The sequence below is a fragment of the Anabas testudineus genome, chromosome 16 (assembly GCF_900324465.2).
Source record: "Anabas testudineus chromosome 16, fAnaTes1.2, whole genome shotgun sequence".
Classification (NCBI taxonomy): domain Eukaryota; kingdom Metazoa; phylum Chordata; class Actinopteri; order Anabantiformes; family Anabantidae; genus Anabas; species Anabas testudineus.
The window spans coordinates 17,712,891-17,764,046 of NC_046625.1; the positions used below are offsets into that span (position 1 = coordinate 17,712,891).

The 51,156-nt window shown below is 38.9% G+C and overlaps 3 protein-coding genes across 5 annotated transcripts; all 3 read right to left on the reverse strand.

Moving 5' to 3' along the window:
- Positions 1-16,167: 16,167 nt before the first annotated feature.
- On the reverse strand, positions 16,168-23,605 carry sult2st3 (sulfotransferase family 2, cytosolic sulfotransferase 3). 3 transcript variants are annotated; one of them, XM_026372048.1, is made up of 6 exons: positions 22,114-23,605; positions 18,208-18,416; positions 17,973-18,099; positions 17,661-17,755; positions 17,257-17,437; positions 16,168-17,105 (listed from the first exon to the last, which is right to left on the reverse strand). In XM_026372048.1, exons 1-6 carry the CDS (start codon positions 22,247-22,249, stop codon positions 16,990-16,992), a joined length of 864 nt encoding a protein of 287 aa, XP_026227833.1. In that variant the 5' UTR covers positions 22,250-23,605; the 3' UTR covers positions 16,168-16,989. The 3 variants fall into 3 exon arrangements, with proteins under 3 accessions (XP_026227833.1, XP_026227832.1, XP_026227831.1); XM_026372047.1 differs by lacking the exon at positions 22,114-23,605 and adding an exon at positions 21,013-21,297; XM_026372046.1 differs by lacking the exon at positions 22,114-23,605 and adding an exon at positions 19,543-19,784.
- Positions 23,606-23,799: 194 nt separating this feature from the next.
- Positions 23,800-27,960, reverse strand: tmem147 (transmembrane protein 147). The gene is made up of 8 exons (XM_026372049.1): positions 27,840-27,960; positions 27,038-27,140; positions 26,602-26,671; positions 26,124-26,189; positions 25,898-26,034; positions 25,713-25,797; positions 25,281-25,402; positions 23,800-24,698 (listed from the first exon to the last, which is right to left on the reverse strand). The coding sequence occupies exons 2-8, from the start codon at positions 27,112-27,114 to the stop codon at positions 24,578-24,580; spliced, it is 678 nt and encodes a 225-aa protein (XP_026227834.1). The 5' UTR covers positions 27,115-27,140; positions 27,840-27,960; the 3' UTR covers positions 23,800-24,577.
- Positions 27,961-33,588: 5,628 nt separating this feature from the next.
- On the reverse strand, positions 33,589-44,920 carry gapdhs (glyceraldehyde-3-phosphate dehydrogenase, spermatogenic). Its single transcript, XM_026370841.1, has 11 exons — positions 44,809-44,920; positions 37,668-37,727; positions 36,653-36,749; positions 36,276-36,382; positions 35,549-35,639; positions 35,339-35,457; positions 35,145-35,226; positions 34,858-35,009; positions 34,577-34,739; positions 34,218-34,315; positions 33,589-34,078 (listed from the first exon to the last, which is right to left on the reverse strand). Exons 2-11 carry the CDS (start codon positions 37,694-37,696, stop codon positions 34,009-34,011), a joined length of 1,008 nt encoding a protein of 335 aa, XP_026226626.1. The 5' UTR covers positions 37,697-37,727; positions 44,809-44,920; the 3' UTR covers positions 33,589-34,008.
- Positions 44,921-51,156: the final 6,236 nt, after the last annotated feature.

Genomic DNA, 51,156 nt, shown 5'->3' on the forward strand with positions numbered 1-51,156 from the left:
ATGGAGCACTTTTCTAAACATGTGTTACAAAGTGCTTCAGACAAGAAACAAAAAAACACAGGTAGCCCAACAAATCCAACATGAGCAGCACTACGCAACAGTGAAGAGGAAAAACTCCCTTTAGAGGAAGAATCCTTCAGAGGAACCAGGCCAGGTTAGTCGGCCATCTGCCTCGACTGGAAACAATAAAACAACTACTACATCGTCCCTTTGGAAAACCAGTTCCAAAAGATAGATGGAATGAAACTCAATCACATTTATCAAAATTATTAGGAAGATGTTTTAAGGAGAGATTTATAAGATGTTACTCAGTCAGCTGATCTTATTTCCTAAGTTAAGTTGTTCCAGAGTTTGCGGGCTTTAACAGAGTTTGATGCTATGTACTTTAAAATGCATGGGGTAAATGGGTCAGCAATGCAAACACACAATTTACATCACAGCCCTTTCATCTAGTATGCATTGTTATCACTGGCTGCATGTCAGGTTCGGTTCCTCTGGGTCCAATCACCTCTACTGGCCAAAAGCCAATGCGCCACTCCTACCTCCTCCAAAGCCTATCAGTGTCCCCACAACATTGTCCAGCCAGCCAGTCAAAGGGCAGACAGTCCAAAGGGGCCATCTATCACTTTGATCATCAGAAGGCGCTATTATGGCTCATTAGAAGAGTGTGCTCACAACTAGGGCTGTTAACAAGGGCTATTAACAAGGGTGGGCGCACACAGCTGCTCTACATCACACTCAAGTTGTATTTTGCTTTAACATAAAATGGGAAAATTTGGTTACAGGCATCATGTCTTTATCTAAAGCACCATGGACACCAGCTACTTTGTAATTTGACTGTGTGACCATTACTTAGCTAGAGATAATCTGCCATTAACATTTTTTAAGACCGTGTACAAGTCATTACAAACATTAGCTGTCTAATTGCTAAACTAAACTACAATTAAAATGATCACATCCCTTCATTAAAAAAGCTATTTTAATAACAAACATACCTGTTAAGTCTTAAAAACTCAGCATAAGTCTGGTGGAAAGAGCACCAAAGAACGAGAGCGATATTGAAACAAAGACCCAAACAGAAGGTAAAAATTGTGTTATATTAAATATAACACAACTCTGAATTTAATGTTGCTTTGTGTCTGCTTGATGTATAATAAGGAGAATTTTGCTCACAGGTTGGCTATAAGTGAAAAAATTAAAAATGATCACCTTCCAACATTTACACACACACACACACACACAAACACACAAATATTGCATAATGTTGGCTCACAAACAACACTAAGCAGTCAGTGTTTCTTCTTTGTCTTTGTAACCAGTGAATAAACAATACTGTACAAAAACAAACTGCTGCTGAACCCCGACACCGCTATAAATATGATTGAAAGAGAAAAAATGGTCAGAAAGCTAACGCCTGTATTTTTTTCACGTCTGTTTTTAAACAGTGACGGAAGCTTTTGCGATATTGAACAAACTCAAACACAAAATAAATGACTTGCTAAAAGACACTTTATGACCCACAAAAAATATTGTATGTCATTACATAGTAAAAATATCATACATTTGCAAAGTAGAGTTTTGTGTACACAAACAACCACGTAACCATAACAGCTGAAGACATGAAGACGAGACAGCAGGAAGGAGAGAGCAACAAAGACAGACTCTCATGACTGCGGAGGACACACCCTTACACTCTCAGTGCGAATAAAACTGACCTGTGTGCGTACGTCCCCATCCTCAAGGATCTTTACTGCACAGATCAGCTAAGCTCTGTTTTTTTTGTGTGTGTGACTGAAACAATAGTAAACAGAACTATTTCAAGAAGAAGGTAGTGAAAAGGAAGCAAAACATGAAAGTTTGAACAATACAATTTTCCTGTTTCATTTTCAGCTTGAGAGATTGTGAGATTTGGGGATAGAGACAGATTCCATTTTTCCTTTTGGAAAACATGTGAGCCACCAGATCTAATATGCAAAATCCAGACTGATAAGACGTACGGTAGATGCATGTCATACTGTGTAGGGCCTTTATTGAATGTAACAATGTGAAAGGGGCCACTCGCAGTGATACAACTACAGAGCACCTAAATCTGCTGCTTCCTTTGACTTCATGGAGTTTTATAGCTGGTTCAGATCATTATTTAGCTGTCCAGACCTCAGATTCACTGTTCTGGTTTTGCCCATTAAATAATATAACTTCACAAATTAAGAAATAAAGCAATCACAAGCACCTTGTGGCACCAGTTCAACCCAATCAGATTAGTTTTGGATGTGGACACAGGATGAGCTGGTAAATAGGAATTAAACTTTAGGTGTGACAGGAACAGCATAAATAAAGTTCCTGCATACAGAAAATAAGTTAAAATTAGGTCATTGTTCTCAAATGCACTGCTTATATGTCCTCATTCTATAGTCTTGCTGTACCATCAAGATGCAGGAAGCAATTAGTGCTCACACAAAGATAATAATCAATGCTTAGTCTGCACACGTGATACTATAATGGTTTGCGTGCATGTAATTGTGTATGTGTTCCGCTGCTAGACACGTCCTCCATCTAGCTGTAAACTAGGCTATGTATGTACAGTGTTAGCTAATGTCAGTTAGTTTGTACAGTCTGCATGTAGGTTTTAATGTCACATCTGGTTTGGAAATAACTGGATTTGTAAATAATAGGTTTCATTTGTCGTGAGAAGTGAGAAATGATGTCTGAGCTGTTTTATATAGCAGAGAAAAGTGTGCTTAGGTTGAAAGAATAGTAGAAAGAAAGAAAAGAACATCAGAACTCTAATGGCTCTGATGCTCAGCATCACAACAATTTACTCTGCACACACCTGTAAGGCTGAAAGTAGAGTCACATTCCAACTTAGTAAGTTGATTCATATGCATACTTTCAGTTTTAGGCTAGAATTCATGGTAATATTAACTACTAAAACATGAGAGGAATGTAATACATCTTTAAATTAAAGTGCCCATATTATGCCCCTTCTCAGGCTTAAACAGCAGATCCTTGAAGACCTCAAAATGTGAAAGAAATTAGTGTTCAGCCTAGGCCAAGAGTTTGCACCAGGACTGAGCAGGGATCCTGAGACTTGACAATACGTCATTTGGAGTGCAAATTGTGTAGGGTTTTTACAAAACCAAAATAGTAAAATAAAAAAACAAAATGACCAAAAAGATTGAAAGATATGGGCACTTTATGTTGTAATTTCAATGCTACAATATACAAATGACAAATGGTTTGTGCTTACATACAGTTGCAAGAAAAAGTATGTGAACCCTTTGGGATTACGTAGAGTTTTGCATGAATTGGTCATAAAATGTACTCTGATCTTCATCTAGGTCACAACAATACAAAAACACAGTCTGCTTAAAATAATAGTACACAAACATTATATGTTTTCGTGTTTTTATTGAATCCTAGAGTGTCAGCTACTGACTTACAGAAATCTCTGGCACATGCTAACATTTTTGTTGACACATCTACAATAAGGAAAACATTAAACAAGAATGGAGTACATGGGAGGACACCGCGGAGGATGCCATTGCTGTCCAAAAAAAACATTGCAGCACGTTTGAAGTTTGCAAAAAAGCACCTGGATTCTGTGAACAGATGAAACCAAAATTGAGTTGTTTGGGAAAAACACACAACACTATGTGTGGAGAAAAAAAGGCACAGCACACCAACATCAAATCCTCATCCCCAATGTAAAACATTGCAGAGGGAGCAACATGGTTTGGGTCTGCTTTGCTGCCTCAGGGCCTGGACGGATTGTTGTCATTGATGGAAAAATGAATTCCAGAGTTTATCAAGACATTTTGCAGGAAAACGTAAGACCACCTGTCCTCAAACTGAAGCTCCGCAGAGGATGGGTGATGCAACAGGACAATGACCCAAAGCATACAAGTAATTCAACAAAGGAATAGCTTCAACAGGACAAAATACGCCTTCTGGAGTGGCCCAGTCAGAGTCCTGACCTCAACCCGATTGAAATGCTGTGGCATGACCTTAAGAGAGCCATTCACACCAGACAGCCCAAGAATACTGCTACACTGAAACAGTTTTGTGAAGAGGAGTGGTCCAAAATTACTCCAGATCATTGTGCAGGTCTGATCTACAACTACAGGAAACGTTCGGTTGAGGTTATTGAGTCCAAAGGTTCACATACTTGTTTTTGCAACTGTAATAGCCCTTTTCTATCTTGTCAGTATTAAGAGCAATTGATTGATTCTTACTGATGAATGATGAGTACCTGAGCTTGAAGGAAGAAAGGCTTAAAATAAAGAAAGAATTTTGTGGCATCTTAAAATAAAAGGTTTAATGTGGATGGGGGCACCTTTGATCATCTTGGGAAAAAGGCAGGGGCTTCACCCACCACAGTCCCCCAGGGCTTCTGTATGTGAATGCATCACTGTCCTTCATCAAATAATACATTAAAATGTTGGACATGCTGATTCTTTTTGTATCTCATCACAGTGATACATCAGACCAGCAGATACGACTCATAAAATCCAAAATATATGAAAAATATGAGAAGAGAGTAGAGAATATTGTACAAACCGTAAGTGCAAATGGGACAATAAGTAACATTTTTCCACACCTGTCTGTTAAATAGTTAAACATTTTATGTCCTGTGGTTTAGCAGTGCAGTAGTGTTACACTAACAGTAACCCATGACCTGCTTATTCCTCGCACGCAGGGCTGTGGCTTGCTCACGTTTGTAACATCAGTGTCACAAAAATAGCACCAAACAGGACCCCAAACAAAAGGAATACTTCCCTTCTCCTCTATTCTCTGTATTGTTCTCAATGTGAAAGTGACAACTACTAGCACAACTGCTTGCTATATTTGTCCAGCTTATTTTTATACTCAGAAAAGACAGTAAAAGAGACGCCCTAAGGTCATCAAAAAACTCAGTTTACGGGAACCATTGTTGTCACATAAACAACTAATAAATAAACAATGCAGGGTATTCTTCTCTTGTACACCGTATTGTGTGTGTTTTTACTATGTCGTGTCCTTTCGGCGTTTAGCCAGCACACGCACATCCACATTTGTTCAGCTAAAATAGGAGTGACCTGGACTATTGGCAGCTCTGGACTTTTCTTCTATGTGTAGTCTCTTGTGCCATCATGGAATAGCAGAGGATGCATATTAGAGGTTTCTATGCCTCTGAATGCCATTGCTGTCAAACATTTTTTAAAGACAGGCAGGGGGGTGGTATGGAATACAGTACTACTTGAAGAGATTTTTTTGGCTGAGGCAATGTCCTTCATCAAACAGCTGGGCAGTCTAAACAAACGCTGCCATTAAGTCTCTCATCAGATCTTTCATCTGAACATCTAAACCCTCTCTCCCAGATCCAGCTGCAGATGTGTTGTTTATGTTTCATTGTTCCAATTAACATTAAACCTGCAACAAGAACATCAGAGCACTACAAAACACACTTTTGGAGTAAAATCACTTTGCTTCAAGTGGAAGATCAGAAAGAAATGTTACTGAGCTGATGGCACTAAATGTAGGTCAGTTAACAAATATTTAAAGCTTTAAAGTCACTCAAAAATAGAGCTGTTTGTCACAAAAATCCCTTCTGTAAATCTTTTTATACACGATTAATGTGTGAAAGCATTTTAGACATGCTTTGTAGTTGGAGTATGGAAAGGAACGGTTCTAAATGTAACGTTCACTCCATCATCAGTCTGTTCTCTGAGCCCACTGAGCATCTTATGTTGCACATGCTTAAGTTAATGAAGCAGATGTATCTCTGCAGCCAACATTACTCACTTACAGTTTTGTCCTAGTTTAGCACTATCTAAACACACTTTCTCTCCTACATGTGGTTATGAACTGGCTCCTATTGGAGCCACATTAAGAGTCACTGAAAAATCCGCACGTTAACCTACACACAGCAACTGGTCAATTCACAGAGATAGGGACTAATTCACTTTGGTAATTGCCATTCTATCATAGAGCTGACATATAGAGACAGACAACCACTCACACCTATGGGCAATTGGAGTCACCAGTTGACCTAGTATGCATGTCTATGGATGGTGTGAGGAAGCTGGAGTACCTGGACAGAACACGGGGAGAGCATGCCAACTCCTGGGCCCCTCTTGCTGTGAGGCTACAGTGCTAACTACTGCTATTGTTAAACACCAACACGTTAATTTAAGATTTATTAAACACACACACAAAGTGTTCATCATGAGTGTTTTCTTTAAATTGTTCGAGAGTTGAAGGGCTTTAACTGTTAAACAAAGCATGCTGAGAAGTTTTGTTTTGTTTTTTATGTAATTGACATCATTTCAGTGAAACTCATCGTATGGTAAAATGTAAAAAGCACTAAGTCAGAATAACTTTTGCTTATAATTGTCTGACAATTCAAAGTATTGATGGTTTTATAAAATGCCTTAATGAAAGTAAATTACATGAATAACTAAACTAAGTAACTTCCGTTACTTTTGACATTTTGATGATTTTGATGTGAAGGGTAAGTTATTGTCCTCATCCCAGTTTAGCAAACAATATTTTACCAGAATACAATGTTGTTTGTTTGACTTTGGGTTTATTTTTAGATGCCATCACATGAGTGAATGGATTCATGTCCAAACACTGCAGGAGGCTGTGAGCACTTTGTCAGCTAAGATTATAGCAGCTAATATTTTACTTGAATTTTCTTTAAAGGAAAACTACATTATCTACATAATCTAGAGACGAACAATGGCATGTTTAAACTAAGTCAGTGAAATAATAAAGAGTGATGTTAATTATTCAAATGTATTTGTTCATTTAATCTGAAGATGCACAAGACTGATGCGTTTAATTTCAAAAGTGCTCTTTGTGAAGAGTGACATGCAGTAGAGCACCAAACATACCCATTTTTGAACTAAACAACAAAACCGGACTGCCTGAAAACACTGTATCAAACTTCATATTTAATTGAAATCACAGCACAACACACTCACCAATTCAAATTTTACATTTGCATTTAGTGATTTGACAGATGCTTTTAAAGTGCTCTAGGAAGAACTGTTTCCGTTTCATGAGGTCTAGCTTGTAAACACCACAAAGGTTAATACTGAAATATTTTGCTGTGTTGATTTTTTTAAAATCTTATTTACGAGTTGCTAAATCCTGCTTTCCTAATTTTGTAAGTGGATATATATAACTTGCACTCTATATGAATACCCATTGGTTAGAGGTCCAGTGTTTGGTAAACTGCACGTAACCTCTCCATGCAGCATTACTGTAAATGATTTGCTAGTGGGTCTTATCTCAGCTTTAGCCTTTTCTTTTGTTGAACTATTGGATTGGGAAGTTGATAAAGGGAAAGTGAATATTTCACCCACAATTATATATGGTTAAATCTCTTTTTTTTTTTAAATAAGCAACTGAGCAACTTGATTGAACTGCAGGTACAGTCAGGAAGTATAAGGAGACAGCATTTCGATATAGCCACCCAATGCAAAACATTTCTTTTTCGAGGGTTGTCTTGCTTTCCTTTAAGTGTCTATAATGTGGATAAAGTTTAATCTCTTGTCTCATCTAATGCAAAACAAAACATGCATTTTAAATGTGGATCAGGGCCAAGTTCATATGTTTCCAGTTTATCTTAAATACATTAAGTTTGGCTGAACTTTGACCATTCACGTACTGAATCACAGCCACAACATACAAACATTTGAGTGTAGATCATAGATTAGCATTGCTTTTGTCTTCTCTGTTGACAAAGTAGAGGTATACAACATGTCAGCCAGTTTTGTATTGAAATTACACAGTCTTTTTAAAATGTTGGCTTTCAAGCATAACTATCTCAACGATGTTATTTTTAACATGTTAACATTTTGTAGATTTGGGCCATGAAAAAAAGAAAAAAAAAGCTTTTTGCAGGTCCACTACAGTCACAGCTATAAAACAAGCGTAGAAAAAAACAAACAGAACAAAAAGTGTTTAATATAGAATCATTTGGCATCAGCAGGAGCACTCAGAGTTCAAAGATAGTTCCACAGTGCTAGTTTTTCCATTCAGTCTCAACACAACAGTCCAGCCGGATGTTGACATAAATGCAACGTAACTACATTCAGAGTGGACCCTGAAATCTACCAACTTGGTGCGCCTGCCAGTCTAACTACGCGGCCTATAGGTGGTCAAAGCTACGTGACTGTTGTTGTGTCTGAGCCTCATTCAGGGACTTCTGCTGTTTATTTTCTTTAGTCTTTTTTGGGCTTCACTGACCACATCCTCTTACGCGCTCTAGTGCTACTCATACCGCCATCCCTTGTCGCCCCCAAAACATGCCCGCCCAGCCACACACTCCCAGGCATGTGTGTGGTGTCATGCATACAGGAAGAGAGACGTTCTGCAGAAACAATAGGGAGAAATCTCAACTGCAGCCAGGAGCCGTAATGCAGACGAAGCAGCGGCGCATCGATGGGATGTTAGGTCATTTGTGTTACCCAAAATACTTGAAGAGACACAACTAATGTGATGGATAAATTAGATACAACAAAACAAAATAAAAACACTCCCTCTCTCTCGCTCTCCCTTACACACACACACACACACACACACACACACACACACACACACACACACACACACACACACAATTTAGTGGTGTCAGTATCATCACAAAGTTTCAGGCCATGATAATGATTATCAACCAGAACAACCATAAAAACTGGAATAAGTATGTGAAGCCTTGTAATTGATAACAGGTTGATTTTAACGGATTGGTAATTAAATTGTGTGTTTTAGGACACTGTCCTGTTGCATCATTCAACTTCTACAGAGTTTCAGCTGACAGACAGGGATTCTCACATTATACTTAAGAATGTTTGATACACTTGACAATTAATCTTCCCCCCAATCTCTGCAAGCTGGCCAGGCCCTGATGCAGCAAAGCATCCTGTTATAGTTACCCTGCTCATTCAATGTTTTCTGTACTATAAACTCATAAACTCAGATGTTAACCAGTTCCAATGATGCCTTTAAATCTTTGGCTGTCACTCAGGGTTGTTTCTTTACCTCATTAATGAGTGTTTGTTGTAGTCTTACACTCATTTTGACTGGTTGCCCAGTTCTTGGTAGAATGACCACAGTCTCAAAGTGTCTCCATTTGTAGATTGTTTGAATAACTGTAGACTGGTGAATTTCTTGTATTGTATTGTATTGTATCTTGAAGTATTTGACATCACTTTGTGATCCTTTCCTTACTTTATGTAAATCAGCTATGCTTGATTGTAGATCCTCTGAAAGCTCATTTTGGCTCACACAAGCAAATTATTCTTGTGCGGAGCAAACTCAAGAAGTTAGAGTGTTTTTTGTCTGTCTAAGTAGCTCCAGTCCACACCTCCAAAAAATGTTCTTAGTTTTCTCAAACTTATGCTAACACCTGACTCCAATTAGCTTTATTAAGGTCATTATTCCAAGGATTCACATACTTTTTCCACTTGCCCTGTGATAGTTTTAAGTTGTTCTCAATAAAGACATGAAAGATCAGAATATTTGTGTTATTACTTTAGGCACATTATATTTGTTAATACTCACATTTTATGACAAATTAATGCAAAAATCCATGAAACTTTACACTGTAGCCTATGAAAGACTTTGAAATTAATTAATTAATTACTAGAGCAGTTCTGCATACTGGTACTGAAGTACTCAGTCAAAGCCTCTTTCAGACAACTTTTATTAACTGGTGTTGCAAAGGCAGTGACAAAATAGAAAATCAAATGTTTAATTGAGATATTTAATTTAGAGATATTTGAGAGGGGTTGTTTACTCCAACAAAAGACAAAATGCCTTTGGAAGTGTGACCACTTTAACATTGATAGGGTCAATAAGTGAAAGGGAAAGCAACCTCCAACTACTAATTCTAGCTTTTAGCTCATCTCTCATATCCTAGAAATAACTTGAATAGATGTTTGGGGTTTGAAGGTAATTGAAGATAATTAAAATGGTTGGTAACTTATTTAAATAGAAGAGATACCAAAAAAAGGGACAGAGATTGTTCCTGAGACATGTAAATTAAATTTTGTCCCAGTTAACTGTATGATATGTGATCTTTTAATGCTTTTGAAAATGAACACCTTACTGCCTTTGTATTCCAGCTCACATCGCGGTAGACATGACCCCAAAGGTTGGTGGCCTGGCTGGTGGGGATTAGCAATATTACTAAAGTTGGGTGGCCTGGTGAGCATGATGTGTCGAGAATGGGTTGAATACTAATATTAAAAAGCAATGCAACAGTTGATTAAAGTGAAAAAGAAATGTTGATTTTAAAACTTGACGTGGAGGAGTGCGTAAAAGAACGTCTACTTCATGAGATACATCACACGTCAGATTACTCTTCATTCTTCATTCCTTAGGGACCAGTAATTAATAACTATGGTCCTGAAAAAAATATTTAATTAGTGAAATAATAGCTAAAAAGGAACAAGGAAACAAACTAAAAGAAAAAATATATAAGTTAGTTTCTTTTTTTGTATCCAGTGTCTGAGTATTCAACACAACAATTTGGTCTGTTGGATTTTTCCTCCAACACTATGGGACCACCTACAGTATGTCCTGGTTCCTTTAAGTCTCATTTGTAATCCATCATGTCCAGCAGGTGGATAATGAGGCTGTCCTCAGACAATTTGCATGGGATACCCTCCACCCTCCCTCCTCCTGCCTCCCAGGGTCTCGGTCCGACTGTCTGTGTCTCTACGTGACCGGTCCAGTGTCTGTCAGTGCCAGTGGCGGCTGCCATGGCAGCAGATAACGCTAACTAGCTTCCTGCCATTATTGCTAATTGCCCCACGGCCCGGAACTGTGCAGACACCCTGGGTGGGGCGTGACTGAAGAGTGTGTCTGTGTATGTGTGTAGGAAATGTAAGTTATTTACATGTCAGCGAATGCAAGATACATGTTCATATATGTGACTGAGCACGTCATATATCCACAGCCCAGGAGAAAATAAGTGGTTAATGTGATTGAATATTGTTAGTGCACTGAAAATGTAATCGTGGAGGGGTATGTAGACTCAGTTTAATGGGTATGAGAGGTGGTATGCTGCCAGACAGAATGTATATGTTGTCTGTGTTTATCACAAAGTAGAAGAGGAAAAGTCCATAATCAAAACTGGCTAAACAGATCTGAGCTGGTTGACATAAGATAAAATATGGAAAATCTGTTGCATCCTAGCAAAGACCTGTGTGTGTGTGCGTGTGTGTGTGTGCGTGTGTGTGTTCAACACTGCACATGTACAGTGATGTCACATAGTGCTGTATACGTTCTTTAGCTTGCTTTGTACTGAAAAATTAAAGGAGCACACACACAACATAACTCCTTGACAACAAGTAATGAAAATATCCTCGAACATCAACAAGAAGAACAAACTGAGGCTAATGCACAATAACATTAAATAAATATTAGAAGAGTATGCAAAGGTGATGTTGTATCTACACTACGCTTTCTTATATGATATCAAGTGAGCATGATTTTAATGGATAAAGCAGGTCAGACAATACTCACACGTACATGCAATACAGTAATTGTAAATTGTCTAAACTTAGAGAAACTGAACAATTTTCAGGGGTTAGTGAATACATGTGGCATATAATAGGTGGCAAATTGAGAAAAAAGCAACAAGGGCATTGTATAATATATATCCCAGCTTGGGGTTGAGTTTCATGTGGCAGACGATGTCAGATATGCACTGAGTGAATTTCATAACCCTTGGACCAGACCACTCCAATTAAGCACTGCAGCTGATCAAACACACTGTTGTCCTTGAACGGAGCTTCATCGGATAAAAGGGAGCATTGCTTGAGGCGGAGGAAGTCAACAGGCTTAAGATGATGTGGCTGACTGAGTGTTACAAACTTTAAAGAGATTGCTGGAGCTTCTGAGGAATTACTGGCTTTCTTGTACAAGTGTGTGTCGACAATGTGCTGATGAGAAGAGGGCATCAAAGCAGGCTAGCATCCTGTGGGCAGCACAGGGCAGGACCAGCGGGCACAAGGGGGCAGCGAAGTGGGTGTCCTGGAGCAGGCACCACATCGTCTGCCACATAAACGGACACACACGCACACACACACATACAGGGCACACACCCAAACCCCTTGTGGGTACAAAAGGCCACCATGTAATTGAAGTAGTGTCAGAACCCGAGGGATGGAGAGCTGGGAGGGACACACAAGCAGGCACCCAGAGGGGCTGTTCTACAGCATCAGCCCAATTAAGTTTAATTAATGTTACATTTATAATATCTTACAGTTTCAAACTAAAATATTGACAAAGACGATGAGTGCATTTTAATGATTTTAGTTAAATTAGTGATCACTGAATGGAAATGTCTCAGGATTTAAAACCTTTTCTGTGCTGCTCTTTTTTTTCTCAGATAAATATCAGGGCAGGACATTTTCTCTCTACAGATTTAACATTAAGTTAGTTAAACTTTTTTTATTTTATTTTTTAATCTTTGTCTCTGCTTTAATAATTCACTTGAACCTTTATTAATCATAAAAAAATGCAAAAAATAATTTCATTGTTTTTATTGACCAACCCACAGGTTTTAGATAATTTAGAGTTAAACACAGGTTTAATTCACTCTTAGCCTCTCTGATCTGAATTGGAAAAGTCAAAAAACAGTTCTGTTCCTTACTGAGTTTTGAACCTAATTGTCAGACTTTCTATCTGGTTTAGTTCTTAGTGCAGATAACATTATAGTGGGGGACTTTCATCCATGTATACGTTGATAAAACTGCCTCAACACTGCATTTAACTCATTATTAGACTCCTTTACTCAAAATGTAAAAAACCCCACTCACAGTTTTAACCACACCCTTGAGCTTGTTTTGCTAACTGATTCCATCTTTTATTTCAGAGCCATGTACCAACACAGAGGAGGGCAGTCATCCTAACTGTCGACTATCTTGTTGATAATACTGGAGCCTCACTGAGAACAATACTCGATACTGTTTCCCCTGTGAAAAAGAAGGTAGTAAATCAGAGAAAGCTAGCTCCATGGTACAGTTCACAAATCAGTAGCTCAAAGCAGACATCACGTAATTTAGTCCACTCATTTAGATGAATCTTGCCTGGAAACACTGTTTAATAATATATTAAAAAGCCCTCCATAAAGCAAGACCACATATTATTCATCATTAGTAGAAGAACATCCCCAGGTTTCTTTTCAGCACTGTAGCTGGGCTGTCAAAGAGTCATAGCTCTGTTGAGCCTAGTATCCCCCTAACTCTCAACTTACAGAGACTGCAAGAAAATAATGGAAAACACGACACTCGGCTGATCCAGCTGTCCTCATCCCACAGCATCAGATATCATAAAATAAATACCAGCCCAGATCCGTGAGTGCTGCAGTGAAGATTGTCTTTCTGGATCTTTGTCCCCTCTCCACACAGGAAACTATAAAACAACAATGGATACAGGTACAGGCTATTCACATCACTTCACTTGTGACTGTTTTCACAACTTGTCCCAGTGAACAATATGCAGCAGGATTTAAGCTGAGTTGTTGCTGTCAAATATTCCTGTTCAACTATACCAGGTTGAATAGAGAAATCAGGAGTAGGACCAGTAAGTTTGTACCTGAGAAATACAATTTAGTTAAATATGTACCTGAGATGTTGTTTTTTATAAGTTCTTTTATTTCATTAAATTACATTGTGATGGCAACAGCAGGCCTTTGTGAGCAGCCTGTGACATGGAGAGGATAGGTCATTAGAAGTTGTAAACAAAGTGCAGTAAACAGAAGAAATCTGGTGCAGCTGGAGCTGTTTTTAGAGCCTCATAATATTAGCAAGAATTGTACTGGGCTTATTTCTGTCAAAGTACAGTATCACAGATTTCTATTAGAGGTCACAGACTATTTACAAATAGTTTGTGGGGGAAGGCAGAGTAGTCTGATCAAATTCTGCAAAACATACCTCTGTATTTCTTTCTCATAAACCCCTCTACCCATAAACCCTAACCACTTTACCAAGCTCCTCTTAAAGCCAGTTTACATGCACTCAACAAACCTGGTTACTGGAAATCATGTATGTATTTTAATTTTTATTTGTATATACATATACATATACATATACATATACATATACATATACATATACATATACATATACATGCAGAAGATGAGTAATCTGATTGGCCAGTTGTTGGCCTATGAGCCCCCTATGTTTTCATTCCAGAAGTACCTTGTCCAGTTCTAGTGGTTTAAAATCCTGTCTCTGTTTTATTTTTCAGATTTACCAGTTAAAATATATGTCTACCATCATCCTAATATAATTACATAGTTTGTCTTTAATTGATCAAACTATGTTTGTATCAGTTATAATCAGTACAGATGTTCTTCTTGACCTAAACGACGTCATCCTTCAAAGGTCATCACTCATTATGCTTTACTGCATTGTTAATGTATTTTAAATATTTAATAATTGCAGAGGTAATAAATAGAAAGGCTCTCAGTCTGAATATAACACCATAGAAGACGCGTATAAACATGTTTGACAAAGCCTTCTCCAGGTACCCAGCCCAATCCCACAGACACCTCTTCTAATAACATTAGCATTTCACACTGACAGTGCTCTTATCTTCAAGCTGAACAGCCTTCAGAAACACTCATGATGATTGGCTGCCATCTATTGGTTGAATCAAAGAAGTTTTTTAACTTCACTGTCGAATAGTTTAGCTTTAAGGTATTTCCAGAGCCAAGACACACAACACAAACATGTGTGTGTCTTGGTGCCAGGTGACGTGATGAGCCTTTACAGTAGTTCTTCCACCTTCTTCTGTTGATGACTGCAATCATGTTTGGACATGTTTGCCTTCATTCTCCAGGTATGTGTCTTAAACATTCATAAGATAGACTCTGAATCTGCCCTTTTCCCTCCATTTTTGAATCTAAGTCATTTCCAATTTCTTTAACATGACTTTTCTTTAACATTATATTTCTGTTAATGTTGTAAGTTTGAAAATACCTTTCTACTGAACTGTTTCCCTCTGTGCCCCCTGTCATCTACTCCCATTGTGTTTACAGTCTGCTGTTTCAGTATGCAGGGTGTATTTAGGTAGCTTATAGCAGAAGTGGGTGGTGGATATGAGGAAACATTGCTCCAAATGAAAACAAAATTATTTGTAGAAGGAATGTGAGATAACAGTTGCACAGTACGTGTACAGTTTTTTTTTTTTTTTCTATGATGATCCTATTATCAAAAGATATTATTTTAAAATCTTTTGTTCCTCAGCCTGTCTTTCTCCTATGTATACTTTTCTGCAGGTCTCCCCAGCTTTTGAGCCGTTTCTTTACTGGCCCTGCCCCCCTGCCCAGTGTCTTTGCCTACTGATTCTTTGTTGCTCTTTTACCCCAACCAGTCGAGGCAGACAGCCAACCACCCTGAGCCTGGTTCTGCTGGAGGTTTCTTCAATTTTAGGATTTTCTACTTCTCCACAGTCACCTAGAGCTGCTCAATGGCCATTTGTTGAGATATTTTCTAATGCTGCACTACTTTGACCTTAATATGTAAAGGGTGTAAAAGATGACTTTGCATATGAGTCAGTGATGTTTGCAAGCAAGATAATTTACAGAAGAGTTGTCTGCTGAAAATACATATCTGTGGTATGAGTGCAGTAATGAGCACAGTGAAACCCAAACATGCAGTCTGCAGCGTGTTAGGTTTTGTTATCGACCTACTATTACAGTGCACAATGTGGCATTGGAGACCTCTCAGCATTTGTCTAAAGTTGATGTACATTAAGTGTAATTCGTGCATTGTTAGGCTTTAATAAGACTTGTTTACACATTTACAACAGTAATAAGTCTTTTGTCTACTTTTAGGTTTACCACCCACTTCCCAAATTTTTGACTTGTGGCTAAATAGACACAATGTCCTTCTCCAGATAATCCACCTAGTGTAAAGAGATTTCATTGGTCCCAGTGAGACCCATCCAGTAGCAGTAAACTGTGTACCATGGTGGTTGGCTGTCAGTGTAATCTACAATATACTCACTCCAGTACACAACAGTTCTTTGTCAGTGCAGCCCAGTGGCTGCAGTTTTGTGTCTGCTGTAACTTTGCAATTTCCTGCTGCTGTGGTCTGTTGTGCAGCATAAGTAAGCAACAGTACCTTTAGCAGATAAATTACTTACACAACAGGAAAAGATAGACCAAACAGACATGACTTCTCCTTTAGTGTCAATTTTAATTCTGACAAAGCAGGCAGACAACAAGTAATGAAAATCGAAATATAGTCCAGTAGCAATTCAACACTAGTTAATCAAAAGTTGAAAATAACTATAAAAGGTTCATAAAAGGTGATGAAATGATCAAGTAAGTAAATGATCAAGTCCCTCAATTAGGGATGAAACTTTGCAACTATGATAAAAACCCAGCAAATACAAATTTAAAATACGCTAATATATAATTTTATTACTCGTTAGAAGACAAAACCAAAATTAAAAGAATGCATTACATATCTGTTCCTCCTGTCGTGTGCATATGTAAATAGTTTGGCACATTGAAACTGGTTATACAACTGTGAAATACCAATAATAATCCAAATGATCACAGCAACAATGGAGCTTTTCTAATGGAAACACCTCTGTGTATGTCATATTTGTTGTCCACAGTAACTACTACAGAAATTAAAAGGCACACATAAGGCAGAAATTAGTAAAAATATTGTAACATGCTAACAAGAAGCCAGTCATTACAGTGGCATTGTCTTAATGGTGTCAAGTGGCAGAAACTACATTTGCCTGGTACCAAGGTAACCCATATGTTTGCTATACAGGCTGGATCCAATCAATGACCTAAAAAGTTCTTCAGTATATAAAAAACTATATTATCACATTTAACAGTTCAGTACTTAAGCTACTGTGAATTTGAAAATCAATTGCATGCTCATAGTTATATGCCTAATATTAACTGAGAAATTTGGCTCTGCTAACACCAATCTCTCTCCCGTATCTCCTTCCTCCAGCTATTGGTTAATCTAGACTCCATGGCAAAGAGAAGCTCTCACCCTTCAGCTCTTTGCGAATGACTGATGTGAATCGGGCCAGTTGCTCTGACGTGAAATGGTTTTTCCAGTCTCCAGCAACACCTGCCACAAAAGCACACATAGTAAGACAGTCAGCATAAAGACAACAAATCTAATGTGAAAGGAAATCTACTGTTTGAAGTGAATAAATAAAAACCTGCTGTGCCTCTAGCTGGTTATTATTGAATTGCACGATGCACATACAGAGCCTCACCTTTCCTCAAGAATGGGGATTTGTCAGAGTCCATGTAAATCTTTGGGACCAGGCTGAAGTTGGACATTTGGTTGGCCTTCATGGTGTTGAAGGAGCAATGCTTTGCTATTTTCTGAATGGTCTCTTCACTCAGATTCCTGCCCAGGAAATCTGAAATACGCCTGAGAGCTGCAGGCAGGTCCTGCAAGAGTAAAACATAGGCACATAAACTTTTATATACTGTATATAAGGCATCTGAATTAACTCTGAATTAACACAGTATCAGGGCGTGCAAATAGACATAAACACATTTCGTTTCTTGGAACTGTAACAGACATACAGGCAGTGCATAAACACACAATACTAATAATAATAATATCACATTTACAGCAACTCACAGTACTTAAATGTGTCTTTGAGTGTACCTGAACCAGTTCTTCATAAGTGATGTACATTATTCTGTCTCCCAGCTCTGAGCATCTCCAACTCTTCATATGGTCTGTCCATTTTCCAAACAGCACTGCACACAACAAAGATGTTGGACCACAGAATATACAAACACACTGTGCCGCTCTACTTTGGCAGAAATAACAGAAATGAGTTGGTCTTCGTCAATATATCAGAGGGTCTTTGATTTTCAACATCTAAAATCTGTTCATTAAATTAAAATGCTGAACTCTATTTTTCTGACATCCATACACTTCTCAGAGTAAACTCATTATGATGTGACCTCTCACCTCTGCCCTCTAAGAATTTGTCCATGAACTCATCAAAAGTTCCCGGATCCTCCAGGAATCCAGCCATCTGGTGGAAGTAGTAAGAAGACACCATGACGTCCTTGGGGTTCCTCATGACATAGATCACCTACAGCAGGGCGATAAACACAGCTGTGATTCACATGTGATGTTGTAGACGGGATGAGATAAAGACAGTTCCATGTGGTATTATCACAAAAGGCCTCCAGCCATTTACCTTGGCTTTGGAGTTGTGAAAAGACTGGGGCATGAGGTGGTAGGGTAAATGTGTGACCAGCGGTCGTGGAGATGTCAGTTGATCAACAACCAACGCTAGTCTTTTCTCCTCCAGCCAGGGGGCCCTGTCCCAATTAGGAATAGTTTGGATAGGTGTCAGATCCCCCCCAGTCAGCACCAGTGGGAGGATCTCCTGCATCCACACTGTACCTGCAATTTACAAAATATTATTTTTAATTTAAGAGTAAAATTTCAGATTATAGAATTCTATGAGGCCACGAACACATCCAATAGGAGCCTCATACAACATATTCATGTCTGATATCCTAATGAGCGTTTAGAGGGAGCGTCGTAGCTTATTGCAGTTGTATTTCTGAAAGGTATTCAAAAAAAATCTGAGTTTCCTAGTTGAAAGCTCTACTTGTTTTAAGTCAACAGAATAGTGACTCTTTTCATTCTTTCTTACTAACATTCACACATGATGGCGGTGAGTTGAGTAACCACCTCTGCTGTGTTGAGGCAGTTGATGTGCCTCAAAGTGTAGCTTGTACACGGTCCTTCTACTTATATTCTCTTTCTATCAGTTCTGCATTGTTAGGGATCCAGGTTGGCAGGGTCCAGGTTTATTAGAGTTATTGGTTATACATTTCTTAATAACTACTCTCAACTGAACATTAGCAAATGATAGGCTTGGACTTCCCAGATCCTTGCTGAAGACCAGCTTTAAAGATTTTCATAGGACACTTGGACTTTAGCACAGAGGTAAATATTTCCATTCATGGCAGCTGAATGGTACTCTGCAGGCGAGCTCACTGCCATGGCTTATTGTGACCACTGAACCAAACCCTCATTAATGTTATTAGTTAATGCCTGTGTCTGCCCTGTTAAAGCTGTGTCAAATTGTCTGTCTTTTGTTTACTAGCTCTGAGACGTCCAGGCACCAAATTCCATGTTCAGTACGTGAATGAGATATTGTGCCACTTGGAGAGGAATTTTGCTGACTTGCAAACAAAACCCACCGAAACATTAACAGACAACAAGTAAAAAGATTGTTGTGAAAAACTATTTTAACAATATTTGGTGTCAAGTTGAAATAATTCAGTAAGTACTGGTTATTTCTTTTTATTTGTGATACTGCCTGCTACAAAGCGCCTAGAGGTCATTCAGCGGAAGAAAAATTGTGTGATATGTGGTAGAAAAACTATTTTTGTGACATGCCCAGATATTTGTACCATCCAAGAGAGATTATGAAATCAGACTCTCACAACTCGACTAAAGCATCATCTATTTATCTAACCTTCACTTCAACGCGTTTCTCTGTCGGAGAAACACTGACCTGACTTCGGGTACGTTGCAGACACCACATCATCGTCCTTAAACACGAATTCCTGCGCAAACGTCAAGCTCTCTGAGGAATGAGCCTCTTTGGGAACAATCATCCCATGATAATGTATATACATGTCTTCAGAAGACATTATATAGCGAGGACTGAAGCAGAGTACAAGTCCTGGATCGAAGTGTGTCCCTCGAACCCTTCACAAAGTGGCTTCCTACTTTTAAAGCTGTCTCTCCTGCAGCCCACCTCCTGCCCATCTCAGCCCAGCACTGCGGTTGAGGTTAAGATGGAAAAATTGTATTTGACAAGTGCACTATTTAGTCACTTTATAGTGCCAATGTTTAACCCAAATTATTTCAAATGAGCTAATGAATGATGAGTATGATCCAAGATTAACCTTTTTTCAACACATGATCATATTAGTCAGACTTGGACTTCACAGACCCTTGGTGATGACTAGCTTTAAAGATTTACAAAGGGCCACACAATATGTGTCTTCATGAATTTTCACAGGACATTTGGACTTCTCATCAGCTCAGAGGTAAATATTTCAATTCATGGCAGCTGAATGGTACTCTGCAGGCAGGCTCACTGTCATGATTTATTGTGACCACAGAACAGAACCAAACCCTCATTGATGTTATTAGTTAATGCCTGTGTCTTTCCTGTTAAACCTGTGTCAAATTGTCTGTCTTTTGTTTACTAGCTCTGAGACATCCAGTATGTGAATGAGACATTGTGCCACTTAGAGAGGAATTTTGCTGACTTGCGAACAAAACCCACCGAAACATTAACAAACAACAAGAAAACAATAACATCACTTGCAATTATGTCCTTGTGAAAAGCCCACATGGGACTTGTAGAACTATTTTGGCAATAGTAGGTGCAATTAACTAACTTTTGGTTATTTCTTCATATTAACAAATGCTCAGAGAGGTTGTTGCCTGTTGCATGTTGTTCCTAGTTACCTGGATAACTGAGTAATCCTGCATGGTGCAAAGCCCCCACCTGGAGTCTAGTTTCTGTCAGGATGGTGTCTGATCAGAGGACACTGAACAAAACCAAAGCTGACACCTCTGCACCTACCCATGATTAGTGGGATATTTTATTTTTTTTACTTTGGTTGTCATTTTAGTCATGATTTAAATATAAGTACATTCATTTTTGTATTACTTAAAATAATGTGAAGCATGATAGAGCTCCTATTTTAAGCAGTTGTTTACTCAAAGTAACGCAGTGAGTCTTACTATGAGGAACAACAACCAGTATTTAAGTTACTAACAGCCTCCAGGAAGCTGGACAGACCTTCAGACTTTGAGCTGTGCTGGATCAGATCCTGCTCTCCCACAGTGAGACAGACCAGGACCATCCAAGAGAGATTATGAAATCAGACTCTCACAACTCGACTAAAGCATCATCTGTTTATCTAACCTTCACTTCGACGCGTTTCTCTGTCGGAGAAACACTGACCTGACTTCGGGTACGTTGCAGACACCACATCATCGTCCTTAAACGCGAAGTCCTGCGCAAACGTCAAGCTCTCTGAGGAATGAGTCTCTTTGGGAACAATCATCCCATGATAATGTATATACATGTCTTCAGAAGACATTATATAGCGAGGGCTGAAGCGGAGTACAAGTCCTGGATCGAAGTGTGTCCCTCGAACTCCTCACAAAGTGGCTTCCTACTTTTAAAGCTGTCTCTCCTGCAGCCCACCTCCTGCCCATCTCAGCCCACCAGTGCGGTTGAGGTTTTGCATGGTGCTGCAGAGTTCATCTCCATGTTAGAGCAAACACCGACGACGAATAACAGGCTTTTTATGAAAACCGGGTAAAACAGAGAAAGCTGCATCCATCTGATGAGGAATAAAGAGGGAACAGGGAGACACGCCAGCTAAACAAACGGCACAGTGAGTTTTTGTGATCATTCACCTGTCAAAATGCTCCACTGTAAAATGCATTAAGCGTTTTTAGGAGCTACATTCGTAAGCCACTATCAACCATTTAGTTCAAACAACATTATTGAGGAAAGTTACATTTCCGTGAGTGTCCTGAAGGCAGCACCGTTCTTCAGGTGTCGCGCCTGATTACCTTCCGCGGGAGCGCGCACAGCCTGTTAAAGCCGAGTCACCCAGTTTACAAAACGAACACAGAGGTTTGAGGACATTTTAAGAAAATATTCGTAATAACAGTGAGAGAAAGCCGGTGTGTGGTGTGGAGGACATTTTCCTGCTCTGTGCTCTACAGTATGAACCATCCAGTCACTTTTCTACACATCTCTAAGAACAGTTTAACCACTAAAATGCAGTTTTCTCACTGACAAAGTGAGTGATTACAGCCCACTAAATGTATTTTTTGGGCAACACAAAGAAAAAGTGTAATCTGAACTCCTACACAGGCAGCACGGTTGCTGATCTCTATCTGCCTGTTCCCTGTACATACTGTACATATTTCAGCACCAGTGCTGCTGCCTGCTGGCCTGTGTGAAAATGTGGGAACACGGTCGTACAGAAGTTTGTAAAACCTACATTCACCCGGATAGTGTGGCAAGAAACAGAGAAAAATACTGTACCTGATTTGGGGTAAGTCACAGCAAACACATCAGTGTCTTCCACTGAGAAATTTTGGGCGTACTCCAAGCTCTCCATGCTGTGAGCCACAGGTGGCAGGAGGATGCCGTGGTACTGAATGTATTCAGGGGAGGACATGATGACTGTGGCCGGCTCAGGATTTAAAGGTCTGCAGAAGGACTTTTAGCCTGTCAGCCTGTTAGTGTGGCAGTCTGGGAATTTCTCCTGTTACAGTCCATCCCTTTTCCCTGAGCTCCTCTCATTTGCCACTCTGTCTTGAAGGGCTGTACCACTTTTCACCCTTACGCATTTCTCTGAATGGCAGCTCTGTACTTCCGTCAGGTCATCAGGTGTTTTCTAATTTGGGGGGTTGGAACCAACAAAGCATCTGGAAGACCAGGTACTGAAGTATGAGTTGAATAAATCTGGTTACACAGCCCTGCTTTCCCTCTAGGAACAGGTTTGGGCCCTAAAGTAAAATTCAGTTGGAAAGATAACATGATGTTAATTTTACCCCATCGCAACAACATTGACTTGACAATGATTTTGTGCACCCTCAACAATCCCCTCTGTAAGACCTCAGGTATAGCTCTGAGTCTGTGCTGACAACCACACTGTCTGTCTCTGGACAATAGAAGTCCATGTTGATGCATTCTTGGGCTGCTGGTCTTATCGTGTACAGTGAATCAACCTGCATGAACCAGACTTGGTATCACCCTGGTCCTAGAATCACGCTGCTTTAATTTTCCTGGAATCCACAAGGTCGAGATAACATCAATTTATCTCTGCAGCTTTTTTTCTCAAACGTCATTTTTTTTCTGCACAACAACGTATAAACAGAGAACATAGTGTGTGTGTGTGTGTGTGTGTGATAGTAAACAGCAAAGCCCATTGTTGCATTTCAACAACAGGAGCTCTGTTAGACCCCAGAGGTCCCAGCTGGGAGAAGCTGAGTGAAGGAGAGGGAGAGATGTAATGTGAGCTGAAGTACAGCAGCAGGAAAAGGGGCTAACAAAACACAGCAAGAGGTGTATTAACAGAGAACGTGGGTAAAGTGAAGGAGAATCAGTGGCACACAGACACCCAGGACATTTAAATCTGATTTATTTTAATTGCCTGAATAAAATGTGTGTGACTTTTTGTGCTCTGCTGTTTATTCAGGCTTAGTGAAATATAATGTATCACTCTTTGCGTTTTTTGTTCTCCACTCGATGGAAGAAGAGTGAATTTCTTTGACAGGACCTATATTTATCTCATGTTTGAGTGGTGTGACACTATGTGCCAATACAATGCTATTATTTATGTCTCCACCCCTCATCCACCCACCCACCCACTCTTGTTTCTTGGAAACCAACTTGTCCTACATCCATTATCGTCTTTGTTGCTCCTGTCCTCAACACGCCTTGAATTACTTTTAATCCTTTCATCCAAGGGGACCTGCTCATATAGCTGTTCAACTTCTTCTCTTGCAGTCTCCTTGCCCAGGGCTCCAGTTTCCCTTTGTATCTGGGTTTAACTACAGAAGTGAGTGAACTCTGTGCCACCCATCTGTAAATGACATAAGTTAATCTTTAAATGCATGAATAAGTACGAACAATGAGTCCCTGGATTAGTATCATAACATCAAGGAAAGCACAATTCATTCAGCTATTTTAATAAATGTGACGGATTAGTCAAAAACACTGAGGTAAGACGACAGACATTTATTTATGTCAAAATCACAGATTCTTTTAAGTCAACATAATGTGGTCATAATTCTAATTGACCTTCACTTTATTTATACTGTGGGCCTCATTTATTGTTTTCATTTAAACTTTAAATTTTTTATACAATTAATTCAATAATTAGAAGAAAAACATACCAGAGTTATGTTTCAACTATGTGCAGCATTTTGCTGTAAATAAATAAACTCATCAATTTGGGCCACACAAAATATTGCTATCATCCATTTGTTAGAACTCCACTCAGTACATTTCACTACTAAATCTAAGCATTTACACTGGCTCATTGGACAAGAAAACGTAAAAAAACAAATATGTATAAAGTCTCAAATCACTTGTGGTTGTTGTGATACAAAAGTTACCTTTTCACAGAGTCAACGTAGGTAAGCCAATCATATATCAGAAGCATCCTGATGTCTCCACTCACACACTGTACTTTTAACCATTAGACTGATCGTAAACAAAGCTTTACCCTGAGTATGCTTCCCATTGATGTTCCATACAGGCCTGATGAACTGGTTACAGCACCAGTTGGTGGTTTGTATGTCAGCTTGTTTTTTTGTTAATATACATACATGCCAGACCAGTCCAACTTCCCAGTATTAATGTCCATGTTTCAGCTATCTTTGCTGGAGTGTGGTTATTCTAGGACTGCTATAAAGGTCAGCTTCTGACTCATGACAACCATAGTCCAACCTGTACCAAAAGGCCTGCTGAAGGCTCATCCCAGGGTGCTGAGATGTACTTAGTTGCTGTGAACCAGAGTGACAAAGAGAAACAGCGAACAGAGAGAGATGGCCCCGGTCAGGACAGCTTTGACCAACAACACTGTCCAGCTGCCCATGAGGAAGACATGGACAAACAACCTGAAGACAGACAGAAACATAATGCAAGTTACAACGTTAAAGAACAAAACAGAGCAATGTGTTTGTAATAAACGATTTTAGATATATTTAAATTCATCCTGACAAATAAACCAGATGCCAGCATTTGAGTACCGTATCATCTTGTTTTTAACCTGTGGTCAACCTCAGCCACCAACACTGACTCAGAATGAATGCTTTTACAAAATAAAAGTTTATTCGAATGATCTACTAGCCTTCTAAATGGATTCCCATTCTTTATGCAAGTCAGCAAATGTGTGCTAGTAACACAATTTAATCCAGTAGAATATCTGTAGTTAGGAGAAGCATAGTGAAGTGATTCTAAATTACTTAAACAAGTAAAGCAAATTTCTATGAAACTGTACTTTAAAAAAATTCACAGAAATCCGGAGACACATGCTTATTTGTGTTCTTGTCAAAAGTTAGATAAGAAGATTGATACCACTCATGCTAGGCTATTAAGTGAAGAGTGGAGCTAAAAATAGGATGTAGGTAGTCTGGCTTATACTGGAAGACATAATGAAATAGCTGCTGGTGTTGAGCACAGCAGTGTGTTGAACTTACTCCATTAAGAAGGCCTTGTAGACACAAAGAGCCAGCAGAACAGTAACAGGTAACCTGAAGCTCTTAGGAAGGTCATATCGTGTAAACATCCACACCACTGCTGCCATGGCAATATAATGTACCTATAAACACAAAAATAATTACTGCTTTTAACTGAGCATTTACACAAGCAAGTGGACAAAAGTGGAAAACATTTTAAAATCTATTTTTATTCAAACATTCACAAGAACAAATGATAGTACAGATTTCTATCTTTTCTGTAGGCTGTTGCTTTCAAGGAGGCTGGCAGAAAAAATGCAAAATTAATTCATGATTGAAGAAGGTAAGTGATATAAAAGACAACAGAAAAAGTAATAGTCAAGGACAGAGGATTGGAAACACAAGTAGGGACAGAGCAGTGAAGGCAGGGAACGGGAGATAACAGCTACTCACCAAACTGATGTTAGAGTCAAAGCTCATCTGGATATATTTCCAGTCAAATTCAATCCCTCTGGCTCCCACCCACAGAGGAAGACACCTCAACCATAACAGAAGACAAACAGTCACAATAAATATTTAGATATCATTCACAAATTAAAGCTGAGGTTTCTTGTGCAGCAGGAGTCTGCACTACTTACCTGGACATTACCAGCTCTGCAGTTGCCCAGCCCATGGCAGCAACCATGATCTTGTACTCTCCTTTGCCAGCATTACGAGACATCACAAGATGGAGACCCAACAAGTCTGCCAAGTCCACAGTTGCCTTCATAAATTCCTGAAAGACAAATATAGGAAATACTTCAATATCCCGCAAAAGATGGTATTTTATGTTTTTTCGAGTAATCAAATCAACTTTAAACTCACCCCTACAAAGTCATAAACACCTGCTCCTCCTTCCCATGTGGGGAAAAATGTAGCTAGGAACAGCATCTGCAACACACAAGGAAACAAATGATGTTATAATTTGTGCTTTATCTAAAATCACTCCTGTCTCACTGTATTTGTATGTGAACTTTTGTTACTGCAATTGGTTCCACTCAGTTTTATACACAATTCACCACCCCAAACCACAGCTTGTGCTGACTGATTCAAGATGGCTGATTTCATTCACTAAAACAGAGTATGGCTAATATCATATAAATATGTACATAAAACATCAAATTAGCCCTTCTATGAGTTTTAAGTGTCACTGCAGATCCTCAATGCATTATGAAGTCTCTAAATGGCTTATGAAAACATGTTACAGCTTGTTGTAATGGCTTAACAGTGTGCTGCACAACACTTTTTAGAGTAGGTCTTACACACATTTTTTACAGAAAGATGTCGCTTTGGATTACCTCACCTTACAAAGTTGGACAAACAGATAGGTGGCTCCAGCCTGGACACATCTCCAGAAGGCATTGTACTCTGAACTAAAGATTAAACACATAGAAAGGGTTAGATGGTAGGACTTTATAATAGGACCCCACAGAATATAGCATGTTTTAGGTTATTATGCCATAAGGCATGCAAAACAATGTTAAGAGATAGGGCCAGTGAAAGAGAAAAAAAAAAAACACATTATGTGGTTAAGAACTGAGCAACAGCACACTACAGAGTTCTAAGAAGATTATATGAAGCCACTCCCAAACCCCTGACAATACTAAGAAGATTAAAAAGAGACTTTTTAGTGTGTGAGCATATGGTGCTACCACAAAAGAATACACAAAAAATAAAAAACATGTGAAATCATTGCATCCAATCATGCTTGCAAATCCCTGATTAAAACAGACACTTACAGGCCGCTGCATTTGTACGTTATGAAATAAGGAAAATATGCCAGAGCAAAGCAGTTTCCAAAGTGAAAAAGTGTCATGATGTCTGGTCACAAAATTCAGCTCCCTGAAAAGAGAGACATTCACATTCACATTTTTGAAATTTGTAACAAAACAAGCAAGGCCAGTGTGACAAAACAACCCTAAACACAACAAATTCAATGTATGATCAAATAAAAACAAAATCTAAAATAACATGGACTTGTTCACTGGATTGCATAATTATTTCCTAAGATTAACACACTTTAATCAATTATGTGGTTAACTTTTTCAGCACTATTGAAAATATACATTGGTTGTATTGACTTGTTACAATATATTAGTTAAATACAACCATTATCTAATACACACATACATGTTCATGTTCCTGTCCATATAATCTGTACTTTATTAAATAGCCTTTAATGGCTTTAGACAATGTTTCATCGCCTTCTCTTCCTTGTTTGACACTATAGCTACACGATTACGAACAGGCAAGCATATTTACATCTTCGAGGAAATAACAAGCCGACCATATCTGATTAAAATGTTTTGTAAAAGGTGACGTTAATGTAATGTCATCAAAGATTATTCCTCTACACCGCAGCTAAGTTAGCCAACATTTAGCTACAATCCGGACACCGCTGTGCACGCCGCTGCTAACGTTAGCTAACAAATGCTGAGAACATTTCTCTGAGTAGAGGTTAAAAAAATCTGTTTCATTATATTAAGATCTAATCGACATCATATCACCTGTACAACAGCGAATTTAAGTTTCAACACTCACTTAAATGCAGAGCTGAGAAAAAGAGACAGTTTCTCAAGAGTGTCGTTGAATGACAAACGGAAGTGAAACTGGTTCCACCTCGAAATGTCTCCGGAATGACACCGATAGGAACGTAAGAGTGGTCCGCATGATCCTGTCATTCGGGTATCGTGTGTGTGTGCACTTGTCACTTATCACACATATAGTGTAATGAATATTACAATTAACTTATATTCATAGTCTCTTATAATTACTGAATTAATCGTGAGTGAATTATTAACATCATATCTATCCTTATGTAGTACACTCAATACCCTGTGACTATAGGCCCTGCATAACAGAAATTTAAGAGATAGAAATAAATGATATTGGATAGCTAGACTATTTGCACACCACTAATTAATTTCCATACCTTATAGGCTTAGGAGAATGAATGAAAATCAGGCTGTGTGTGGGATAATCAATCTATTGATTACTACACTACTTTTAATTGTAAAATGCTTAAAACCAGTACTTAATAAAAGAAAGATAACTGGCTAATTTTCTTCTCTTCTTAACTTACCATTTAAAGTCAATGTCTGTAACCAGCTGGTACTGAAGTATTTGAATATCTACATAATGACAAGCCTATTTGTGTATTTCTGCATAAAACAGCAAGTTCATGTTGTTGAAATGAATATGTCAAATGCCTGATGGCTTTAAGGCAATAAGGACTTAAAATAGCTGATAAACATCCAGGCAAAGTAAGTCATGATTTCATAATAATGATGAGAGTTTAGAAGTTTAGGAAGACAAATTGTTACCAGGTTTGTGCTCTTGAATCCAGCATTTCAAAAGATGATGCCAGGTGTGTGTTTGGAAAGGAGCAGTACTATTCATAAAAAAGCTGCCATCTTAAGATGCCAAAAAAGAAACTTGCACAGCATGGTCACATGGTCAGAACAACTTATATACCCTTTGATTCCAGATAAAACAAACACACACAATACAAAATGTACACTTCACTGAACTTACAGTACAGCCAACTGTATCGATAGAAGCATAAAACTCAACCCTAGTAGAGAAAGCTAAGTTTGTTACAGACAAAACAGGCATTTGTAATATAGCAGTAAAAAACATTACAGCATAAAGCTCCAGTTATATTCTCATTTGTCATATTATGTAATGCTGTAACTGATGCATATGAAGTTTCTTGTTTCTGCACAGTCCCTGGCGCTCCAGTTGGCCGAGTCATTTTTGGACAGGGTCCCACAGTGTTTCTGCTCAGGTGGGCACTCATTGTCATCCAGCACCTGACCATTCATCCAAAACCACTGCCCTCCCAGGAAGCGCAGGCCCATCCAAACCTGAGAGATACAAAGCAAGTGTCATTCGCTCTCACTTGAATTTACCTTACTGTTGCTAAACTGAGGTTATAGAGCAACAAGCTTTAGAGATGATTTCATTATAATAATAAAACAACAATAACCACAACAATAATAATATTATTGTTTTTGTAATGTTTTGCATTAACGACAGATTGGACAAAAAAATCACATGTTCACACATTGGTAGTTACCTTACATTAAAACAAATAGGAAGGGCAAAGTAATTTACTATTACTATTACTATTTGGAATGTACACTTCCTTTACAATCAATTAAGTTAATTTAATTATATATTATAAATGTATAATATATGTTTATATATATAAATACATTTTAAACTGTTTCTGTCAAAAAGACTTGCAGAGATTGCGTTGTTCTAATCTTACTTTACTTACTTATTTTACAATATATTCTGTTTAACTTGATTCATTTCAAAACAGTAATGCTTAAAAATTACCGTTTGATATTGATAAGGTTTAAACCCACTAACACCACCATCCATTCTCTAACCTCATTGGTCGTGGCTGTGTATAGCCTGTCTTTGACGTAGCTGTAGTCACTCGAGTATTGCAGGTTAAGGAGTTGGTAGATGCAGGAGTTGGAGTCGTCACATGGTGTTGTCATGTTATTGCAGTACAACAGGGCCTCCTCCCAGGTCTTGTTCTCATGCACCAGCACCATGTTGTCATCAATGCAGACAAACCGATAGTTCTGGGAGCATTCAGAGCTCTGACACATGTCAGTGTTAGCATTAAATAAGCCACAGTCCTGGACAAGTGGCTGTCCTGATGCCCATTTACTGTAGTTGGATGTCTGATCTCCAATCCAGCTCCAGTTATTCCCTGCCACTCGGTACAGTCCAATCCAGCCTTCTAAGTATAAATATTTTTCGTTTGTGTTGTTGATGGTAGCCAGAGTACTGTTATATTGCTGACAGTACTGAGAACTCTGGTCCCATGTAACGCTACCTTTGAAATATTTGATGTACGTCCCTTGTGAACAGTAAGTACTATGTAAACTTGAACATAGATCACTGTACCACGTTAGGTCACTTGACACATATGCACAGTGACTGCTCTGCTCTCCACTGGCCCAGAAGCTGCTCTGTGAGAGGTCATCTCCTGTTATCCCTTCTCCAGTACTGAAACAAACAAATCATTTGTTTAACGCATTTCACTCGTTTACATTTGGAGCTATTTGAATCAGCACAATACTCAATTACTCACTAGACATTTATCCATTTCCAGACTGAATCATTCCCAGAGTCTCTATGTAGGCCAATCCAGACTTGTTTGATTTCATTTTCCACCAACCATTCAGACAGCCAGAGTTGGTCCACGTTGTTCCAAGTAACTAAATCAACGTGGTTCTTCTGGCAGTACGTTCTCGCATATGTCCAGTTAAATTTCTCCGCCGGGCAGTAAAACATCTTTTCAAGAACAGCCGCCTCCAAGTGAAGAGCAGCAAATAGCAAAAAGGGGAGTGCAAGCTCAGGTCTACTCTTCTTCTCCATGACTCGTTCTGTCTTTACATCAACTCAAAGGAGCATCAGTTAGCAGAACTTCTCCAGATGGTGACGTAAGTGGCTGTTGCAGAGCTGTCACTCTGCTCTTATATCAGTTACATACCTGGTCACGTCCACGTAGACACACCTCTCCAGATCCAGCTGGTCTGTAGCACTTCTCCAATTCTGGAGCTCGTCATGCCAAAATATTTTATTTATGATATATTAATTTCTATGAGAAGGTGGAGCCTGTGGGGTACAACTAGTGCTGGGCTACCTGGAAAGAATGTACAGTGGTTCAACTAATTAAATTTAAGGAAAAAAAAATAATAATGAATAATCAAAAAAAAAAAAAGGAGTATATAAATATGTCCACACATTTATGCCTGGCTCAGTTTCACTCCACACTAAATTTATTTTACAGCATGATGAAGTTGTCTTTTTCAGTCAAGACCTCAGTCTTGCTTGATTAAGAGATACCTGCAGAATCACTATTTTATTTTTCACAAGTTAAAATGTTCACAAAAATAAGACAGGACCAAAAAAAGAATGCTCTTAATGCTTAAAAAAATCAATTTTATAAGTGGTTACACAACAAACACAACAACAAACTAAAGTGTTAGTGTTGACTTCGTCAGTTTGCTTTTCAAATGAGTACCTACAGAACGGACCCAAATGAACTCTTGTGTGCAGTGAAAGCCTCCGTTCCTTTGCATCTGAAGCTTAATTCAAAACTTTTACATTCAAAGCTGTCCAGTCCGTCCTAGGATGGGGAAATGAGGCTTAAGGCAAATGACTGGATTTGAATCTTCTTACTCAAGTGAAAACCATGACCTTGTGCTGATGTTGCCTCTACTTTGCTACTTTTATATTATAAAATATAATTATATATATAATTATTATATAAATATAATTATATTACCTAGTTCCAGTTTTATCTATTCAAACTAAATGTGTCATTGTGCATTACTGTAGGAGCAGAGGAGGTACTACAAGGTACCTTAATAAAAACAAATATCTCAAATGTCAGATCAGATGTACTAAAATGTAAAGAGGTATGATTAATGGTATCAAGCCATGCTTCCGTCACATCGATCTGAAATATCAATGCAACCAAACACAGTCTGTTTTGTTGATCACTTATCAAACATGTCATTTGGAAAGAGTGGCCAGCGGTCCTATTAGTTGTGAATTTGAAATGTTTTAGATTTTTCTCAAAATAAAATTATTATTATTATTATTATTATTATTATTATTATTATTATTATTATTATTATTATTATTATTATTATTAAGGTATATCTATTAAATATGCTTAATTGTTAAAATAAAGCTGCCTTCTATCATCTGCCTTGTTCCATCTGAGTAATATTATTAATTTTTTATTAGTAATATTTTTAAAATTAGGAACATCCTGTCTGATGCTGTAAAACTAGTCCATGCATTTGTTGGATTGTAATCTTAAAGACTTTGTAGTTCCATATTTTCTCAGCAGAACTCTCCGTTCTCAGAGTGCAGGTCTTCTTGTGGTTCCTAGAACCATCTCTTAGTTATGCTGCTATAGATTAGTCTGCTGGGGGACCTCTACTGATACACTGAGTTCCTCTTTCCTCTCTCCTTTCCTCTCTTATATCCATTAACATGCTACCATTGCCTGTCTAGTTCTGCTGGGAGTTTCTTCCTCTAAAGGGAGTTTTTCCTCTCCATTGTTGCCCAGTGCTGCTCAGGTGGGGTTGTTAAGTTTTCTATATAATTCAATATACAGTATTATTTTGTGATGTCTTAACACTGTAAAGTGCCTTGAGGTGACATCTGTTGTGTTTTGGCACTATACAAATAAAACTGAATAGAATTGAAAATAACGGGTATTGATTTAGCTTTATTTACAGTTGTTTGGACACATACTTACTGCAATATTATTTAATGACATATTTTGGTGATGTATGTATTGGGAAGTTTTTTGGGATGGCCTTATTAGTCCCACTGACTCAAACAGACTTGGCAATCAGTGTGGATCTGTATCTCACCAACAGATGTGGCTACACATTTCACCTTTTACACTTGTACCTTTAAATAAAAGCATGATACTGATAATTGAATGTGCATTACACTTTTGAAGTCAATTATAATTCTGCCCAGTGTCACAGTATAAAGATTCTAATGTAGTACGTTCAGTAAACAGCAGGTGGCATTGTAGCAAAAACAGGCATTTCTCATCACTTCCTGTTTAGTAGGCAGTAAGTTGTCAAGGCATAAAGTCAAATATAATTTGATTCTATAATTATTTCTTTTGCATTAATGTGTAATAACTGCAGTAGTTGGGGTAGAGCTATTTTCTTTCTAAATAATTATCTTTTAAGAGATAATAGATATCCTCTCTTGTGTCTTTGGCTACTAGGATGACACTATTTACTGTAATAGTGAATATATTGATACCTCCAGCCTTTTACATGGACGGTTTAGTATTCATATTAACATTCGAATAGTAGCAGGTGAATAGTACTAAAAAAAAGTGCATCTTTTTCTCTACATTTTCTAAACAATATTTTACTTTTTCCAACCTCACAGGTGAAGTACTGCTGGGCAATAAAAAAGTACAATGGGCTGTAAAAACAAAATAGAATAATATAAAGAAGAATATAAAGAATATAAAGATGGAAGGAAAGGAGACAAAATTGCATTGACAAATGTGCCAATACAACACATACATTTGTTTTAACAGATTGGTGGTACAAGTTAAAATTATCAAGCTTTTCTTGTACTCTTTAAATATTTAACTAATAATATTATTTATTGATGTATGCAGCTTTACTTTAAACACAAAGTCCCTGGTACTTTCAGTTCTGGAGTCTCACAGGAAACAGCCAACAGCTTATAATAATGAAACAAGACAACTTGAGATTTTTAAAGTTTTATTTCTTTGTCTCATTACTCTTAGTTACAGTAGCTCTGCCTCTCAGCATCCTCTTTCCACTTGTGACTAAGCCTTTACAACACACCAACACAGAGATGGATACAGTAGTTACCATACTGAGCCATAATAACACATCTAAAAGTGGTAAAGGGAGATGGAGAGGGGGCACACGGACACAAATACTGTCAGCAACCAATCTTATCATCCGTAAAGGAAAAAAAACAGATAAACTCAGAACACGCAAACACATAGTTGCTGCTACCTACTGTACGTATACTGTAGTAGCGCTAGGGGTCGTGACACTATGACTTGGCTATGAATAGGGTTTGTGTGTAAAAGAGAAAGGAGGCTGGGAGTATGGTTGGGGTGGTCCCTTTCCTGGCTTTCTTTGTGTCCAGGAAGTGTTTACTCCTTGGAGTTCATGTGCAGCAGTAGGTCAGCAACACGGTGGCTGTAGCCAAACTCATTGTCATACCTGCAGTGGAGGAGGGGGACAAGGAGGAGAAATGAAATGATTACTTTTGAAAAGAGAAGCCTTTTTCTCTGTAAATGAACAACATCGACACTGCTATCATGTTTTATGCATGAAAGTGAGCAAGACACTTAATACTAACCAGGAAATTAGTTTGACAAAGTTGTCATTGAGGGAGATGCCAGCACCAGCATCAAAGATGGAGGAATGGGTGTCGCCAACAAAGTCAGAGGACACCACCTGCAAAACACAAAACAAATTACAGGTCATTTAATGTGAAGACAGGCACATTTTTGTTATTCATTACTTAGTTAATTCCCATTTGTGTTACAAAATAAAACACCACAATTATTTGGGACAAATGTGAATATTTTTTTATGTTTTTGTATACATCCAAAATAAAAAAGCACCCACCCATGCTTTCAATGCACTAAATTATTATTTATTTCTGGTATTATTAGTAAACATGTTTGGTTTAAAGTGTATGTAAAATAATTTTACCTGGTCCTCAGTGTAACCCAGCACTCCCTTCAGGGGCCCATTTGCGGCCTTCATGACAGCTTCCTTAATCTCAGCGTAAGATGCAGGCTTGGTCAGACGGCATGTCAGATCAACCACTGAGACATCGGCCACTGGCACTCTGAACGCCATGCCTGTCAGCTTACTAGAGGGGAGAAAAGAGAGAGATTGGTCTCTTTCATGTCTTCCTTCCTTCTCACATTTAGAGAAGGTGCAGCTGCAGTTCATCAGTTTAGTCTGATAATAAATGTGTTTGTCCTAACCCGTTGAGCTCGGGGATGACTTTGCCCACTGCCTTGGCAGCACCGGTGGAGGCTGGAATGATGTTCTGATGAGCACCACGGCCGTCACGCCAGGCCTTGGCACTGGGGCCATCCACTGTCTTCTGGGTGGCAGTGTATGCATGGACTGTAGTCTACAAAGAATAGTCCCATGTTACATGCATGAAACATACCATTTCCTTTGTCTGTCATTAAAGGCTAAACATACTGGACACAGTATAAAGAAATCAGGTCTCTTATAGAAAGTATATAGATAGAAAGTGATTTACCATAAGAGCCTCCTCAATGCCAAAGTTATCATGGATGACTTTGGCCAGGGGAGCCAGGCAGTTGGTGGTGCAGGAGGCATTACTGTCAACAGAAAAACAGACATTCACTACTTACTACATTTTACCTGATTCAGTTCAGTTGTGAAAAAAAACTTTACTTTTAGAATGCATGTCCAAGTCTAAACTTTTATTACCTGACAATGGTCATGGAGGAGGGGTCATATTTGTCCTCGTTAACTCCCATAACAAACATTGGAGCATCAGGTGAGGGGGCGGACACAACCACACGCTGAGCTCCACCTTGGATGTGAGCCTGAAAGGGTGGGGTGGGGGGAGACACGTTAGGAACTTGCACTCTGTGTGTATTTGTCCCTAAAATTGACCATGTGTTTGTGTGTACGTACAGAGGCCTTATCCACACTGAGGAAGACTCCAGTGGACTCGACAACGTATTTGGCTCCAGCGCTGCCCCAGGGGATCTCTGCTGGCTTCATGCTAGAGTCAAAGGAAGAACACAGTGAGCATACAGTAGGGAGTGGTGGTGGGAGATCATTTTGTTAGGACAGTACATCTTGTGGTTTCTAAGTCAGTGTGCACAGCCTCTTTGGATAATTTCATGCTAGCAATGAACAAAAAATATTTTTTTATAGCATGGGTTGTACAGATTAGGGGCCTTCCAAAAAATCGATGATGTGTAAAAACAGAAGACACAATGAGGGAACCTAACAAAGAGGAGCTTTGAAACAGGAATGTCTCTTCCACAAGCCTCACTTTTGTTGGTACTGCCTTTTGAAGAGCGCCGTAGTTACACAATGGACTAAAACAACATCTGGTACAATAGATTGAGGGGCAACTACAGGGGCCCAAAGCACCAAAAAGCCCAATTCCACTGTCATTCCACTGTGAGTGACAGAATTCACTCAGAGATTAAAGACCAGCAGGCCAAGTGGCATAAAACACCTCACCTAATATATGAAATAAAGTATGTAAACTGACCTACAACAACAATAATATACGATTGTTCATACTAATATAACTGTACTGAGGTAAGCCTTGATGGAAAAAAAATCTTCATAATAAAATTTTTAAGCATGCAGGAACAGCCTCAGACCATTAAACATCATCACTTACCACTGGAAGACAGAGATGGCTTTGCCGTCAACGATGAGCTTGCCACCCTCGTGACAGACTTCACCTGGGTATCGGCCATGGGTGGAGTCATACTTGAACATGTAGACCTAGGAGTTAAATGATGGAAAAACAAAATGATTTGTTTCCTTTTGCCAAATTTTGAATCAGAGAAAGTTAAATCTGTTAAAACTAAGCCAAGGTATTTGGTTGAAGTATGGCCATGAGTTCAATTTATGGTCTGTTAGTTATTTTCTTTAATTAGCTTCTTTCAACATCAGCAAGCTTATCTCATTAGTTCCCATTATTTGATTGTTGATGATACAGTTTTATACACATGATAAATAATTTAATAGGATAGTAACAAGTTGTTTTCTTACCATGTAGTGCAAGTCAATGAAGGGGTCATTGATGGCCACAACCTTGATGCCCTTCTGAAGGCAAGCCCTCAAAACCAGACGGCCAATACGACCGAAGCTGCAGAGTGAGGAGAGAGAAAGAGAGGAGAGAGAGAGTTGTTTTAATGGTTGTTTGGGAACATTAGTGGAAAAATTCCTTAGGATGTCAAACCAGTCCTGGGCCTCGCATTAATTTTCTAATAGCTTATGACTATGATGCCTCTCAGTTCAGCCTCCCACAGTGCTTTGCCTACCATAGAGAAGTCCTGCTACAAGTCATGAGTTCTTCCACTCCTTTACAGTGGCAAGCAAAAGTATGTGACCATACTTTTTCCACTAGCACTAGAGGTTTTTATGTTTTTTCTCAATGAAGACATGACAGATCTGAATTTGTTTAGTGTTATTATTTAAGGCACATTATATTTGTTAATACTCTTGACTGAATGAAGGTCAGATCACATTTTAGGACATGTTAATGCAGAAAAGTCAAAGGTTCACAAACTTTTTCTTGCCACTGTATAATTGCTACTAATGGCCAATGGCTTGAAGTTCTTTATTGTAAAACACATATAGAAGGTGAATCCTTGTTCATGGAACCTGACTTTGTCAGATTAGTTGACTGTGGCTACATGTTTTTTTATTGTAACTTATACCTAGTTGACTGTTAGATGAAGAACTGCAGGCAGACCTCCAATGTGCAACTTATGTAAACTGCAGCTTTTACAGTGCCATTACTATTTATGGTGCTGTTCTGTATTACATTTGCACATGGTACTGCATGGACCAACTCTCTTACATAAAAAAGTGCGCATATTGTATAAGAGGGGGATTTCATTAAATTATTTCACCTCCAGAGTGCATTTCATAATTGTTTCCTAACCCCCAGATATTGTTGCGGAACAGTGGACGTCCTCCTCATCTGGTATCTAGTTGTAATTATCTAAAATCAGTCTCAGCCATTCTGGTTATAAAATGTGTAATTGGGTTTTAAACTCACCCATTGATTCCAACACAGAGTTCTGGCATTGTTGCTGCTGCTTAGGGGGTGTGGAGTTAACTGGAGATAAAAAAAAGTCAATCAATTAGAAGGACAAAAATACAGGCTTAGTGATGTCATCAGATAATTCAGGTTGCAATGTGTTTTTAAGGTTGAGCTGGCAACACAATCTAAACCTTTTGTTCTCAAAGCCAAAATTCACTTCAGCTTAATAAAGCATCAACAAGTATACCAGGCTGCAGGCGGCTTTAATCAGTTGAGTTAAGTTGTTGGCAAGTGTGACACAGTGTAGCATAAAAATGTAAAAAAAAAAAAAAACACACACATTAAGCTTATATTGGTATAACAATGTTAGGAAGGTGCTGTGGTTAGATTCTGTTAATTATCAGTCACAAAAACGTTTTAAAATAAACCCAGTAAAATAGAATGTTTTATGTGCATCTGCAGCAGGGATGATGAGGTATTAGATCATGCACAGACATGTTTAGAAAACAGAGCGATATAAAGGGAGGAAAAACCTGGTAGGTATGTAACACAACAAACAGGGACTTGTCTGCTGACTGAAGTGAGAGGAAGCCTGGCCTGGATTCAACTATGCAACCTCCTTTCTCCTTTCCATTGCTTTCCACTGCTTTTAATACTGTACTCTGATCTACTTCTCTGCAGCCACAAACACTTCCTCTGTCCTCTCCTCCCCCTTTTCCTGCACCAGCATTGCTACCACCTGCTTCTCCTCTCTGTTCCTTCCTTCACTTTCTTTATCTTCGCACTAACGCTTCCTCACTGGTAGGTTTGTCCATTTTAACAAGAACAAGCACTCTTTGGTTTCATATTTAAATTCCCAAGTCTAAATCAAGTCATGTGACTCTCCTTGCTGCATGGAACAACAACAAGGCACCTGAAACTGCATTAGTGTGACAGGCGCATGTAGAGTAAGTAAGGGCAATGCAGACTGCCCTTGATACTGCTTGGTTGTCATTTTAAATTACTGTAATCTCTTGTGCGTGGCTCTGTGTGTGTGTGTGTGTGTGTGTGTGTGTGTGTGTGTGTGTGTGTGCAGACTGTCAATTAGGTCAAATGCATTGTGGTACAGTACAACCTTAAATAGACCAAAGGGGCAACCAGATTACATTTAATAATCTCTCTCTTTCTACCATATCCTCATGGTACGTGAGAGCTTGGCATTTGTTCTCAGGCAAGCCTTCAACCAAGTTTTTAACTCTTGGTAGTGCATACTTCTTTGTTTGTTCGTAGCATTTTTCTCTGTCATCCCTGTCCTTTCAAAGCAGAGAAGCCATTTTGTATTCTGCTGCTAGCATCTATAATACAAGGTCATACAGGGAGAGAGAGAGAGAGAGAGAGAGAGAGAGAGAGAGAGAGAGAGAGGGCATTATAGCCATGCTGTTCTCACATTTCTTCATTTCCTCTCCTTTACACATGTCCTTCCTACCATTACCTATTGTGTATTAACAAAACTCTACGTTTTCATTGCCAGAACCCCTTTTCACAATTTGTCCCACTCCTTGGCTTTCACACCCCCTAAACTAACCTCTGCATTAATTTTGAACAGAGCTGTTGCTCTGGGTTTTCCAGCATAAAATGGAAGTATTTAAACAGTTTGCTTTCCTGCTTCACTAATGCAAACAGCTTGACAGTAACACTTTCCAGTTTATTGTAAGTGACAAGACTATATAACTTTAGTAGTTTAGTTAAGATTTCATTTCTGATGCCCAGTGGTGTTTAATAGTTTGTGAGTTAGTTTCCAAAAGATAGATGTTCTCAACCAGCTTTATCTGAAATATGCAAAATGTATCGGTAAATAACTTACTAAAACAATATAGTGCCAGGTATTTTGTTATTCAATGATTGATGTTGACTAATATTAAAGTTTTTACAAAACGTATCTTCATAGAGAGCAACTTCCTACTTCTCTAACACAGAGTCCTGCCTCTTTTGACTCTACACCAACCAGCTCTGATCTGCATTCAGCACACACCCTGTGACAACCCTCACACAGACATGTTCCAGCTTACAGAGGCAGTACTGTGCAGAGCAGAGAGGTTACACATTGTTAACTACAGCTAGCAATCTGCTGACACTCATTAAAATGTAGTAACATGAGGCAGACAGATGGGCAGCATTAAGTGCAGCACGGTACTTTCAACATTTTTCTAACGGTTTACTACCTATTGCAGGTTTTATACACTCAGTAATTTTCCAAAGAAGGACTGAATTTAAAAGCTAAAACTGACGCCCTGTGATCAGGCTGTCATCATGGGTAATGTTGAGAAATCGATTTTGAAACGCATGCAGTTCACTTCTGGTCAACTCACAGTGAACACTTTTTTGGCCTAAATTGAGGTGTTATGTTATGTTATGTGCTTGTGTCTGCATCTTAATGGATTTATCTGTTGTCCTGGCACTCATGTAAGCAAAAAATACAGTATGATTCAGATTTCTGATGTGCAGTCACCTCCTCTTCTGATTGGTGGGCTAGCAAGCAGAACTGAAACCAGTCAGGAAAAGGACGATTAAGAGGAAAGGAAATGTGTCCATCGAGTTTTTTATTTCTCCATTCAACCTCCTCCCTTCATTCCTACTTATGCTCTTTATAATTAGAAAAAAAAAACTCTCACTGCTCAAACTGTCACTTGACATGTGATGCAAACATCTCCTCTCCTGAAAGGTTAGAGAAAAAGGAGAAGCAGCCAGTTAAAGAAGCTTTCAATCTTCTTTTATGAGGGAAGTACATACAGTTGCACACTTTACTTCCCTTTATTTCTAAACATTTACCCTATTTCTTATTATTTCTCCTCACTCAATCTTTTTGACTTATCCTTCTTTACTCTCTCTTTTTTGCACTTAATTTCTCTTTTTTTTGTCTCTTCACTTTTTTCCTGCCTGTCCCATTTTCCATCCAACCCAAACTAATCATTAAAATTCAACACCCCCCTCCATCCCCCTATTTTTCTGACCTTGCAACTCTTTGTCTGTCTAGTTGCAATCATTCAGCACAACTCTACCCTCCCTCTGAGCTGTGACCTATTTTTCTGATATAAAGATAAAAAGTATTTCCAGAAAAGGACAAAGACAACATGCATTGCATGATAAAATTTCAAAACGGCCTTCATTTTGAGAAGATTATTTGGACAGAGTTTGAAGTCCAGTGACTTACTGCTATCCTTTATATAAACTTAGAGTGCAGACAGACTATTGTACAGAAGATTTTTCCAGCAGTATTGTGATGTACATGCATGAAGGAGAGAAATTTGGTATTTACTTGGCGTTACAAGTTAGAGCTAAGTTTAGAGCTGGTGTACTAATACTCTGGGTTGTATTGGTTTGTGTCTTCCCTGGAAAGTTTGTGAGTGACTGCCTGTGCTCTCATTTTTCCTGCCCATGCCACACCCCCACTTCTTCCAGCTTCCCTTGCTTCTTCTCTGTCACACCCTTTCTCTCCAGTGTTTTTCCACTGCAGTAGGTTGATTGGCTGAGGGCCACACAGACTATCCAATAAGGTAATGTTTTCTCTTCTTGAGCACCTTTTTGTGAATCAAATGATACTCTAATATGCACACACTAGTGAAGTGGACTCAAACGTTTTGAGTTTGAATCAACAACTTAGGGCACATCTCTCCTCTTTCCTCACTTCCACTACACCTGCTTCCTACCTTTTTTTAGTCTTACTACTTAGGCAATGTCACTTTGCCTCTGTAAACTAGTCTGTTAAGTGCCCAACACTATCACATCACCATCCAGACACATGCACACACAGCACCTGAGGCTGCATGTCTAACTCAGCAGGCTTGGCCTCCTGTTGACAGGGACAGACAGATAGGAGGTCCAGTTTCTATTAAACATTTCATCAGTGACAAAGCAACATAAACAACCACTAAATTAACACAGTGACAACTTTAAGTAGATCTCTGACCAAATACACAACACCGGCCTGGGTTAATGAAATTATAAGGCTTACTAAAGTCTACAAAGCTTACAGAAGTCTACAAACACACACCAACCACTATGAATTAGTAAAAGGTGAGCTGGGTAAAGAATTCAAAAGGAGAGACACGTGACCACTCTGCAGAGGTAATGCAGGCCTCTATCCATAGTCCTATGAGCTTTTGTGAGCTGACAGATGACATCCCCTGGTCTCCTCTGTCAATCAATCAGAGTAGCACATCTTTATCCTGTAGGCATGCAAACATCTTTGTTTTTTATTTGGCACAATATATAAAAGAAAAACTGCTTTTGCAGAAGTAATTGCTTTCTAAGTGTCGGTTTTGTATGCCCCTTCCTAGAGTATGGTTTGTCTGGGTTATTTCCTTAAATTTGTGACGGTTAGGGACAGAGTGCTGAGTCACTCTGAGTTCCCACTTTTACACATGCTGGACAAGATGGCTGGTGAATAAGTCAGCAGCAGAGAAAGATCGAGAAAGACATTCAGCCTACAAACAACCACACTCCCTTTAAGTGGAAAATATGTCTTCACTAAAAAAAAAAGACTCATAAGAACGACAAGAAGGAGGAATGACTCAAACTTGTAGGCTATGTAAATTTGTCTCATGAGGAAAATTACCTTTAGTAGTACTGAGTGTGAATTAACTGAAGGATTCAGTGTCTAGGGCTTTTGAAGTCAGACAGCATGGCTGGATGTACTGAAGGTCAGAGGAAGGAGGAAGACTTGACCTACATGAATCATAACCTCTATACTTCTTACAGCAAGTAGCAGAGAATCCAGTCCACAGCTATGACGGTGATCATAGAGACATTGTGATTGTTCACTAAATACACAACAATTGGCTTGTCCATATCGTCTTATTAGCATGGCTGTAGTCCTTCTTGGGTTGGAATAACATGCCATTCTGTATGTGTTGCTTGTTACTGGCTCCAGCTAATCTTACTGCAGAATCAGCAAAGGGCCCAGATGTCAGTCACATTATCAATGACATTTACATTACAGACATTTTCTCTATATAGTTTATATTGCAAACAAAAAACATTAATCCGAAAATCATTTAAATTAAGATTTAGAGTACACACAGTAATGAGTGTGTTGCAGTTCATTTCAGTAGCAATGTGCTATGCCCATGACTAACGCTATGAGTAATATGGTATGGTATGAGCTATGAGGAAGCAAATCGCTCGTGTGAAGCCCATTCACCAAATGTCTGGTGCACATTTCTAACCACAGAAATGAAATCAGTGAGGTGATTTTAATGCTGACTTTGAAAATGCATCACAATCACTTTTAATTAATACATCCACAGTAAGTACACTAGACATAGTTGGAAAAGAAATGCCTATTCTACCCAAGGCCATATAGATGTCCTTGTTAAATAATCATGTTATAAATAGTGTAAACTTTTAATCTGACATGATTGCTAATTTTCTTCCAAATACTAAAATCATGGGGCCTGAAAACCCAGGTAAAGTGCAGTACTTAACAGTACTACTGTGCCTGATGACTTAAAATCTGTTTAAGGTTAATAACCTTCAGTGATCTAGAACCTGAGCTATAAGGAATAATTCCCAAACCCTAAGTCCAGTATGTGGATCTCAAGATTATCATCTCAAGATGATAAAATGTTTGAGAATAAAGATTTGAAGCTGCTCAGCATCACTACGGCGGCTCTGGGCCTACTCTGACCTTCATCAGCTGGAGTGATGACCTTCAGCAGTGAGACAAGGCCAGACATGGCTGCATCTGCATGTACCACACCTACATAAAATCAATGAAAGTAACTGCAAGCAATTACTAATACCACGGTTTATTACTGAGTAATATGTGCTGCACCTTTACCACTGTTATTACAATGATATAATATAATAAAAGTTGATATTAAAAGAGACAATCAGAGACATTAATGCTCTATGTTTTACACAGTAAGAGTGTAACTGTGGCTTCCAGGCTTTAATATGCTGATATTAGTTTTTGTCCAACGAACACGTTGACTCCCAATGTGTCGCTTTAAAGACTGAGGCCTCTGAACCGCATCAACAAGTCCGTCGAGTCTGGAGTCAAACTGCGGCAGAATTATGCGACACTACGCCGCCTCTCTGTCCTTCACACGCAACAGGGGCTTTCAGCACACCTCTGTCATCTTTCGATATGACACAAAGCCAAGGTTATTCATCCGTCCCGTTTCGTTTCCTACACCACCACCGTCCCTTCTCGTCCGTCAGACTTCATCATCAAGACCTGGGGAGTCACGTAGCTTCACCTCCATCACGTACACTCATTCATTCCGTGTGTCTTATATCGGCTTCATTACAGCTCACAGCAGTAACGCAGCCTCAATATTCTAGTCATGTTTTACCTTAAACTCGTTTTCATGCACACTTCTGCCAACACAAGCTGTTATTCCACGGTATTACACGGTAATGTCTATTACAGTACTGAGTTACATAACATGGAGACTAATCCACTTCCGCAAAGATGCAGCATCGGGAGCTCCCAATGTCACGTTACCCGCTCAGATCGTTTTCAGGTAAGTTAGAGAGTTACACACTATAAATAAATATACTGAGAGTTTCTTCGCAATAAGCCGCAGTTTCGTTAGGTTTACAACAGTGGTGAATGTTTTTTTTTTTTAAGTGTAGTGATGCAACGACTCATGCAGAAACGTATTACACAACAGCCAGTCTATCTCCAGGCTTCAAGGCCACGGTCGCATCCCCTCCCCTCTTCCTCTTCCTGTACCATTACAGCGTGCATCCAACGAAAACGACTTCTTCTTATCATCATAACGTTGAACTATTTCACTCCACCACTTTTATGTATTTATTTTTAATTAATGCCTTTATTTTAAAGCGTAGTGTAATAGTAAATTCACCTTACAGGATGCTGGCTTTCCAACTTTGTTCTCGTCTTTTAACAACGACAGTCTCATAGAAATATGCAGCTAATTTAACGGTAGAGATGTAAAACTGTTTGTTATAACTGCATCAGCTAACGACGTGAACTCAGCTACTGTAACGCATTTGCACCGACAGATAAGCCGCACTTGACACTGGAATATAAGTTTCATCGTGTAAAACACCTTTAACGGCCTCAGTTTAGAAAATATAGGCGAATACCAGAAGGCTAGCCGCTACAAGGACCTTTGTAAATGAAGTGTGGTTCGGTTTAGCTGCTTACCTCACGGGTGATGCTGCTCGAGTCAGTGTGCGCAGTCTCCGGCGCCTCCTTCCGCTTTTATACACGACCCGCGACACGTGCCTCGGAGAGCCTGGTCGCCCCGGCGACGTGACGTCACGTCATCCTTCGCTGGTAGGATCCATTCTGAACGAGGGGCTGGTCACGGCCTCTCCGCGGCTGCTGCCATAGTAACGCTGCCCTGGTCAACATCCCACAAACTACTGATTTAATAAACCTGAGGGTTTTATCCACCTCGACATATAATATAATATATATTCACCAGGGAACAGGACAGACACGAGGAGAGGCAGGGAAACGGGCACGATGCCAACCTGGAAGTGGTGGAGGATGATGATGCATTTTGTAGTCAGACACGTGGATGTGATGAAACCCTGGGAAAAATAGCTTGATACAAAGATCTAGTATAAAACACAGGGAGCCAGCAGCTGTAGATCCCAACAGGCAGCATCCACACTGTGTAATATGTGTATTATGTGTGCTGTGGCAGTTCCTGGCAGGCTATATGATCTATACAGGCTGTAACCAGGCCTCACTGTGCACTGAGCTGTGGAGGGCTGCAGACTGGACCACCTACAGATGCAGAGAGTGTGTGTGTACCTATGGATGCAGCACTGTTACATAAGACGTCATGAAACCAACATGTAACGTTCCCATGGAGACAGGCTGCTCTGCTGCTGAACTGGCGTCATGAATTGGATGCTCACTGTGACTTAATGCAGATTAGCCTATAATAAAAAAGGAATAGGCTAAATTTAACAATTTAACCATTTAAAGTTGACGTGTATTATAGGTTGTTATACTGTGTTATATCTATATCATACAATAAAATATAGAGTTGGCTTCTATTATATCGTCTCCTCTCGTCCTGTGAGAATAAGACTAATGAGCCTACGTGAGGGATGATGCGTACGGTCGTGAAACATGGGAAATCCCTGCAGCGCAGTGCAGCAGAAATGAACAGTCGTTCACCAACATGTTTCCACACCCACTGCACATCCCCTCTTGCATTTCGTCATCTGACGCTTGCGTTGGATTTCCGCATTACAATGCAGCTGTACAGCATGTGAAGGGAAGTTAACTTCAAGACAGTACTCAGTATAATTACACTTTGACTCCCATAGCTTCCAGGTTAGATGTTGTCGATGTGCCCTCTCAGGTTTATTTGTGGCAGTAGTGGCCTGTCTCTCTCTCTCTCTCAGTCTGTGCGTCGATGCACAGCACGATGACGTTCACTTCATCCTCATGTCCTCATGTGGGTTTTTGTTTTGTCAATGTTTGTGACAGAGCAATTATAATACCAAAGCGAACCTATTATAAGAAGACCATTTTTTTTATTCTGGACGATTTCACATCTTGTCCGAATCTAACCTATTGCGCCATCTTCTGGACATGCCAACAACTTTGACGTTCCCGCTTCCTGTTTATCAAAGATGTGAATGAATATGTGAAATAATGTAGTGTGGTATAACGTGCTGCTTTTTTAAAGACATTTTAAAGACACTATTGTGCCATTGTGCTAATTATCCTGTTTCTTCTGGGTATCATCATAGTTTGGACAATGATCCATGTGTAGCATGGCACCATAATAATATACTGTGTTTGTATGGCACCTTTCAAAAAGTGCTGGACAATCATACATTAACAAACAAGACATACATTGCTCTTGCCTTGTCATCAAACAAAAACCATAAACAGAAGACTACAATAAAAAAAAAACAAAAAAAAAAAAAAACAGTATGGGAGTTTATAAGATACAAAAATGAAACAAAATTAAAGTTTATTGCATTGATAATTAGAAAATGCAAAACCTTATTAGAACAACTTTCTGTTGTTATAGAAGTAGTAATAATGCAATTAATAACAAATAGGAAACTTATTAATTCATATCAACGTCTTAAAATGCATCGTAAGTTTAGATTTAAACATCTTCTCTAAAAGGGAGACTCTTGTGTTAGTGGAGCTCAGTGGAAACTGTTTTATCTGTGAAATGTCCTGTACAGTGTTCACATTGGCAAACGCAGCCAGGGCAGTAAACGCTGAACCTAAAAAATATGTTAGGTCCGACCTGAGACTTACTCACAGAGGCCCTGCTGTACCTAACAGCCAAGTACAAGGTGAGATTCTGGACACATGCGTATTAACTCCGGGGTGAATAGTTGCTGTATACTGAGTAAACATTCTTCACATTTCAGGGTCCATTATATAACCATCTATTTGTAATAGCAATAATTACTGTCCACCTGATTCCTGACATCTGTATAAAGATCACATAATAATCACTGGTACTGTGACATAAAGGGATGAAGCAGAGCAGCCATGGGAGAAATTCACACTTGTTAAGTTTCTTTTCTGAGCACCAGGGGGCGAACTTGCCTTTACATTGAAACAGTGGTCTGTGTTAGTATTAGTGGAGCATCAGCGCTGGAGTCTATTCACTGTCAGGTGAGTTTAATTTTGCTCTCTATATCATCTAAGAACAAATCTTAGAATAAATGAAGATGAAAAAATAAAGCAGCCTCTAATTAACGAAAGTTGGCCAATTAGTTAACTGTTTGCAAGATTTGAATAAACCACATATAATTTATCAGATTTGGTGTAGCAATAGAAGATACATATTTAAAGACCATGTCATGACCGCCATTATAATCCATCCTGGATATTAACTTAAATTAAACAGCAGCAGCCTGGAGGTCTACGGTGAAAGGCAAATTCTATTAGGTCGTTTCTGTTAGGTAAAAAACTAACTCTTGCTCTGTCTTCACACATGAACTCAGGAAATAGGAAATTAGCAAATCATTTCACAGACTTTATTTATGGATCAACTTGAGAACAGAAACAGAAAATCCTTAAAAATGAGCAGTAAGTTGTGGTGTAGCTTTGTTTGCTGCTTTTCTTTTGGATATATTTCATTATTTTCTTCCCCTGCACATCAGATATTAAATCTAAAATGGAAAGCACCTGTGCAACAGAACAAAGTATTTATTGATATTTAAACTTCCTTAAACAAACTGTCAGCTGAAGTGAGCCACTATCCAAATGACAGATCTTTCATATACACCTCCTACCACTACTTAACAGGAAATTTAGGTCTGAGCAGAGGTGTGTGGGTGTGTATATGTGCGGATGTGAACATATAAGAATCCAGGCTTTCCTTCATACACAACACTGAAAAAACAAACCATTTGTCATTATGATTCAAGCTTTTCAAATAATTTCCACATGTTCCACTTGTGTCAAGGTTTTAATAGCCGGAGCATTATGCTTAATTTTGGCGTTTACATTACTCCCTACATATGATCATAGCTAATATAGTTTTTCTACACATTCTCAACCCTCTGAAAGTGATTTAGGACAACTCTAATGCTGTGAGCTTGAACAGTTCAACACACTGAGCCCATGGTACCAGTAAAACAACCTCCTGACCCCCTCAGGCAGAGAGCTGGCCCTCTCTGATAATATTTTCATAGGCTGTGAATTATAAGTGTTTAAGGGGGCACTAATCGCAGAGTTACATTCATGCCAAGAGCTGCTTAGCATCAGTCAACCACAAAGTCAGGACAGATTGCCTAGAGGGCCCGGTTTTAGCCAAAGTTAAAACATTCATTTTAACAATTATTTTTTATGGCATATCTGCCTTTTAAGAAGGTTTACAGTGGAAAAGCAAAGGAGAGACAGGAAGGATTGGGGATGGAATAAAGCAAAGCCATCTTTATTCTGATTTAAACCTAAAGCCACGTTTCAAGAACTTTCCAAAATAGCTGAGTCCAAAATGACTGAAGGCACAGGTAGCCAAATGGTGAGAGGGCCGCTTGAAGGTGGAAAGGCCTTGGCTTGAATTCTTGCACTGCCTGAGTGAATCTGCCAGAGAGTGTGGGCGATTCTCATCTCTACGCAAGATTTGTTGAAGAACGGAGGAGCAACAGCTTTGTCTACAGGACGATGTTTTAAGTCGGGATCTGCACCGTGGCCAACAGGACAAGAGTGTGCAACCATACAGCTTCTAAAAATGCATTTACACTGTGGATATGAAAGAAAAAAAATCAAAAGAGAGTAGGATTGTGAAGCAAATATCATGATGGAACCTATGATTTGAAAAAAGTACTTACAACCTCAGGTCACATTTTACTTCACTCAAATATTCAAACTCCTGTTTTAAATTCCAAAAACACTTTGAAGCTAAAATCTAAGCTAATGAAAGTATTACTGTTTTTTGATCTCAATAGATATGAATCTTCTTGTAGTGATTGTTTATATTGAAATGCTTTTCTAATTTGTGAGCCATACATACAGTAGAACTCACTAATTCAGTCAGTCACCTCCTACCTTCCTTCGTACCTGTCTCTCTAATGTGTTTATCACTTTCTCTCCAGCCTCTTCCACTCTGCCGTGTTTTCTTTGGCCTGGCACTGAGGGACTGGAAGTGTCACCTCATCACAGCAGGGTTTTGTTTCCCTTGGAGGTTGCAGTAGGATGTCTGTTAATATGATCTGAAATCCTCAACCTGGATCTGGCAGCTTCTTACAAACACTGCTGGCTCTGAAATGACTCGGTTTATCTGAGCGATAGACTGCCTGTAATAACTCCACATTCAGCATTAGCGGTGCGTGGGACTGTGCCAGCTTTAACCTTTCCTTACTTCGAACAGAAAGCAAACAAGATGTTGTGCAATAAAACTGCTCTCGAATTCCAGTGAGCTTTCACAAAGATAGATTCGATTTCAAAATAACTCGAATGGGCAAACCGTCAATTTAAAATGTTGATTCTGCACAAGACCAGCGCAAAGTAATGCTACTTACTGGCAATATTTCATTTTATGATGAATTCGATATGAGAACATTCCACCTAGAGAGCAGGGTAATGATTTAAATATAGGTGAGCTGACATTTAACAAATCAACGGATTTTGAAGGTCCTCAGCGGCAGTGGTCGAAAGCAATGCGTTGTTTCTCCACTTCTTGCTTTTTTCTGTCTCTCCATCTTATTTATTATCTTTAATATTGGTTTACATCCATTATTGTCTCTTCTTTTTTTTGTCTTTGTTCATTGTTACTCTGATTGTGTTCTGCATCATAAGTTCAGCAGTAAATTACTTTTTTTGCAGTGTTGATGTGGAATAAAACATGGTACGTGTGTGACAGGTAAGATGTTTGTGTAAAACATGGTGCGTATTTCCCTGCTTATACAACATCTAACTGGTTTTCCAGTTGTGGAAGTGATGTGCATATGTTTATGTTTTGTGCTTCTTTGTGAGTGTGCATATAAGTATGCTTCACCGCTTGTTGTGGTTTGAATTGAGCACAAGAGTAAAAGTTCAGTCATATAGTGGTTTGGGTCAATGTCAAGATGAAGGTTGAAAGTAAGAAAGCGAGTCAGTGGAATGTCCTCACTAATGCACGTGTGCGTGTAAGAGAGAAATGGGATGGCTTGGTGCACACATGTGTGTGTGTCTGTGTGTGTGTGAGAGAGAAATAGAGGTGGTGTGGCACGGTTAAGACGACATTCTTGAAAGTACAACGTGTCTCGTCTCTTTTGCTCACCTTCTGTCAGAAAGATCAGGTGGGTCTCTGGAGAGATGAGCAAACTTTCTTGGAGGAACAGAGTGAGTAGAGAAAGGGGCAGAGCGGGCGTCGGAGCAAGAAAAAGGGGAGAGAGAGAGAGAGATGAGCAAACTCTTAAGCAGAATATATAACTTTAAAAAAAAAATGCAATTAACCAGGAGCATACAAATGTACAGTAAGTGGAATAAATTCAGTATATTGATCACAAAAACACACATCACCATCGAGACCCAAGAAGAAGGAAGAGTTTTTTTTAACAGCTGTAAAAGCTCACAATCTGTTTCAGTTTCAAAGTATATGAGTTCAAGTTATTAATAATACATTACTACAGTTGTCCTTGTTCTGTCTTGTCAGTTTACTCTTCTTTAAACTTTATATTCTAATCTTAAATTTATATGGTCAAAAAGTTCCCTAGTAGGCCTTTAAGGTAGTGAAAAAGTCAACTAGGTTTCTACAGGTCTTCATGTTGTTAAGATTCTCCCTAAATGAAAACAATTGTTAGTAGTCTCCATGCAATCATTTCATGTACTCTCTTCACTACTTGCAGTTCATATATTTTTGAATATATTGCAGGAAATAACATGTTGCTGGGAATACAGTAATGTTTTTACAAGTATATATCCTAAAGAAAGGACTTTACATAGCTCAGCGCCTGCTAAAGATGTTTCTTTTTTTCATGTGTAAGAAACATTTAAGCTTAAAGCAGTAAAAAAAAATATGTGGAAACTTAGTATAATATAATATATTGTAAAATCAAATTACATGTTGCA

What these genes read in the sequence shown, in the direction of transcription:
- sult2st3 (XM_026372047.1), bottom strand. Translation starts at nt 21,151, where the DNA reads ATGTCTTCTGAAGACATGTATATACATTATCATGGGATGATTGTTCCC. An exon ending in TTCACAACTCCAAAGCCAAG is followed by an intron (nt 18,100 to 18,207) that starts GTAAATGGCTGG and finishes GCCCTGCTGTAG; the next exon opens with GTGATCTATGTCATGAGGAA. An exon ending in CAAATTCTTAGAGGGCAGAG is followed by an intron (nt 17,756 to 17,972) that starts GTGAGAGGTCAC and finishes TGTTGTGTGCAG; the next exon opens with TGCTGTTTGGAAAATGGACA.
- gapdhs (XM_026370841.1), bottom strand. Translation starts at nt 37,696, where the DNA reads ATGCCAGAACTCTGTGTTGGAATCAATGG. An exon ending in TCCTCCATGACCATTGTCAG is followed by an intron (nt 35,227 to 35,338) that starts GTAATAAAAGTT and finishes TTCTGTTGACAG; the next exon opens with TAATGCCTCCTGCACCACCA. An exon ending in GTCATCCCCGAGCTCAACGG is followed by an intron (nt 34,740 to 34,857) that starts GTTAGGACAAAC and finishes TCTCCCCTCTAG; the next exon opens with TAAGCTGACAGGCATGGCGT.
- tmem147 (XM_026372049.1), bottom strand. Translation starts at nt 27,114, where the DNA reads ATGACACTTTTTCACTTTGGAAACTGCTTTGCTCTGGCATATTTTCCT. An exon ending in GCAGAGCTGGTAATGTCCAG is followed by an intron (nt 25,798 to 25,897) that starts GTAAGTAGTGCA and finishes GTTATGGTTGAG; the next exon opens with GTGTCTTCCTCTGTGGGTGG. An exon ending in TACAAGGCCTTCTTAATGGA is followed by an intron (nt 24,699 to 25,280) that starts GTAAGTTCAACA and finishes GTCTGTCTTCAG; the next exon opens with GTTGTTTGTCCATGTCTTCC.